This window comes from Buteo buteo, chromosome 5 (assembly GCF_964188355.1).
Source record: "Buteo buteo chromosome 5, bButBut1.hap1.1, whole genome shotgun sequence".
Classification (NCBI taxonomy): domain Eukaryota; kingdom Metazoa; phylum Chordata; class Aves; order Accipitriformes; family Accipitridae; genus Buteo; species Buteo buteo.
Genome location: NC_134175.1, coordinates 39,790,562 through 39,851,509, shown reverse-complemented (window position 1 = coordinate 39,851,509; position 60,948 = coordinate 39,790,562). Strand labels below are relative to the sequence as shown.

At 46.8% G+C, this 60,948-nt stretch overlaps 1 protein-coding gene across 4 annotated transcripts; it reads right to left on the bottom strand.

Annotated features, from left to right (window-relative positions):
• Positions 1-466: 466 nt before the first annotated feature.
• On the bottom strand, positions 467-42,069 carry MRAS (muscle RAS oncogene homolog). Of its 4 annotated transcripts, none has more exons than XM_075028730.1 (7): positions 41,931-42,069; positions 41,501-41,678; positions 19,018-19,231; positions 9,390-9,543; positions 5,975-6,074; positions 4,560-4,639; positions 467-1,399 (listed from the first exon to the last, which is right to left on the bottom strand). In XM_075028730.1, exons 3-7 carry the CDS (start codon positions 19,208-19,210, stop codon positions 1,300-1,302), a joined length of 627 nt encoding a protein of 208 aa, XP_074884831.1. In that variant the 5' UTR covers positions 19,211-19,231; positions 41,501-41,678; positions 41,931-42,069; the 3' UTR covers positions 467-1,299. The 4 variants fall into 4 exon arrangements, with proteins under 4 accessions (XP_074884831.1, XP_074884830.1, XP_074884833.1 ...); XM_075028729.1 differs by having other exon boundaries at positions 19,018-19,228; XM_075028732.1 differs by lacking the exons at positions 19,018-19,231; positions 41,501-41,678; positions 41,931-42,069 and adding an exon at positions 13,815-14,645.
• Between the last annotated feature and the right edge of the window lie 18,879 nt (positions 42,070-60,948).

Below are 60,948 nucleotides of genomic sequence, written 5' to 3'. Positions count from 1 at the left end.
GCTACCATGGTGGCTTGAATGGCTGCAGGTTTTTTGCCTTGCCTTTTCATAAGGCATAAAGATATTTAGCCTTTGCTGTTTTCAGGGAGACATTTTAGATATAGTAAGCTTTAGATATAGTAAGCTTATGAAGAGACACATCCCACTTGAATCATTTTCAAAACACCTCTTCCTTTCAAGTCACCAACTCTCAGTGAAGGAGGAAGAAGAAGAAATGAAGAAACATTGAGCCAAAGCCCATAAACAGATTTTCTTCTCTGTGTATGAGATGAGCCTGGGAAAAGCAAAACAATTCATCTACCCAAGAATGGCTTTGCAGGGAAAGGTTAAGGAATAATAAAGAGGGATTTAGATCACACGGCTTTACACACATTTATGAGGGAGAAATTCAACACCCAGATAACAAATTCAGTTCAGGTTTTACTTCCTCTATCCCTTCCCCCCTCCCCTTAAAGATGACATACCCTTCCATTTGTAAATTACTTTAATTTAAATACTTCCAGGTTAACAAAACATCTTAACTTTGACATGCCCCAAATTACAAAACAGAAACAAAACCTCTTGACAAAGGGTAAGAAAAAAAATAAAACAATCCAAGCCCAAACCTCCTTTCCTAAGCTGGAGTTTATGGTCTGTGAGCTGGCTGCCCTCCAGAGTCTGACACAATGTCTGGAGCACCCAGAGCAGCTGGAATTCATTTTCTTCCTCCAAATCTATGCACTTTCATATGAAGTCGTGTTTTGGCACTGCCGCCTAAGAGAGAGTTCAGTGCAAAAAATCTAACCCCGGCCGTGTTTCTTTGCAACCCAACACTCGCTGAGCAAACAACGAAAAAGGAGAAGAGGACAAAAAAAAAAATTAGAGAAAGAAAAGAAAAGCCCTCTCCCTTCCCCCACACATACACAGATGACTGTACCAAACAGGGGGGCTATTCATGGCTGTTCAGAAATGGGTCACAAGGAGAAATGTTTGCAGATAAAACCAACACTTTTTTTTTTTTCTTTTTCTCCCCCTTTTTTTTTTTTAAATAAACATCATGGAGGCCCCTGGAAGGCGCTGGGGATGCTCGAGAGCCGAGGTCCTGCTGATCCCTTCCGCCTCCCATTCGCGCGGCTCCCACGCCGGCCCCGACGAGCAGCCCCCCTCCGGGGGGTCCGGACCCCGTCGAGCCCCCTCCTCCGAGCCCGAGCCGCCGTGGGGAGCCCGAGGGGGCGGCGGGCTGCTGCTGCTCCTCGCCTGGGTCGGCGGTGGGTCAAGGGGGGAGGAGGGAGGCATCCAAGGCACTCCCAGGCGGTCCCGTCACAAAATCACGCACTGGAGTTTGTGGGAGCCTGTGGCTCTGTCCCCTCGCCATTTGGTCTTTTTCTTCTTCTTCTGGCTTTTCTCTGGGATCTGTTGCCTGGTTTGGGAGACAGAGAGGGAAATATGCAGGTGAGACACGAGGCTGGGTGGGACATCGGCATCCAGAGCTCTGGGCAGCCAGCAGAATGGCATCTTGGCATGCATATGCATATTTGCATATACCTCTCCATATACCCTGCCAGCACCACATGGCTTTTCATGCCATACAGCTAACAAGACAACCGCCTGCATTTTTAAGGAAGGAGGAAAGAAGCCATAAGCGAACATTAAGGCTGACGGCAGGGATGTATGTCCTGCCAGGGCACTATGCCTCCGGTTGCCCTGGGTGAACTGCTGCCTCTTCCCCTGCCAGGGGCTGCTCCGGGAAACACAGATGCTCTGAGCAATGCAACGCCATCCATCACACTGCTGCTAAGGCTCATTAGGGAAGAGGCTGAAAGAGATACAGAGTGCAGAGAAATAAACCCTCCTGGAAAGATTTGCTTTCAGCGGGCGTTGCCCTTAGCCAGCTGCACTGCTGTGGACTTGATTATGGCAGGGGGCTAAAAAATAATAATGAAAAAACAGAGTCTGCTGCCGATGGGGCTCTGGCCTCCCCTGGAAGTTGCGGAGAGCACCAGAGCATGGAGAGCAAGCTGACCCCAGAAAGATGTCCCCGGCTGTGGGAAGTCACAGCCACCAGGAACACGCAGCTGAGAGCACTCCTGCACACCGCAGCAGCCCCCATCAGTCAGGTGGGTTGTGAGCACCCTCTAAAACGTGGCGTTGAGGTCTTCTCTCTTTTCATTAAGATGAGGCATTGCCCAAACGCCTGTTTGCAACTGTGCCTGTTTGCAGCAGCCACTCAGCTACCCCAGCGGTGCAAATTCAACAGAAGGCAGCTTTCTAGTTCCAACACCTGATAGGCAGCCTGTAGCCTTAGATTTTATTGCAAGATAAACCATACAAACACTGGCAGCTTCTGTAGATGCAAACAGCGTCTAAATAACCAGCCTGAGAGTTTGAATAGTTCAAAACCAGCCTCTTCGCTATGTAATATGCCAGGCACAAAACTGAGTGTTTAGACCAAGTTATCCAGACCAGGATGAGACATAGGTGGGGGACAAATCATTATGGCTTTAGTTCATGTTTTTCTTACAGCCTCAGCTCCCAAATGCTTGCAGCCACCTGAAAAACTCAGCTTTGTCTAAAAAGAATCTTTTTCAGCGAGGATGAAGGCTGGATGCATGAAAACATAAAACTTTAAAGCTCAAAACTAGAAAGCTGAAATAAAAAAAATACTTTAAAGTTAATTTGGATACACACTAAGCAGCCGCAAGCTGTTCACAGTGTTCTGGAACTGCTTTAGAGATCCAGAAAACCATGTCCCACGCCCACTCAAGATTTCTGCTGTGACAGTCCTTGTGTACGCACTGCTGCAGCAGAAAAGGGTTATCAGCAAATTTAAGAGACCTATTGGGCAGACTCAATCACCCCACTCCTTTCTGGATTACTTCCAGACAACAGTTTCTTGGATGAAGCTAAATAAACTAGGAATCAGCCCAGTGCAAGGAGTACAAACAGTGCCAACCCTGAAGGAGCATCCTCACCCTACAAACTCATAGTGGCTCTGAGGAGCCTCTACATTTGTAAAGCACTCCAGGAATGACACAATTAGTAGGGAGCTGTAAAGTTATGTTTTATTTGGAAAAGCTCACTTAAAAAAAGAAAAGCAATACTTGGTGGGTGATGCCATCCTAATGGCTGCGGACAGTTGGCAACATCCAAAGACCATGCAAAGCTGCTTTGTGGCAAATGACCAGCTAGATCACACAGCACCTCTCTGCTCTCTGAATTAACCTGAGTTCCAGCTCTTGAGAACATCTCTGGTGCCCTTGATGCCATGGAGGGTTTCACCTGCCTGGCAATGACTTTCATGGTGACTACTCGGGGAACTGACGTGCATCACCTATTTTTGAGGTTATGGGGAGCATTTTAAGGGCTTGAATTCAGTGATGTCTCATTACAACACTCCTTCCAGCCTGTCTGGAGTCGTGTTATATAGAGAAAGTAAACAGAGCCTCACCATCTTATTTTGGCTATGTTTTTTTTTCCCTGAGAGTAGAATAGATGGTGGTAAGTGCTCACTGTAACACAAAAGTAATATCTAGCCAGCTAATGCTGAGTTACAGAACAGTTGGGAAATAGCTTGGGACATTTCCAACTCAGCTCTGTAGTTCTCCAAAGACTTTCTGCCCCCTGCTTTTGAGACATGTGGGAAGAGTGGGCAGTACCATCTGCTTTTGATAGAGGCTGACTCGAGGCTGCGCTAAGATATTCACAAGTACAGATATGCTGTGAATAAACGCCTCATGGTTTAATTGCCGAGTGAGGCACTTTGACTGCACGGCGGGGAGGAGCATGATTTCAGCTCAGCACCCTCCCAAAACATGAAAAATGAGGGCCTAGAAAAATCTGGCAAACAACTGGTGCCAGAAAAACAAATCTTCTGAGAGAGATTTGAAGTTATCAGCCGAGATGCTGAGATGTGCATGCAGCTCTTTTCCCGCAGGGCAGCCGGGATCTTTGGAAGGCAGTCCCTCCCTGCCGGCAGCTGGAGCAGGGGTTCGCCCGGGGAGCAGGCATTTGCCAAGGCGAGCAAAGGCAGCTCATGCCAAAACTAGGAACAAACCTCTGCAGTCTGAGGAGGAAACCTGTGGCTGAGCCATTAGGTCATGCTGTTTCTCATATAAAGCGGCTTAATTTTTTCCATTTAGTGAGCAAAAAATGTTAGCAGTCACCTACAAAATTAGAATTTTGTGGAATTTTTTGCCAGTCCTTTTTAACCTCTGGCAACACGAGACCCTGAGAGAACAAAGCTATGAAAACCCAAGTTACTGGTCCAGAGCTTTTAATACAGGCCTTTGAAAGCTGATCATTATCATAGGCTTTGCACTGTTCATTGAATAATATATTCTCATCATGGCCACAGCTAGTTCTCATGCTGCCTAGCACTCATGTCCTGCAAGGGTAACTAAGTACTAGTAACATCCCTATGCAGACACAGGACAAGAAAGTTTAATAAACTCCAGGAATCTCCCACCCCCAACCAAACCAGCTGGCCCCTGCTCCCCAAAAGCTGGCTCCTGGCTCTCCGGGCCAGGACTCCTGCATGTCCCGTCCACGGGCAGTGAGCAAGTGAAAAGTTTGCAGCTTACCTTATTACCCTCACGAGATCATGGAAGGCCTTGTCAACATTTAGAGGTGGGTCCTTGGCACTAGTTTCTATGTAGGGAATCTGGAGGAGAGAAGCGTATCACGAAAGAGATTAGTAACAGCCTACACGTTGGTAGCAAACCAGTTTCAAAATGAAAAACCGTAAAGGCTAGAGAAATCGGGTGCCTAAGAGACAAGGGAAATAGAGGTAAACAAAGCGTTGTCATGGCACTGCTATCAACACATTCACGCTCACAGCAAGGTCAGCGAACGCTTACAAAAGGTCCGGAATAAGCACCAGGCAAACCAGCTGCTATCAGAGCTCCGGGTTTGGGGAAGAATAATCATAGACTTCATGTCGTCAGATGTTCTCTCCCCCTAAGCTGTGCTTGCAGACATGAAAATAGCCGAAGGTTGTTGAAAGACGAGCACTTGCCAAAAATTCTTGCTTGCCACATTTTATTAGGACTACTGCATGAATATTTCATGACTACAATTCCCCTTCAGTGTAAAATGATCTTCTCCTTCAAAGTCTGACAGCCAGATGGGGCCTCCTAGAGTGCTCGTCCAGCACGCTGGCAGATTTATAAAACTGCTTCTGATAAGGTATTTTCGTACATGGCCTTTTCCAAAGCGTGCATGTACAGATGGGTGCAACATGTTGTGTTGCAGTTTAGGTGTCCTGGCTCCTACAGAAATGAGCTTCCTTGGGGAGAGGAGGGAGTGAACCAGTCCTGCCAAACTCCCATCGTGGCTTCTTTAGAAACACCACACAGCCTGCTGTTTAGGCACAGCAAACTGCCAAGAGGTCTCAGGTCTCTTGTTTGCCTTTATCTTTCCATTCAGTTCCTCCTACGGGAGTTGTCTCCCTCTGGGTATTCAGGACTGCTGGCATTTAGAGGTGATTAGCGGAGTAGCACGGGATTTGCACCCATCCAAGACCAATTTCTCAGGCTAAACTACGGCATGAGTAATGCAGAGCTAAGATGGTGGACCAGATTTTACAGGCTTAACAACCCTGTAACTTCATTATCTTTAACACCCTCCGTTCCTGCAGACACCTGGGTTTACTTCCTAATGCCCGACTCCGCCTTTTCACTCCAGGAGAGTGCACTTTCTTCCCTCATTTTGAACATTTCACATTTCTGACCACTTGCAGACACCTTGTACACATGGCTTTGTGATGGCCACAGCTTTGCTACAGCCTAGTGCACAGCAGAGGTTCTAGTTTCAATGAAGAACTGGACCTACTGAAAGGAAACTGCATAGCCACTACTTAGCAGTAGTCAAAAATGTAATTGCAAATGTTCAATCGTAAGAGAAATGCTTTAATTCAGCTCCAGATGAGCAGAGAATTCAATTCTGAATGCCTGTAATGGGACGTACAACAACCAATTAAACAATACCACAAACTTACATTATGTTTTGTTGCCATTTCTCTTCCCTGTTCTCTTGTAATTTTCCGTAAATGCATTAGATCAACTTTGTTTGCCACCAAAATCATTGGAAAGGACTCTCTGGAAAAAATCAAAACCACCACCCAATTATTAGCAGACTACAATAAAAAATGCTGAGCATAAGTTTCACTTTCTGATGCTGCCATCATCTAACATTTTCAGCTACAGACACACCACATACGTGTAAAGAAATATAAAGAAAGACCAAACGAACACACATGAGCCCCCAGACTGTGCTACCCATATGTTAATATTGTGAAAATTTACTTGACAAGTTGCATGCATGCACACATTCCTTCTTATTTGCAGGCACTTCAGGGACTTAGTGTCATCATTTTTGCAATGCCTGGTAATAGCTAAGCCTGAAGACCCAACTAGGTGAAGAAAGAACTACAGAGTTAGTCAGGAAATTAACTGAGACATACAGACAGATCTTGAACAGGAGACTGGGACTCTTTTGTAACAGTTAAGGCTTCTCAGTGACTGTGTATCTTGGCAGCTGCACGAGGTATGGTGGAGGAATTGGTATCAGTTTATGTCCTGGTCATTCACTGAGAGCAACCGTGGGGGAAGAAAAGATGGATCTGGGAGCTGGTGCTTAGAGGGGCATCAAATGGGGGAGAAAATGACAGGGAGCAAAGATCCCCATCAGCTGTTACCCCAAGACAGACTGAAAGACTGGCAGTGGTAGCTGGAGTGAGGCTGGAGGGAACCAAAAAGTCTTGCTAAGCTTCCAGATGCTATTTCCTACCATCTCCTGCTTCTAATCCCAGAGCAAAAACCTGATGAACAACCATCCTTTTGTATGACACCCATCTACCTCTGTAATAATACTCAGTATTTCTCTAACTTTACCGGGCATGTAAGTGAGTGTCTCCAGCCACCACCTGAGAAGAGACCCATCTCTCCACGGCATGTCCACTGCAGGGCTCTCCTGATGAGGTGTGTGGGTCAGGTTCTCCCCCAGCAGAAATCCCCGTAGCTCAAGAATTAAACAGAACCAAGGCAGCTCGTGCCACGGAAGGCCCTGGCAGCACAGCTGCTGCCCACCCCACCTCACTTCCCATACGGAGCCTCTCCTCCGGCTGCATGACATGGAGAGCAAAGTCGTGCTGCAGGGCTTTACCCACTGCTAGGAGGGAGGGGGTCCCTTCTGATAATTGACAGTTATTGCAGTATTATTTTCTTATATTTAACTTTAAACCCTCCTAAAATGATTCCAGTGTTTTCTGCTGTAACAGAGCAGATTTTACTGGGGAAAGGAGCAGCTGGCCATACTCATTTTTGCATAAAACACTTCCCAGAGTAACTCTGGATTTTCAAATAGCGGTTCCGTGTAATTTTTCATCGAGACGATAAGGGCTCCATCTTCTCTCTGGCACACTGCCCCATTGCTCTGGCTGGAAAAATACTGTGCTGCACTCTGCATTTTAAATCAGTCTTACAGTTATTCATTCTGATAATGTGGCTTTGATTTAATTTTAATACCTGAGCATTGATATATCTTGACTCTGATCATTCTGGAGCAAAACACTTGCTTGTCTGGATTATTTGATTCCTTTTTGGCTTGCAGCACGTTGATAAGAAAGGGATTACATTTGGACGGTATCTCATTTGCCTTGTTTACATCAGGCATAAAACTCTATGGGGACTTTGTTCCCTGTTGTAAGCCATACGATTGTTAGTTGGACAAAGCTACTATAGTTGGAAGTTTTACTGTAATGAAGGTTATGGAAAGAAACAGGAGGAAGGCTTTGAACGGCTCTGCTAACGCGGCAGCCTGCTATTTCTCTGGGTTTTAAGTTGCCAAAACTGACTGCTAGCTTGAAAGCCAGGGCGATGCTCTGCTCCTAGCTACCTGCAGGTCTGGCAGGACGGTTTCTTTACTCATGCTGCTCCTACTGCTGCGATTTTCTGGTTTTGGACGAAGTGTTAAGCTCCTCGCGCACTGCGCTTCGGTGGCGTTGAGCGGGGAAACAAAAACAACCCCACCAGTCTGTTTCACTTCCTGCTTCTCACACGCCGGCTGCCGAGTCTGCACGGCGTACGGAGGGGTAAAAGTTTCAGTTTAGAGCAAAACAGCGAACACTACACCTTATTTTCACGAAGTTCAATTAGATAAAACCGACATCGGTTTGGGGCAGGTTGCCGGAAACGCTGTCCCGTCTTCTTCAGCTTTCAGAAACAGATTTAATTTGCCCCAAGCTGAGCTGGCAGTGAAGAAAAGACTGTCGTGATCTGGGAGGCAGACTGAGTGACTGACATTTTTCTTCATTTAGATGAAATCAAAGGGTGGTTTTTCCTCTGCTTTTCACTCTTGTGGGCTCCACTTTGGATGCTTTACTGGAAGAGCTGTCAGCTTTCTCACAGCTGAACCTCACATGATACGAGTCCACCCTTCCTGTGGGGAAGTTATTCAGAGCTGCGAAAGGAAGCCAGCAACGAGGCCTGAAACCTCTGGTGGCTTTTCTTGATGACTTCCATAATTAAAAGCCATTATGAATGGAAAAACTAAGTGTTTCAAAGCTGCAGACATATAAGGGCCTAATTCACACCCCACCCAGTGAGGATGGATTCATCGCCTCCTGAACTGGGATGGGAAGAGGGAGTTATCTTGGAGATAAGCTGGCAGCTTCCCCTCGCTCTGTCAGGACACATTTGCTTTCCACAATTCAACTCTCAGTGCTACCTTCTCCCATGCGTGCGCAAGGAGGGGAGCGGGCGACCTCTCTTGCTTTCTCCCCAGTCACGCAGAGATGTTTTATTCATTGAAAATGGTCACTACAGAGCACGATGCGTTAACTGCATTACACCCCTTGTAAGAAATACAGTTCCTTCCCACGTGAGCCATCTTCCCCTTCAAGTCTCTTGTTCACAGGCCCAAATCATGCAGGACCTTCTAAGGTTTGTTTGGCACAAACTGAAGGCAGGGAAAGAAGGATGCTGCCAGGACACACAAAATGATTAGGGCCAAATGGCTGCTGTCTCCCTGCCGGTGCTCCCGAAGTGCCTGCACTGTGCACAGAGCATCCTTCCTCCCTCTTCAGAGCCAAACTGGTTACCTTCAAAGGTGTCCGATCTGCCTTTCTCACACTGCTCTGCCAGACCGTTCTGGCGGGAGCTTCTCCCTTCCAGACCCGTTTTCACTCCATCATAACACTACTGAACTTTTCCACACTGAAAGCACTACATGCTTCTCAGAAGTGGTAAAACGCTTCTTATTCCTCATATGTAGGTCTATGAACCCACACACAAGGACGTGCCCCGAGACACCCAGGAGGCGAAAGGCAGGGCGGGATGTGCAACCGGCCCCACGGCACGGTCTGCAGAGCGGCAGGAGCAGGGTCAGGCAGCGCCTGGCTCCACGGCACCCACCTGTCCTTGACTCTGAGGATCAGCTGGTGGAACCGGTCCACGTGCTCGAAGCTAGCCTTGTCCGTCACCGAGTAGACTATAAGAAAACCGTCTCCGGTCCTCATGTACTGCTCCCGCATTGCGCTGAACTCCTCCTGGCCCGCAGTATCCAGAACTAGGACAGAAGAGATGAAGGCTTTTAGTTACTGTGAGGACCTGCGGCTGCTGTCACTGCTATGTGTCCTACATGGCCTTTCTGCCACCAGTGGGCTTGGTCCTCTCAAAGGCTGCACAATTTGACAAAAGCAAGTTGGATGGACAAGGTGGTTTCTTGTTATAAACCAAAAAACACTCCCAGACCCCCACTGATCACTGTGTAACTATGCTGGGAGCAGATGGAGGGGAAGAAGACTATGTTGATTTTATTTTCCTTTTCTGGTACTAAATACTGACCACTGAACTTGGGGAGTTGCTCCTCTGGCACGATACAGCTCAAAGGATTTCGCAGCCCGCCATCTTTCCCTCTCCCAGCTCTCTCTGTTCCCTGCATGGAAAAACCCAAGACTGGAAGAGTAAGTAAATGCCAGTTTAAACATCAGGGACAATCTACAAACTGCATGGCGAAGCAGAGCTAAGAGACAAACCAGAGTAATAGCTACAAGCATTTTCCTTTTCTCAATACCTGGATATTATTTCTACGCTATCATGTGCTTTCAGAGCAAGATAGTACAGCCTTGAGGAACTCCCCTTAAACATTTAGTCCCAAGTGGTGTGCTGACATTGAGAAGCTAATTAAAACAGGTGGAAAAGCTTTAAGTGACTTGCATATCCTATATAGCGACCATGTTTCTGTGCATTGACAATGCCTAAATCTATGCTCAAATCCCCTAAAACACCCCAGTTGTGGCAGCAACCCAGATGCTGTTCCCCATTAGATTAACCTCCTCTCTAACGTGACCATAACTCACTGTTTCTCCACCACTCTTCCTTGCAGGGGGTCCCATCACCTACATCATGGACCACACGTGCAGCAAGCTACACCAGCCTTCTGGGTAAACACCACATACCGATGCACAGATCCATGCCAATTCTTGGGCCCCAGCTTCGTACACTGCCAGGATTTTGACTGGCAGGAGGAGGGTACAAGAGGAGTTCATCAGGTTAGGCTATGCCAGTACAAATGCGGTGTGAGCTCCAAGTGCATCGGCTCCTCAGAAGTAATAGTCCTAATGCATTGTTGTATCCTAAAGGCAAACGCGGGACCTTCATGACGACTGGGAATGTTATCACATCCCAGTCAACTGGGCTGGGTGGGAAAACTGTTTCCGCCTCCGCCATACAGCCACAGCGTAAGCATCTGCTGCCCACAAGTGATGGGGAAAGCCCAGGGCACTGGTGGATGGAGACTGTGGCAAGAGCATACTGCTGAAAGAGCAGCAGGGCTTGATACGGGTTTTTCTAGTCTGAGCAGGCCCATGGTCCTAGCAAGATGCTCCCTGTAAGTACTCAGGCTGCCCTGATTTCCAGGTGGGCCAGGATAAAGCCCACTTTGCTGCTGGTGTTACTTGCTGGATCAGGACTGATGGCCACAGGCGGACATGCTGCACGTCAGAGCGCACCCCGTGAGCCAGCCCGCACACCTTCACTGTGTGTCTGAAGGAACGGCAGCTACGCTGGAGGACCTGGAGACCTCACTTGGTGATGGCAGGCCCTTTAAAGCCTTCAGCCTCATTCGTTCACCTGCCTCAGCTGGTCTTGAATTTCTGTTTCCGTGAGCCCTTAAGGTGAAAAGAGCTTCTAGGCTCTTGCAGAGACCTTGAGATTTAGGCTTGTTTGCCAAGTAGCTGGGGCTTGCTGGAAAGTCACAGCTGTCTCTTCATAGCCTTTTATCCTGCTTCACCCCTCTAAATCTAGAAAACAAGGGTCTCAGCTCAAAGGTATCCAGGCTATTCTTAGGGACTGTACAAAAAAAAAAGAAAATAGAAAAACAACCCAAAGACACTGCATGTGCTGGTGAATTTCTATGCCCTGGGCAGAACTGCTACCATGGAATAAGGCCAGGACTGCGTGGCTAGGACGGAAGAGGAAATTAATCCTTCCTACCCGCCCAACCTGTAAGGAGAGGCTGGGCTGCCCTCATCTGACTCCTGCACCAGCTGGACGCGATGTCAGGGCAGGGCTGAGAGCTGACAACCAACACACACACAAACACACACTCCCTTCCCCTCTCCAACACGCATACCCAGCCTGTGGTGGAGCAGGACAGCTTCTGCAGGGGGCCAGGCTCTCCCACCCTCCCTCCCCCCGAGACAGGGCAGGTGCCCGAGCACAAGCCGTGGGCAGGAAGGTGGAGATGGATGTGCCGTATCCTGCATGGTAATTTGCTTAGGGACTTCCCCTTGCTCTGGCACATTTGCAAACCTCCCATGAAACATATGAGGAGCATCCAGCTCTGCTCTTGCACCCATCCCCAGCTGCTGCCCCTCCAAACCTTTGCATCCCTTGTGAGAAGGCAGGGAATGAGCCCTGGGGTGAGAGGGCTGTGGGGATACCCAAGGGACAGCACCAGGCTGTGCTCCTGCCACTCCCACCTCGCCTGGATCTTGGCCATGGCTTCACACTAAACACAGGCAGAGCTGCTCTGTCAGCAGCTGCTATTTAAGGGAATTCACTTGCAGCATTTGTTGAAAGGCGAGCAAGTCCAGGCAGCATTTAAAATGGCACTTTGAAAATGTAAGTAAAAGACACGCTGTAGTAAAGGTTAAGGTTAATCTCAGATAGGTTGTTCATGCAAAGTTAAGCACCATGTGGATGGCCAGAAAAAGTCCTTTTTTGACTTTAAATGTGCTCTTCATAAAGACAACCCCCCATCCTAACACTTCTCTGCTACATGAATTGTAAACAATCAGAGAGGAGAGTCTGATCTGGATCCTTTGTAGGGAGGACGGGACCACATCCTGGAAAGCATCAGTGCCAAAAAAGGGCCAGATGCAAGTGGCTTTGCTTCTGGTGTAATCTTGTGGCATAAAAACTTCAAGCAGACTCTTACCTACAGAAAAGGGAAAGTGGCAAGGAGAAACCTTACAAAGATGAAATTGGGAAGGTGATTTGACTGGCTTCCCAAAGGTGTGAGGAGATTTGGGATGTTGGCCAGCATTCACCTTCTTTTAAAATTCCCATTTCTGCAGACAGGATGCCAGAAGACAAAGAAATAATCATAAGCAGAGAAGAACTGTGAGCTGTCTCTTCCCCTGGTACACTTTAAGCCAGCAGTTGCCTCTTACTGGCAGCCACCCCACTGGCAGCGCATAAAAGCCAATGTGGAAACAAGGCTGGACCAAAGCACAGCGGGTTTCCCCCACCTCATTCTTCCAAAAACTGAAATCAGATTCATAGGCTGCATAGCGCATGGTCAGGGACTTCCAGCAGCCAACTTGGCGAAGTTCCCACAAACTTGACCGAAGAAGAAGCAAGAAGGAGCATTAACGAAAGCGTTTGGGTAAAGATTGAGGAGAGAGAAGCTAAGGACTATGTCTGATGTTAGGAACAGACATCCAAAGAGGGCAAAGCCATCTTACAGAGCTATCGCGCAATCAGCTAGAGACTAAGAGCAATTAGGCTGTGAGAGCCCAGCAGGGAGGGCTTTGCAGGTAAGAGGTTGCTGAGCGAAGAGATGGCCTTTTCCGCTTTCCAGTGGATGTGACCCCAAGTGTTGTGATGAACTCCTCGCTAATTGAATCCTGCCCCCTTAGAGCTCTCCACACCATTTTCCTCTGAATCCCGATAGGAGGGTGTGGCTGCTTAGAGAGCACTTCTGAGCAGACACAGGAGACCAGGGATACACCGGAATTTGTGGCCCAAAATAGAAGCACTTGGTGCTTCCAGGTATTTTATGTGGCAATGTCTCTGCAACTGACAGTGCTCTGAGTGCCCATCCAGAGACACAGGCATGTAAATCTATACCAAGAGTAGAGACATACTATGACATCTAAGTCATGGCACTGCTTTTTCTAGAGCCTAGGCTGGATTCAGTTCAGATTCAAACACAGCCTTCCCAGCCTTCAGGGAGCTCAGATCTGGTTGTGCAGGTGAGTTCCTTTTCTCTTTTCATACCTAGGCAAAATTCCCTCCTACGTCTCTATCTTTACATTGCTGGGCAGCTAGGTGTAGAGATCAACTCCAGGGAGTTTCTCCACTGTCCATATGGCATCTAAGGGGCCAAAGGTGACCAGACAGGCAGGTCAAACCCATTTTCTATCCTTCAGCCCTTGGATTTCACTGCCTGAATCAGACCCCAGCAGCCCGTTCCAAGCAGCAACTGCACATTGCTGCAGCCAGTCCTGAAAGCAGCTCAGTGCGGCTCTCGGAGCACCTTTCCTTCCAGCATCCAGAAGAGTGGCTGCACACCACAAAGCTCAGGAGCAGGACACAGTTGTTTGCACCTACCTCGATCTCACACACGGAAAGGCAAGCCCAAAGCGTACGACTTGATCTTTGCAAGCAGTCTCCAGTGAAATCCCTTTGGCTACCTAAGTCCAGCACACGTGCAAGCCTTTAAGGGGCTGGATGGGTCAGGAGGCAGATAGGAACCTGGGTTCACAGCACCAGGGAGAGGAGCAGCGCAAAGGAGTCTGACCCCAAGCATTTTCTGCTTCTTTGACTTCTTAATATGAAATACAGGAAAAGTCCCTGGAACAAAAGAGCAGAACTGGGAATGTGGCACTGTCAGGGGACCAGAGGTTACAGAGCCGGATTCCTCATGGCGCTTCTCTCTCCAAGTCTTGCTTTCCTCTCTCCAAGTCTTGCTTTCCTCTCTCCAAGTCTTGCTTTCCTCTCTCCAAGTCTTGCTTTCCTCTTGGCACGGCAGCTCTGCTTCAAAAGGTGGGGCCAGAGAGAAACTCCATCCCCAGCCGCTCTGCAGCTTGGAAGTTAACTCAAGGGAAAACTTAACTTGAATTGACAAGTCAAACTAAAGAGTCCCAGGCTGAGGAAAGCCATCTCCACAGTCTTTGTCTTCCTTCTATCAGCAGTGTGGTGGGAGAGGGCACCCCCCATCAGCTCTTGGCTTCAGCTGAGGAATGAGTATTCTGGGCGCTGAGGAGATGGAGTGCAGGGGCCATGGTTTATATTCTGTATTCCCCCACCCCAAGTCACCCTGAAGAGGTATGAGGTGCCCATGTGGTGCGCAAGGCGAGGTAGAAGCTTCGCTTGGTCACTCTGATGCTTCTGCTTCTTCTCAGATAACAGCCACACTGCCCGCGGCATGAGAGTTTTCCTCGGGGAAAAACACACGACGGGGAAACACTGGGGCTTTTATGAGCTCTTCTTCTGTGCCCTAACTAAATACACAGATGTTATAACATGGAAAACTCGAGTACTTGAATTCTTGCCCTTTCTTTAAGGAAAAAGAAAAGAGAGGCCTTCAGAAGAAAGGCTTCCACATCAATAAACAGAATAAAGATGCGAGCCCTTGAAGGAGCTCTTTCTCTAACAAAGGGCAAGTATTCAAAGCCTTGTGTTTTCCATGTTGCAACATCAAAATTTTCCTGGCAGGAAAAAAATCCCCACAACCCAAGACAAAAAACCCTCTTTCAAGGTTGCAAAATCCCAGCAATTAAGTGAGGGAAAATACTGTACACACAAATAAGAGAATGAAAGTACAAACTTAATTTGAATTTTAATTCTTTCAGTGATGCTACCCGAAGTTTAAATAAAAAAAAGAAAGCGAGCCACAAACCAACCCTTCTGCCTGCAAGTCTGAAGCGACCTTCGATCTCTCCCTGGCCTCCTGGCTGAATTGTTCCCAAGCTTCCTGAGGAGAAAAGCAGAAAAGCAGACAGCCTGTCCTGGGATGACGAGGAGCAAAAACCCTCGGCAAAAAGGTAAGCATGGGAGACATGGGTGAAAAAGGCAGAGAGGGAGCCTGGGGGAAGGAACGGTGCTTGGTGTTACTCCACAGGGGTGCACACCAGGGCTGTGCAGGTCTAGCCCAAGGCAAGGGGACCCAGGGATTGAGAGGGGGACTTGGGAAGATGAGAAATAAAATGGAAAACTGAAGCTCAGGAGTAGGAAGACAACTTCTAGGCAGTGAGAGTTTAATCTAAATCATACCAGGGGAAGGAAAGAGAAGAGGAGGGAGACCACAGTCTCCTTTCACCCAACACACAGGCACAATTCCTTGCTTTGCTGGTACCAATTGGCACAGCCCTACCGACAGCTAAGAGTTTAGCCCAATTCATCAACATGCCCAAGCTATGTGCTTGCGGCCATCTCTTCCTCTCCTCTTCCTCACCACCTTTTTATTTCTGTGTGGTTATAAGGAATTTTTGAACCATTGGGAATTTTTTGCCATATTAAGGTATTCCACTTTTGGCTTCATGCCCAGATTAATAATTCCAGACTGGCATTTTGCAGCCACACCAAAAAAATCCTCTGCTAATTTCTAAGTTAGCCTGCACACAGAAAGGAGCGTACAAATTAATGATAGCAACTCAATTGGAGCAACAGCTAATCAAAGCAGATTAACTCTGTCCCCCACTTGATTCTGACCTGATGTGTCTATACGGCACCTGCATGTGAATGCATTTAACCAAGCACATCACTGTGCTGATTTCAGCATGAACAGAAGGGAATAATTGAAGATAAGATATGCAAAGAAAATTGGAGGCTGATCTTAAAGCCTCGTTGGGGTGGCAGCAACTGAAAAAATGCTGTGCATCTCTTATTCAGGTTAAGTGTCCCGTTCCACTCTACAACACTTGTCCTCCAAACATTGCATCGATGGTCTTGTAAAGTTGGCGTAAGGCCAACAGTGAAGTATTTTTGTGTAGTGTTGGACTTGAACACACCAAGCACAGGTCCCACAAGCTTCTGGGAGGCAGGGAACTATCGTAGACTCTTCTTTGGAGAGAAAATAGACACAGAGACACGCCTAAGCCAGAGAGCAAATATGTAAAAGAAGAGTTTGAACATAGGTTTGGCTCCAAGGTCTAAAATCTGAAATAAAAGCCTATTCCATTTAAGTCTACTTTCAGTGAGAGATTTCAGCAAAGGAAAAAAATGCAAGTCAAACATTTCATCGTGCTGCCAGTTAGTGCTATTGAATAAATGTGGGTGGAGGTCTTCATGGAGGGAAGCCAAATGCTTTATGCAAGCTGGCTAGCACAAGGGGTTTTTTAGAACATAATGCTGGTGCAGACACCAAATGCTTGAGATGCTTTGCACAGAACTACTCAGACAACAGCCTGGAAGAGGGTGGGCTGTGTTTTCTTTTTTTTTTTTTTTTTTTTTTTTTTTAAGTTGTTGGATGCCAATGTATTTGGCTTTTTTTAAAAAAATAACTATTTCTGCAAACTTAGAAACTTATGGAGCCCCTCACGCTATATCCTCAGTTGGTAGTCTCATCTTCTAAAACTAGTTCCTATTTTGGGGGTGGGCAGCTTCTTCCCACAAAGCACTGCACGAAACATCAGCTTGTAAAGGATTTGGTCATAAAGGACAACTGGAAAGTCTAGAATTTACCATGATGCATCTTTACCCTTCCTATCATGTTTGCCCCTAATTTTATACCGTAAGTGATTCATGCAACCACGTGTAACCACAACAAGAGCAGCTGTCCAAGTATATGGTGACCTCCGAGGATGGCCTAGATCCAAAGCCTACGACAGAAAGATGTGGCAGAAGACACATGTGATAGTCAGTCTTTATGCCCTGTTTCTACTGGGCAGATGGTAAAGGCTCACATGCTTTTCCAAGCAAGAATATTGCCTTTCTTCCAAAATTCTGATTGTTCAAAATCTCAAGCGGTAGGAAAGAGAAAGAGAAGCTGCAGTTTCACTTCTGTGGCCGCGAGGCATCTGTGGGCACATGAACTCTGAAAGTCAGGGATTCCCAACATGCCATTCAAGGCCACAGCTGAATTCAGTTCAGCCCAAGTACAGCCACTAAACTCCATCTGAGCAAAAGAAAGGCTTTTTCATTAAAACAAAGCGTTAAGTTTCTGCTTGTTGGAAAACAACCTTTTTCCCCACTCCCACCCAGGTCAAGGTTGTTTTTTGTTTTTTTTGACTAAACAAAAATTCCAAATATTCAGTGAAAGATGCCTTTTCTTCTTCCAAATAATTTACAAACCCAGGCTGTTTCAGCCAACACCAATGTGTACAGCAGCTGGTACTGTTGTATCAGAACACGGGGCATACCAGCAAAGATAAAGGTTGCTTGTTTTAGAGGGCTAGATTCTGGACTAAAAAGAAAGAATGGATTTCATTTACAGCAGGATTGGATTTTTCTTTTATACAACACTGGCATTTTAAAAATAAAGGTGCCCAGGTACATTACATGATGGTTAATTGAGAGCATGTATCTCTGATGCAGATGACAGCAAGAGACACGTTTGGGCACCAATTTCATAAATGTTCCCTCATATCAGCTATCAACTACTAACATATTTAAATGAACAAATGTTGGCAAGATTAAGTTGTTTCTTTTTTTTTTTTTTAATGCTGACTATAGGCTGTTCTTTAAGGACCTTGGGGCCATTTGTACTCACTAAATTGTATCCGATAAATCTTTAAGAGTGCAACTAAGATCTCAAGTTTCTAGACCAAGCTTATAGTCTTCACAGCAAACCCCACCAGCCTCCACATTCCACTACTTATGCCAGTCCCCCAGTTTTCTGTCCCCACACACCAATGATACATACTGAGAGACACCAAAGATCTTGAGCGTCTTCATGACAAGAGGGTGGAGGTAGGAACTCGACACAAGTGAAGTTAAATTTAGTTCAGTTATGCTAGTGGCCACATACATGCACTCGGGTCATTAAGGGACAAAATATTTGCTTGCTTTTGTGTACTACCTAATTATTGTATCAAGTCAAACAAAACTTACAACATTTAACAGCAAGGTTCCCCTCATGGCTGTGGTCAGTCTGTCTCTTGCAGCACAAACTAGTAAGTTGCAGCTTTAAGTAATACAGGGCTTTTTCCTCAACTGCAGAATCAAGATTTTTTGGTTTTGGTTTTTTTGGGGGGTTGGCTGGTTTGTTTTCTTTTTGTTTGTTTGTTTAAAGTGGTTTTTCTTCAAAGAACTTGAAGATCTTGATTACAGCAGCTCTCTAGGCTGGTACCCTACCCATATTTAAATGAAACGGGTAAGTAGATATGAAAACATCACGCCTGAATGATGGGAGTTAAGAGGTGTCACAATTCTTCACTGTCAGTGGATGACAGTTTTAATTAAATGTTCTTCCTGGTTATAACCCTCATTCAGTTACCCACTCACTGTTATTTCCCAGGGGATGAGCCTAACCACAATCAAGTATCATTAGCAATAGCCACCTTACAGTGCTATAATTCACCCTTCATAGAATCCCAAATATCTATGATGATCTATAGGCTTTTACACTCCTGCAAGAAACATTTCTGTGCAGAACTGGAACCAACGCAACTGGAAGCAGAAGCTTTGCTGGAGATCAGTTGCAGACCACGTGCTGCCACTCACAGGCCAGTTTGCACTCAAATTCCTGGCAGCCCACAGCAGAGTAGGAGGGACAGAAGGGCACAATACGCTGTGTGTGGGAGGCATTGAGGTCTATTTGCACTTATGCTGAACTAGAAGGGAAGGGGGATGACAAGAGTCGCTTGCTTACCATCAAGAATTGCCCATTGCCCATCTATTTCCGTATGCTTCAGGTAAGAGTCTTCAATAGTTGGGTCATAGTCCGGCACAAAAATCTTCTGGAAAAACTGAATGGTGAGCGCGCTCTTCCCTACGCCACCGTCTCCAACCACCACCAGCTTGTACGTGGGGAGGTTTTCGCTGGGAACGGCACTTGTAGCCATGCTTCCAGTATGCTAAACCTGCTGGAGAAAGAGATCATCTCTGATCACTCGTTAGCAACGAAAAGAGGGCAACATGCACAAGGCAGCTTCTACCTGCTGCCTAAGAAGTGAGGATGAAGGCAGTACTGACATCCAAAGTCCTTTCGGACAGGACCGGCAGCACCTACTATCCCCAACAGCTCTACCGCAACTCAGACCCATCACTTAGGAGTGCAGACAACCCCACCACTCTGGCTTGGTTACTCCTGCCTCATCTACAAGCATCACTAATTGACACCAAACACGTGTGCAAAACTTATCATCTGAATACCTTTCTTACAGGGGCTGGGCCCAGGTGACCATGCCAAAAATCACTCCAGCTCAGTGCAGCTGTCACGTTCCAGATAATTTCCAGTTGCCAGTGATCAAATCCCATTGAGAGGTCAGAGCCTTGCCACCCTTCACTGCTTAACCCAGGGTACAGCAAACATTAAATGGCATGTTATGTCCTCGGGGCAGATCTGCAGGCAGAACCAGTGGTGATGGATGAAAACGAAGTTAAAGGTCCCATCCTGGCTCCAATGGCAGACAAAAATGCACTTAGCTGCTTTCTTCTCCCTCATTTTCAAGTTTGAGAAATAAAAACAAGAAGGCAGCAGGCCAGGAACGACAGGTGTTTTTGTTTTCCTTTTTTTAAAAAAAAGCAACAAAAAACCCCAACCCTGCCGTGGCAGGAAGACTGGTTTTTGTGGTTATGACACAGCCCGGAGAGCCAGGAGAGCAGCTTCCCCTGCAGCACGGTCGCACCGCTCCCCTCATCTCGGGTGAGCTGCAGAGGAACTGACTCTTTCAAGAAAGAAGAAAAAAAAATTCACCGGGTGCAACTGGGCAATGGCACACGTGTGCTGAGAAAGGACAAGAGGCAGCCACTGCTGAACGGCCCATTTCAACACTCACCAGCAGCGACTGCTTATTTAAGAAGCAGCCAGGCAAGAAGTTTTATACGTATGCTGCAGAAGGCAGTGCCCCCCTCCCCGCCTGCTGCACATGGGCAACAGCGATGCTCACTCAAATCACATAGGCAATGGGTGGCCATCTCCCAAATCTGAATGACCATTGCATTTTCGGGGAGGTTTTTCAGAGAGCAAAAAATAAAATAAAATAACGCATCCTAATTAATGATAAGGCTCAAGAGAGGGCAGTTGATTTCCTTGGTATCGGTCTTCTTGACACAAGCCGTACAGCACGGGAGCAACTGTGGTGACACTTTGTGCAGGCACCTGCTCCCATCCATTTTGGTTTTGCTCGCGCCCTTCGGGCTGCAGGCGCTGGCTGGGGTCAGAGCTGAGCGGGGACGAGGACTGCTCTGGACTACCTGCTCCGGGGAAGCCTCCCTAAACTGCTGGCATCTCGATCTGCAACCTCACTATCGCATACAAGCTTTTGGAGGCTTCCCCAATAACCGTAGGGATTTTCGTCATTAAGATGAGAATTTTAACTTTATTGTTCTCAGAAAGCACAGAGCAAGGCCAATGCGCTCGGTGCTGCAGCTGGCCCAGGTGGTGCTTAGGAGCTGAGACTGCAGGGCTGCTGCGTGCACAGTGCAAGCTGAGCCACCAACTAATATAATTTTATTTCAGCCTATAGGATAGAATATTTTTTTTCCCCAGAAATTCTTTCATTTTGATATTTTCCAAACAGAACACACTTCATTTCCAAAGAGGCCCAAAAGCCAACTTGGACCATTTTTCAAACAGACAAGAGCATAACCCCCTAATGGTTTGATTTCATATTGAAGAAGATATCAGACTTCTGAGCTCATTTGCTAGTTTCTCTAGTTCCCTTCTCCTAAATCACTGTTTCAGTTTAATCCAAATTATTGAACCATAAAGGCACTTGCTTGGGGGTCCCACATTCCTTACTGTATACTGGAGACCTCAGCCCCTGAGAAAGGGCTTTTCACAGTCATTTCACACCTCTGCTAAGCAGCTTTCCCCCCCACTACACACCCACCTTCCCACACATGCAGGTAAGTGCATGAAAGGAGACAAAATAAAATGAGTTGTGAACATTCATATCTGAGTCTAAGTTTTACTTATGGAAAAAAGATCCTCAGGCCAAAGCAGCCTGTGGAATTTGAGCCATAATCTAAAATATAACCCTCCAAAACATTCAGTGTTAGCAGGTGACCCGAGGCATGCTGTGAGAGCACCATTCAAACCACAGCATGCCCAAAGACAATATCAAGACGATGAAACTTGAGTGATTCACTGTATGCCTTTTCTGTCCGCAAGGTAGGCATGAGGACAAGGCTTCCTTGCTACTTCTTGCCTCTGATCACCATACCGTAATCCAACTAGTGCCAGCAGGATGCAACTTGGGGAGTTACATTCCCACCTACCGTCACAGCTCAATGTGAAAAGAGAAAACCCCTCAATTTTTAAAATGAGGGAATGTCCTCTCCTCCATCCTCTCCAGCACCATGTTAGGTATGATAAGGTACAGCTTGCGTTTGAGAAACTTCTGCAAATACAGGAATAACTTGCCATATGGATAATCTACATGGTGTACAGCTTAAATGCCTTGACCTCTAATTAAGGTCATGTACTGGATGTTTCTCCGTGAACCAAATATATAGGAAATGTCTTAGTTCCTCCTCTAAAAATAAAACTCCTTAAGAGGGAGAGAGAAGGTGATCACAGAGGTGAGCTCGTTGCAGTTTCTAAGAACTGCAAAGGCCTCTTGTCCAAGTTGAGACAAGACAAAATTTTCAGAGCAAGAAGAAACATGATCAAGTCTGCTTGTTTCTAAACTATCTTTGGAGAAATTCTTGAGAACAGCAAGAATTTCCACTGCAAGCAACAGCTGCTAGACAGGGAGGAGACCAAGCACCAGCTGAGCTCTCAACCAGTCTTACTGCAGTTCCTCACCATAATCCCAAGAAAAAGTTTCTTACTCCCATTTTTGGGAGAGCAAGCAACTTTCTCCGATTTACAAGATCACACCATCAACAAGCAGCATGCTTGGCTGCATAGAAACCTACAAATTCCAACTAAATCTCTCATTTTTGCTTGGAAGACCAAATTTTCTTTCTGCGTAATCCTGCTTGGGTCAGACAATCCTCACAGGCTCTTTAGGACAGAGATCCTGGCTACATTTGATGACAATTTTTTGCTTTGCCCGTGGCCAAGATTTCACTCTATCCTTCTTTACATGGCGAAGTGGCTCCGGCTGGGCAGTATGAAAGACCAATTGTTACTGACAGGGCTGGGGACAGGCCATGGATGTGAAAACCATACTCCGTTTGTGCACGATTTTTGACCTCATCACAAAACCACAAGCTACTGCTCGGCAGACAAGCATTACATCTTCATTGACATTTTGTACCAGCCTCTTTAACTTGCTGCTAAGAAGCCTCCAGCTTATCTTGCATGGAACGCTCTCCAAAGTACTAGGATAATATTTAGCCCATTGTACAAACTGTGACTCTGACCAACATGCTTATGGGTTGAATCAGGGCATTTGCTTCCCACCGATTCCAGAAGTTTTGCCATACTGTACATCTAAGCTACCAGACTGAGTATCATGTATTCTGGGGAGAACAGCAAGAAATGAACTGAACAAAAAAAAAAAAAAAAAAAAAAGAAAAGTCAAGAACTGTAGGCTGGTTTGTTAAGCACAACCCCCCACATTTTAGGTGATGCTAGCATGCACAGTCAAATACTTCTATTGAGTGTCAAAAGGCAGCAAGTTTAGATGTTTCTGCAGGGCTCTTTCTACTGCTCATGGAAACACTCCTCCTTCTACTGAGATGGCAGGTCCTGTGCTCCCAACGTGCAGGTACGCAATGCAAACCCTCCAAAAGCCAAGTACTTCAGTCCCTCTACACCTCCACCTGCCCTGATAACCAAAGAAGACAGCTCATGCCTTGACAAGATTATCATCTAAACCAGCCAATAAATCAAACCTTAAAAGAAACATATGTCACCTCCTGGAAAACATTAAACACTCCCAAAGGTGTGCAGAGCTCCACACCAGCTGGTTACGTCGCTACGGGCAAGTGCGCAAGACTTGGGCTGATTTTCATGTGTTTTTGGCAAGAGTACTGACACAGTCCTGCTCAGATGGGAGCAAGAATAAGCGTGTTTGCTGTAGATCTGACTGAGAAAATTGAAGCACAGACGTTTTTATCTATTGTCTCAATACAAAGCAGCATGTGGTAATATGCTAATAAGCTCTGATGATAATCATCTTACAATTTATATAGTTGTTTATTTTGAAGGAGCCAAGAGAAGGATCCATAACCTACGCTGACGAATGCCGTCAGGGCTCTGGTTAAGTCACTGGAAGGAGGGTGATTATTACCATCATCTTCATACGCACTGGCAAGATCTGTGTCCCGACAGCACAAGCCAGTAATGCTGAGACAGTCAGAAATGTGGCTACTTGTAGGGTAGATGGCAAGGAAAAAGAGAAGCGCTGACCCAAGAGTGTCACTGAGACTGAGCCTCCTCCGCAAAAAGGATTTTTTATGGAGGCAGAATAAACTGCATACAACCCCATTTATTTGTCTGGACATGGGGATGGAGTGGAAGGGCTGAGCTATCCCCTCAGAGCAGCCAAGTAATAGAAAAACACCAAAGACAGAGAAATTCAGTTTAGTTTGTGCAACCGGACCACCAAGCCCGAACAGGTCACCGTAACACGTAGGTAGTATATCTAATCCCCATCCTCATTGCAAAACTTGCCCTGAATGCAAGTGGGACAGATCTCAGCTTGTGTAAACCGTAATTTCTTTCCATCTGAGCAAAGGTGTGGCCACATACGACCATAATAAAATCAACCCCAGATATTTGATATTTGATGCGCTAGCACCTCTATCTCCGGTCCCAGCTCTGCTCTTCTGGAGGCAGAGCTCCCAGGGCAAAGCCATTACAGCAGGTAAATGAGCTCAGCACCAAGCCCTGGATTTGCAGGGGAGGTTAGTGCAATTAAAGACACTGGCTCCCTGACAGAGAAGCCCAGCATGACAGTGATTTACGGTCTCCATGGCAACACGCAACACAAATTGCTTAATTCTGTTATGAAACCTCAAGAAAAAGCTGCAGCAGAGTCTGCGTGGGAACCACTAGCTCCCTCCTCTGCTGCAGCTCTCCAAAACTGACAACTTTAGGGAGCTTGTGGCCGCTATAGCAATAGGCTGAGATTTAGCATATACTTAGGTATATGTATGTACGCTGACCAATTCCATCAGCCCACGGCCGAGGGAATTTTCCTGTCATCGGCTTGCTTTGGTCCATGGATAGCTCTTCACATACGCCCTGCCAGAGCTCTGCGTACCTGAAGACACCAACCTCACCTGAGGCCGAGGAAGACCATCAGCCACTGAGGCTGCCAACTACTCCTACAGTTGCAATTAATAACTCTTCCTCTGGCTACAGCTCACTTGATTACGCCCTTTTACTTGGCCCCTTTGCAAGCATTAGCAGCTCCATGCAATGCCTCCAGGGCTGAAACTCTGCAAGATTTGAACGCTTCCCTCTCTGTTCCTCTTGCAGACTGCTGGCTGCAGCCACACAACCACCATGACACACCCAGAGATGCTCGCCAGGTACCAAAATAGTTCAGCTTTATGTGTTGCAGGCAATCCCTTGGACCGGGAGCTACTGAGAACCCTTGAAACACGGGACATGCCCTTTTAGGAGGCAGCTGCCTCCCTTGAGTCATGCTGGTCAGGACCAAATGAACTTCAGGAATTTCTCCCTCAAGAAGGCATGACCGTGTCCGAAACCTTCGAGACCTAAAGGACCTGTAGGTGTATGAACAACCACCGCCAATTATTATTAAATAAAGATGATTAACTCTTAGCCAGGTTTCCTCCAGTCTGTCAGATTTCCTGCCCGGTCAATGCCTCAAAAAGGACACACCAAGCAAAAGCTGGACCGAGTGCAAGTCTTCAGTGGGAAGGCAGCATGGAAGAGATCTGTCACGTAGGAAGCCAGAGCCTGATGCCCTTTGTAGTTCTGGCCTTAAGTTGTTCAAAACCCAAGTGAAATTTCAACTCTCTGAGGTTTTCTAGTAAGGAGGATTCTGCTAGGTGAGAGCGCTCTCAACTCCCATCAGCTTCCAGGAGATCTGATGGAGCCCAGCACCTGGCAAGACCCGCACAGGAAATTACAGGCATTTCCTTTTGGAGCAGCGATCAAAGCACTATCAGATTGCTACTAAAGAGGGGGAAAAAAAGTCATAAACCAACTGTTGTTTAAAAATAAAATCCTCAGCCCAGCAATAAAGAGCTGCAACCGGTTGGGTTTAGAATTTGAGGGATGTAGCTGTGTGTCCTGGAAGTGGCCTTGTAAATTCTCCTCCAGCGCAAAAAGATGCTGTACCCCGAGGGTTGTGCTCCCTGAACTCCTCACTGGCTTCCTGTGCCTGCCAGACCTTTTCTCCTTTTCAACCCAAGATCGCATTGCCTCCCCCACAACACAGATGCTGCTCAGATTTACTGTAAGAGAAAGAAAACGCACCGGGGGAGTAATGAAGCACTTCAGATTTGCACAAAAGGCAGCTAAAGGCAGTAGCTGCCTGACGAATACTTGGTAGTTATTTCAGGAAACATGGAATTATAGTCTGAACAAATAATAATAATAAAAAGCCACGTCACTGGAAATTGCTTAGGTGGTAGGCGGTCCCCCGTCTCCCCCCGCTGCGAATCTTTAAGCGATAAGGAGCCCTCGCTGTAGCACCGAGCAGCAGCTTTCCCATAGCCAGGCTGGGCTCTGGGGCTCACTCACATTTACTTGGAAGCACATGCTTGTCGGTGTCCTGATCTGTATGTAAATGCAGCACAGCATGCATCAATCATATTGACAAATGTCATCCGAAACAAACTCTGCTTCCCTCCCCCAATTCCTCCTCCACCTCCCACAACAACTCCATCAATCTTCAGCCTGTTTCTCTCGGTGATGTAGTGCCCTTTTCAAAAGACGTAAGAAGATTCCTGTCCCTCTGACAAGCCAATAGACAGATGCAGAAACCAGACTATTATTTTTCTAATTAAAAACAACACTTAAGTCAGATTTGGGTCATCTGTAGAGTTACAGCACTGCTGCTACTGGTTTTGTAGGAGAATCCAGATATACAACCAGAAAGCAGCTACGTGAGATTCATTCCTGTATCTCTCAGAGCTCAATTAAAACTGTATGGTTTCCAGTTTAGGCGTGTCCAGTGGAGGCTGACCCAAGCCTTTTGCCAAGGCATGAGATGAGAGCATCCCTGCACAGTAACTGGGGCCTGAGGAAGTGGATGGCTCAGCTACTTTTACTTCCATCACCTCTCGTGTGTTTAAATCCACCATCCTTTTCCTTACTCATTTATTTCCAAAGCCCTCAGGAGACATCAGGGGATGACAGATTCCTGTATTACTCTTGAAAATTCTTCACTAGTGAGGCCAGGAATGCCTCTCTTATGTTATCATGGAACCAATGAAGCTGACCTAAACATACTGTAGCAAAAAAATCAGAGAGCCAAGCTGTTCCCCTGCCCTGCCCAGCCAGAGATAACACAACAAGAACGAATTTACAGTGGAGGAAGCGGCTTCGAATTCCAATAGCTGCCCTTCCTGCTCGCACAATCCCTGGAAATGGGCAGCTTCCCTCCTACATATCCCAGCCTGCTGACACACCAATAAAAAGACCCCAAATCCACTGCCCTGGGTGATTTTGCTGCTCTTATACTGCTCAGCTAGGTTTCCGAACCAATAGCCCAGAGCTGTGGCAGTGCTCGGTTTGCAGCCAGATGTTCTGCTGCCTGCATGTGGCCCTGCTGCTGGCGACACGGCCAGATGTGCATGGCACAGCCAGATGTGGACGGCACAGCCCTCCTGGCCTCAGCAAGCATTGCCTTGGGCAGGCAGAAGCAGTCCATGGGACGAATATGTGCACTGCAGCACAGAGCTGGGGGGGGGAATACTGAGCAGCGCCAAGATCTGCCCAGCATGGACTATCCTCACGGCTCTGCCCTGCCTTCTCCACCATGGAGAAGGTGACTCTAAATCCCAGAACCAGGTGGAAGGCTATTTTCCAGGCGTTTCCCAGCTCCGTGTCATTACTCTGTCACTTGGAAGACTCCAAGATCTCATCACTGGCCCAGGACCCATAACAGTCATTTTTTCCATGCATCTCCCTGCATCCCCCTGCCAAAACAAGGGGTGCTTTACAGTATCCTGACCGCACTGTGCACCCACCTCTCCACCCAGCTCCTTGATGGCTCACTGCACTGCAGTCTTATGGACATCAGGCCAGGCACAGGGCAGGCATGGCTGAGCCAATGCACAGACTCCATGGCACCCATGGATGCTTTGGAGATGGTTTATGGATAGAAAGGGTACCAGGCCATCTCATTCCAGTCACCCTCCTGCAAATCAATCAATGCATTTGGCTCCAAGTTTGTCTTCCAGTCAAGCTCAATTCAGTATTTAATGCTTTTTACATCTCCAGTGTTGCTACCGGATGTCTTTCGAGATGTAAATGGCTTTTTAAAGACTCCCTTCCCTGCTGGCAAACACACTTTGCATCTCTTCAGACAGCTGTAAAGAGCTGAAGGCTGTGAAGGTCCCTGGTAATAGCATTTCCACGAGGGGATGGGTGAATCCTATTAAGTCCCAGGCTGATGCTCCCTCTCTTGGGGCAGACGGAGGAAGGTGAGAAGAGCAGGGATCTCCAGGCTATGTCCAAAACCTGTGCTCTACTGGAAATCTTCTCCAATACTCGACTCATGACTGTCCTTTCTAGGCAAAAAGACTATTGTTGTCCATATCCTATGGAAAAAGACAGATCACCCATTCCCTCTCTGCATCCCAGTGTTCCCTGGAACTACCTGTGAGCTGTGGGGCAGCACGGGTGTTTCTGCAACACTTCTACACCCCAAGGCACAGGGCAGGCTTGTAGGGTGCTCTGTCAATTTTCCCAGGCTCCTGGATCAAGGACAGTCTTTCTAGTTCCCTGCAATCCATTTAATACTCATTTACAGGTACAGAAGAGCACAGAGCATGCTAGTCTGTGATGCTGGAGCTTTAGTAGAGCTTCACCAGTATGGACTTCAGAAGATGAAGGAACAGCCATCTCCCAGGTTCACATAAACACCATCTCCCAGGTTTACCCAAATAGGCACTTGGCAGATTTTAGGTAGAATTTCATGACTCTAAATCCCAGAACCATGTGGAAGGCTATTTTCCAGGCGTTTCCCGTGTCCGTGTCATTACTCTGTCACTTGGAAGACTCCAAGATCTCATCACTGGCCCAGGACCCATAACAGTCATTTTTTCCAGGCTCGTTACAGTGTCTGCCAAGAGCATGAGCCTCTTATTTACATACAACGTGCTGGGGAGGCGACTCTGTACTTGGCAAATCCAATGGGTTTGTCTGAAAGAGGAGTGTTGGCAGAGCTGGGGGCCGTGTACCAGGGTAAGGAGCCGGGGGGGGGGCTGCGCTGCCCCCTCCTCTGCTCTACACGTGGTGATGCGCAGCTCTGCGAAGCCACAGCGTCCCCACAAATCTGCCTGAGGACAAGGTGCCCGTGCTCCGCCAGCAACCCAGCCACGTGCCAGGCCAGCCCCAGCGCCTCTTCTCAGCCCTCACCTTTGGCAACCTCCTTGACTGTCAGCTCCCTCCCTGCTGTCCTCCTCCCGCTCCCTGCCAGCCCGGGCAAGCCCTCCCGGTGGCAAACGCATACCTTGACACTCAGACCCGTGGGCAATTGGCAAAACCACGCTTGAGGAACAGAGTTTACCCATGCATGATTCAAGTCCTCCCTCCTATTGTGTGCATTCACCCTGCCAGCACTGGAGAGAAGCATCCCACGAGGACACCCCTTCAGAAAAGACATACCGGGCTCCCAGCCGGTGCTGCTCAGTACCTGCACTTTGCTGTTGAATGCTCAAGTTTCTTCTCACACATCACGAGTGGATGATACCACATATCAGAAAGCAGCAGCTGAAAATCAACGCATCTTTGAAAGCACCCTATGGGTCGGTAGACCCAACTTTAGACCCCTGTGGCCACCCCTTACCCTCCAGTTTCAGCACAGACCTCCATCAGGATACCCTGAGCCTGGTTCCTTCTATGCTGAATCTAAACCTTCTGCCTCAACTTTTAAGTCACTCAACTTGCAGCTGCGTGGGAGGGTATATATGTACATTCATTAACACTTCCATTATGCCCCGTGGTTTGGCAGGTGGTGCTGCATTATGGATTTAAACAGTGCCAGCAAGCAAGTCTACAGCACTTCACTGGATTAGCATGCTATGGGAAATCATACCTCAGAAGTGTTTTGCACTCTCGTGAAGCACCTCCGATGAACAAGGCAACAGCAGGGCTCCAACTACCACTACCTCTGTGCAATCACATCAGAAATTCACTCACAACTTCAGGAAAAGATAAACCCCCCTCAAAAATCAATTGCCATTTAGGAAAAAAAAAAGAAAAAAGAAAAGAAAAAGCAACAGCAGAGTCTCTTCCCAGTTAAAGGAAAAAGGAGAGGCACACCCTCTGCTGCCATTGCCACAAAGCATCTTTCACCAAAGAATACCATCTTCTGCTTTTGCCCTATAAACTGGTTCTACCATTCATGGAAGAAACACTCCACACAAGGTTACACTGATTTCAGAAGTCAGCCTTCAAGGTACTCAGCCTCCCAGTGCCCCATGCCAAAGATGATGCTTTCCATCTAATGATCAGGCTGGCATTAACAGATTTCCAGAAACTGTGATGCTGGATTCCCCAAAGAGATGCTGTCCCAGAGGGATGAGGAGATGTGCTGGGCTACAGCCAACCCACCGAGACCTCCCTCCCCGCAGCATCGCAGACAGCAAACACACCACTCGGTATTGGCAAAGGGGTGGATAAGGACCTTTGATGGGACAAGAGGATAAAAAAGGTTGTTTAAACACCGGTATCACCACATTGCTTATCATTTACTGGGGCTGGACACACTCACTTTTCCTTAAATGCGAGTGGTACTATGTGCAGTTGTACCTGCAGTGGTACAGAGCACTGGCTCCCAAAAGTGTACAGGACTTCTGCTTTACCTTGGCAATGGGAAGGGTCGTTTCACAGGTAAGACCACGTATGAACTGAACAAAGTTTCCAAGTCTAAATTATTGAGGTCAAATGAAGAACTACTTTCAAAGAAGAATTCCCGGTCCTTGATTAGCTCTTCCAGAGCATCGTTTTGGTTCAATTACCCTGCTCTCCTGTTTGAACAGGTTTCCTTGCTCATATTCTCCTGAGTTTCAACCCCCTACAGATGTTGGCGGAGAAGTTTCATAGAAATGTTTAGGCTCTGCCATCAGAGCCTGGAAAGATCTGTTTTTAACTTCCATCCACCACACAGCTGTGAAGTACAGCTATGCTGCTGCAAAGTCACAATGGAGTCAAGACATCAAGGTCTTTTCTCAAAAACAGTGGGACAGAGTGTTATGGTAGATCTCTCATACCATTCCTATGCCTGTGTAGTTCCATTACTTTTAAACGCCAAGCAAAGAGATGCTAGCCTTGGTCTTGGCAACTCAGGTGAATCTCTCATTTGCGTCATTTTACAGAGCAGACTCACAGAAAGAGCAAGAAATTTGGATTTAGCCCTTCATTGAACTGCTGGGCTCTCCCTAACGGACATTTGCTCCACATAGAGGTCTTTTTCACATGCTTCAGTACATTCAAGGACACTGCAAAAATAAAATTTGAACAGAAAGACAACTGTAGATATCCTTACGTTTTATCTTGACCTTGTGAGGTATAACACAACAGGGGATGGTTTACCCTGATGGTGTCTTGACATGTTTCTGCATAAAAAAATCTCTCTATTAAAGGCACAGATAGAGATGGCATGGATTGCAGCCACTTGAAAAAAAAAAAAAAAAGCCCCAAAGCATTAAGGGCTGGTAAGGGACAAGATTACTTTCATCCTGCCACAGCATGTTTCAATTTAACCACTGCATCTCTCAGCACTTTTGGTTCATATTCTTTTACCACACAGAGACACAAGTTTGGTACACGCCCAGCCTTAGAAAGGGGAAATGGTATTTTTGGTCATCGGCTCCACCCACCGTGTCCACCCACCCCTCCACTCACCAAGGCTTTTGAAGTGCACCGGTCTCGATCAGGAGCGAGAGCACGTTAGCCTGGGGTCAGGAGGGCTTGGGGAGCCGGCGCGCTCCTGAGCTTGGGAGACATTTTGGGAGCTTGCTGGGGCCAAGCGGCTTTGTCAGCAAGTCCCTCACCTCCCGCTGCCTGAGAGGACACCCTGCCCAGAGCTGCCTGCCCCTCTGCCCCCACCATGGACCCTAGCAGGCACTGCCTCACCTCCTTCCCCAGCTCCTCATTCCCTGCCTTGAGGGTGGCAGACCTCCACCCACCGCCCAAGCTCAGCAACCCCTCACCACTTCGACTTAGACAACTGCTCTTTGTACCTTCCCACATCTCGGCTAGACCCATCCACCTCTGTGAGCCATCCCAAGCCCATGCAAACTGCAACTACTCTTATTTTTCTCTATTTTTTTTTACCCCCAAACAGATGAGACAATCTGGCCTCCAAATCAGACAATTGCTCCCAGTGTTTTGTGCAGCAAAAGGATTTATTCTTACACTGCACAAAACCAAACAGATGCTTCAACGCAGGATATGCCTGAAAACACAATTTTGCTGCTTTGCTTCGACAACCTAACATTTATTCACATATTCTTGTGAGGCTGGTATGTAAACAACAGGGAGTAACTTGCTGTGCTCAGGAGACCTTAGAATAAGAGTTGTATTTCTCTGCCCTCCCGGATGCAGTAAGTCGTCCTCCCGAGGTTCAAAGAGTTTCTGAAGCTCGTAATTTAAAAATCCAAGGAGTAAAAATGGGTTGCTGGAGATCTTTACCAACAGAAAAGTAGATTGAAATTGTTCTGTTATTTAATAATTCAAATCCCAGATGCTTAATTAAACAGTCTTGCTGCATTGCAAAAAGAATAAGAAATTATATATCCCCTTGGCTAACTTTGCTGATGAACATGAAAGACTTTTCATGCTCCGCAGCCATTCAGTCCAAGTCAAACTTTTGAAGATGGACTTAATACTCCATAGGTAAATCTCATGTAGCAAACCACTTGCTGCTCACAGGACAGGGGTGATGCAGCATCTTATCAGTATCTCTGCGCTGCACGGAGCCATTTTGCAGAATGCACAGAGGAAACGATGCTCAGCAGAGCATTTTAACAGAGCATTCGGTCTCTCTTCAGACCAGACCAAACCTCAAGAAAAGCAAATGGTTCACTCAGCTCCTCATGCCTGCTATTTTGCCTGTTTGCAGATCAAATTTGAAAGCATCCACAGGATGTGGAGGAAACAGAGAAGGCTCTCTCCAAGCTCTCTGCCCTTAAGCTACAAAATATTTTCTGAGGGAAGAGCTGCAAGGACTCTTTCAAGTCCACCTCATTGCTACGGTTCATCGTAACCTTCGGACTTTTAATTCAGAGCTACGATCCGTCACCAGCTACCACCAAGGTCTCTTCAGGTGGAAGTGAAGCAGGGCACGCACAGGATGGGCTCAGACGATACTCGCCTTGTTCTCAAAGGACGGTTATGTCAGACGTAGACTTGTGGCTAGGCGGGGACCTTAACAGCAAGATCACACGCTACTCTGAGAGCTACATGGCATTACTTGGCGTTACACTGTTGTTTCACAAAAACAATTCGCAACAGCTCAGGGTTTTCCCAGAGCACTGGGGCATGTCTCCTCCTCCGCTGAGGTTAGCTGGGGACTCTTGTCCCCACCAAACGCCAGCAGCCATCAAACCAACCTCCAGTCTGCAACTGCAGCTCAGCTGCTAGCACTACTGAGCCAAAGGGATTCCTTCCGTGACCTCCCCCTTCCCAGTTCATCGCCCCACAGCACAAGCTGTGTGAACGCCCTTCATGACTCTCTGGGATTGAGTGCTGGGTACTGAATGACTTCTTCCCAAAGAGTCCTACCTTATAGGTATAGGTGTTCCCCACCCAGCAAGTCTTGTACTTAGACTGGTGGCGCTCATACTTCCATACCATGTTTTACACAAGACATTAGCTACATATTTTCTGAAGATCACGATCTCTGCTAAATTGCCAGCTGTCTATGCAGACCACTCAAGAGCCATCTGGGTATGTTAAGTACAGATGACAGACCTGATAACAGTGTCTGGATGTGCCTGAAAGATTAAATTCCATCTGCATCCTGTTACTTTTTGTCATTTCATACCTTTTTAGAGTCTTTCTGTGTCACAACAACCAACTGGTAAAGAGCTTATATCTCAAGCTCACAAACTTACAGAAGAAAATCCTCTAAATGCTTCTTTGGAGTGACCGGGTGCCTGGAGACATGCTACAGTGGGAAGGCCAGTTCAAGAAAAAAACGGATGGGATTCCCACTACACTAATGTCCATTAACATCCTTTTAGTTTGGGTTGGGTGGGGTTTTGTTCCAGCTATTGTATATCGGACTCACCATTAAGCTTTGTGCTTTCAGCAATGCAAATACAAGATCCCTATTCAAAAGTTTTTCAACCCCTCTTACATTTGCAAGATGAGCAAGTATTTGTTTCCACAAACCAGAACCAGCCTTATACTACTACAGCCTTTTCTCTTTACCAGTGTACCCCTCAAAAATATATTGAAGGAAGCTTAAACATGCACATTTTCATCCTGATATGACCAATTCTTAAAAAAAAAACCCCTAGCAACAAACAAAATGCCCAATAAACCTGAAGATTTCAGTTTAATAATTATTTTCTGCTCGCTTTGAAAACTCCTCTTCTCAAGTAAGTGGGCAAAACAGAGGAGCTGCAGAACACCTTGCTGTTACCAAATCTGCATTTTCCCGGGCACATCGCGCTGTCTGGGTTTGTTCACAGCGAGTCCATCTCCATCCTCTGTTCTTGGCCCACCCAGCAGTGAAACCCCAGTCCCAGACGTTCCTCTACCTGTGACTGGAGCTGAGCCATGCTGGCAAGCAGGCACCTGGAAAGCTGAATTCACTGGCACTCTCAAATAGAACGCTATTTCATTACGGAACTTTTAAATAAAAGAAACAAACAAACCCCAACACATGCACTTCATAATTAAGTGCAAGCCAACTGAATGAGCGTCAAGACGTGCCATAAGCGTGTACCGCCACAGACCCCTGATCTTACTTCTCTTTGGGACCACAGCTCTTGTAGAGGAGAGGGCAGAAGCTGAGATGTGCCCAGGCTCTGCCTGCTCCCGTGGTGCTGTAGGCATGGCTTGGGAGGCACAGGGACACCCATCCCCTGGCTGTGACCAAGGGGTGACTCTCCAGCAGAGGAGCAGTAACCGCTGGCAGGGGAAAACCTCTGCTGCAACCTGCGGCTCAGCGAGCTGCCGCCCGAGCCCGGGGAAGTCGACAGCACTGAGCGCTCCCAGATTTTTCAAGAAGAGTATTTCATGGTAACCAGCACAAGGTAAATGATATGGGCCCCGAGAGAGGCACAGCATGACTTACAGCTGACTTCAGCGGGCTTTAGTTTGATCCGTAAATCCTCTAGACACTTCACAAAAGTATTGCTCAACTCCCGCTGCCTTCAGCCTCACAAGAGGTAGACATAAATACTTAGCATTAGCATAGCTCCCCATGACTCATTTTTTCTCCTTTTTAAATATAGCATCCCATAAATGTGGATATATTCTGAGCAATAAAACTCATATTGTTACTGTTCACCATGCAACCAAAACAAAAAATTCCTCCCAAAAACCTCCTCCTGCCAGCTTTGTGACAGCTTCCTCCCCCAAAACCGAAACACTGGTGCCCCTCACAAGGCCAGGACAGAGCAAAGGCAGCTCTCCTCCATCAGGGAGCCGAGGCAGCACAGGGACATGGCACAGTGGCAGCAGATGTGGAGCCAGCGGCGGGGCAGATGGCTTCATCATCAACCCAGCCACTCACATCAACTTTATTAAAAAGAGCAGAGCTGGCTCTGGGCACAGGAGGAGCAGAGATTTGCCCAGAGGAATGGAGTTTCAATTGCCATGAAGCGGCCTGTGCCAGCATCAGGGAAGCTGGGCTCGCTGAAGAAATGGTGGAGGCATCTCTAGCTGGGAGATGCTCCCCATTCCCCATCTTACCTCCAGACATATATCATCTTCCTCCCTCCATCACCAAGCTTGAGCTTTCCTCCTTAGAAAAGCCCAACCCCACTTGCCCAGCCACAGAAACGCCCCAAGCTGCCTCAGAAGCACATAGGAGGAACCTGCTGGGAAGAGCATGGACTAGAGCTCGGTGGTTTTCATGGGAACTGAGACCCAGTTTCAGCACCCTCGTGCCTGTCCTGCTGCAGACTTTCCTGTGTGATCCTGTGTGCTGCATTTAGCTTTACTGAATGCTCCAGTTCCCCAGCTGTACAAGTGAGATAAATAGTAGGTCCCTATCTCACAGGTATGTTGCGAAAGAAATGGATTTTGCATTACAAGTGTTACAGGAATGCTTTAAAAATTGCACAAGTACAAAGACTAATCCATCATGCTCAAAAAGAAACCCAAGATTGATAGCAAATTTAAGTCTTACCTACACAAACATAAATAGTAGAGTATGCAAGACTGTTTTCTTAGTTTATTCATTTCTTCTGATAACCATGTTTGCCCTGGTGACCCAAACAGTTCCAGTCACAAGTTGTTTGAACTCAGTGCACCAAATCATGTCTGGAGAAATGCATGATTTACTCTGTCTACAGTGACGGCCGAGACATCAGTCTTCCTCCCAGCCGTCCTAAAGACATAGCTGAAAATACATGCTCACATCCATCCTGCTGTCAGGTGACTGAAGAGTATACAGTTTTACATCTTGGACCTCTCTAGCAAGACTACCCATGAGAATCTATTTTCCACGGTATTTTTCTAATTGTTTCTTCAACCTCCTTATTTAATATCTGAAATGAGCGGAGTGGCAGAGCTGCCACACTCATCCTAGAAACTATCATTTTAAAGACATGATAACAGAAGCCTTTTCTTAAAACTTCCAGGAGCATGTGTGGCTTAAAAAGCTGATACTTGTTTAAAATAATGACTAAGACTCTTAGGAATCTAACTCCCAAAGTCACACAGGTAGTTTTGAATATGTTACCCTTTTAGAATAATTATGCCATCAAAGTTCCAGTCAAGAGCTGATGAGCGTTACTAATATATGCTGATGAGTGAGCCTGTAAGTGAAAGACCTTCTTGCTTTATTTACACTCCAGTAAATCAGAAAGCACACCAAGACTTATTTTCACATACAAGAGTAACGGACCTGACCCCAGGAGATACTTAGCAGGGTTAACCCACAGCCCAGGGAGCAGGTTTATTGTAATCTGGCTGCAAGCTGATGCAGTTGTACTTGTTTTCACTGGAGATGATGGAGACTTGGAGCAGCTGGTTGGTCTTCAGTGGACTAACAACAGTCACTACATAAACCCGTGGTAATGATCAAACATGGTGGGCCAGACAAGTCACCACTCAGATGCAAAATAGTGCCCAGAAGTCCTCAGTGACACTCGTCTCTAGACCAAGAACTAGGCAGAGGCAGTCAAGAGTTGGCAATAACCAAACAGAGAGAGCAGAGATCAGCAAACCATGTGGGGGCATTTCCCCCACCTTTGCAAAACTACATAGATTTTCCCCTCCATGACATGAAGCGCCCACTTCAGGTAGGTTTAGCAAGTTAATATGGGAATGAGGACTGTTGTACATCCGAAAGAGAGGCTTTGTATGAAACTATGTGGAATTTGCAGCAACAAAGAAGGCTTAGATAGTGAAGGGCTGAGAGGGATGAAGAAAGAATAAACCATTTTTACCACACTGCACAAAGTTATATACTTGTTACAACATTCTTACCAGAAGCAGACCTGAAAAAGAAGGCAAGGCAGGCATTATGTTATCTGGGAGAAGGTGAAGGGGTATCAGCACGCTTTTTAAGCTGCTGTGTAGTAGTGGTAGAAGAAAGTACAAGAAAGTAGTTCAAGATTTTAATCTCAAGCCCATCAATGGTAAACAAATTCTGAGGCAAAAAAGATTTAGCCAAAAATTAATAAGAAACCTCAGTTGTAGAAGCACTGAGCAATTCTGCAGGTCAGTTCTGGCCAGAAGCAAAGCAGCAAGAAGGGGAATGCAATCCCAGGGTATCTCAGATACTTAGATGCCTTCTGAAGTATCTCAGCATTTACTGTGTTCATGGTCCCAACAAAGAAGAAACTCCTACCACACCATTTTAGAAAGAAGAAAAGTAGGCTCAGTGAGAAGCAGACTCACAGTTATGGGTATCTATAAGAGTTGCTGACCTTAGCCAACCCGCCTTTGGGCAGCCTGTGACAGAGAAGGTACCTGGAAGCAGGATTCTCATCTCTTCCGCTAGCTCCAGCCATTGGACTGGTCTCTGACGAAACCTATATGTCTGTGAAGCACTAACCACCGCTTACTGAAGAATTAGTGTCTGAAGCAGTAGAACTAGCAGAAGAGTCAGTAATAAGTACTGTAAGTACTATAAGTACAGCCAACCACTTAAAAATATCATTAACCTCCCCCAACCCTGCCCCCACCTCCTCCTTCAATCATTATTTCAGGAGACATATTTTTGTATAATTATTTCATCATCTAAGAACAGGTGGCCAGTTCGGCATATCTCTATGCAAGACTTCCATAAGTATTACTCCTCCACTGACTTTTTCCTCACATATACATGCATGCATGGATCAGCAATTGCTCCACTACATTCTCAAATGGAGAATAAGAGAGTCATAAATCTCAAAAAATGAGTACGCCAAAAAATTCAGTATCTGAAGTTACAGCTGTTCATTTCTCCTCTCTGTTCAGAAAGAGCCAGTCGTGGCTTATTGCAGATGTTATTGAAGTTGATGGGCTTGCTCTGGATTTACATTGGATACAAACACTCAGGATGTGACCCACTGGAGCACTGGACCTTCGTTTCCCCATGGAGAAAAATACAGCCAGTGACATTCAAGTAGAACAGGAAGGCTGTACTCGCCTCCCCACTAAGTATCTTCTGTCAAGTCCCTCTGTAGGCAACAACAGGAGAAAGAAGCAATAACTCCACCAAGGAGTGGGCTAACATTCCTCCCATCTGCCAGTCCCACGCTCATTCTGTTTTCACTTGGACCAAATCCTCCCAAGCCCTTCTGCTTTATACTTCATTAAACTTGGGTGCCTCAGACACCAAGAATAACATTGATGATCTTGGAAAGGTCACTTTCAAGGCACATTTCCATATCTCAACACCACTCCTCTTCCTCAGCCCTGTCTATAGTACTGTCTCGGAAGCCTGAAAATGAATTCCATATTTTCCATATTGAATCTGTCCCCCCAACCCTGATCTCCTTATTTATGACACTAAAAGCTTATGCAAACACCGCCATCACGCAAAAACACTCTCCCCTTCGTTCCTGGGGATTCATGTTAATATTCTCCATCTCCAGAGTCCGGAGATGTGTCAAGGGCTGCATGTTCCCATGCTGAGGCGCAACCCCTCCTGCCTCCACCTCTGCAGGTAAGAGAGATAAAGGGATGCGCAGTCATGGAGAAGTTACAACGCTGAGGCAAGGGCAGCTCCTGCGCATAGGGGCACTACACCGCACCAGAGGCCCCGTGCAGGCTGCAAAGGCTGAGCGAGGCTGGAGCGAGGAGCCACCAGGAGCGACAGCATGGCTGGAGAAGTGCAAAGCAAACAAAGCAAACAGGCAAAACCAAATTAAGACTGGTCCAGTTGAAGTCTGGAGCCTAAAACTTTCATCGTTTAGACAGACAGATTCATCCTAATGAATTGACTCACCTGCACCCAACAGGTCAGCAGGGATGCCCACGCTGGTAACTGCAGGAGGTAGGTGGAGGCTCTTGGCTTGAACCCAGCCACAAAAAATAGGTCACACCCAAAGAGGGAAGTTCAAAAGGAAAGGGCAGAAATGAATGAAGCCAAACAGCTTTCCTCAAGGAGCGCTCCAGAATTAAGAGCAGAAGGCAGTAGAGTTTCTGCCCTGAAGGTATCAACAGTGAAACACCACTGGTAGCACATGGCGCAAGCTAAAGGGCCATGCAGGTCTTCGGTACAGGACACTGTTCCTGTCTGCACTTAAAGAGCAGCTCTGAGGAACCACAGCATGATGTCAAGAATAATGATTCATCACATTCATTTTTCCTATATCCACTTGTCCTTATGGTGCCCTCCTGTAGTACTTTGCCAATGACAACACCAGCTTATGTACAGGGCTTATCCTCCTCCTTCCAGTGCCCAAATGCCATGTCTCTCTCAGTGCCAAAAAGTGTGCGGAGAGAAGGAAAGAAGTCCTCTCTAATCACCAGATGATACAGTTTTATTCCTCCTTTTTGTTAGCCTCAGTCCTAGTTTAAGAAAAAAAAATACCCAACGCAACACATACCAAAAACTCCCCCCCCATAAATAAGGCAAGCTTTGTTTCTGTAATTCTTAGTTCCTCTGCAAAAAATTTTGAGCTTGTGAAAAAAAACACCAAAACTTCAATAAATAGAAACTGCCTTTCACATAATTTCTGAAAACAGATGCTGGGCCAGCTCTGACCCTGGTACAGCTGCTCTGGTTCGGGAGTCATGCTGGTGGGGTGTTTGGCCCTCTGCAATCTGGGCTACACGCTCAATTGTATGGGATATCTCCTGGAATGGAGGACCAAAATCAAAGGAAGTCAAACAAATTGATGCAGAACTATAATATGAAGAACACTTATTCTTCTACATGCACTAGTATTTTTAAAGAGATACTGTCAGCTTTGTATTTTCAGACTCCAGTACGTAGAAAGAAATCCTGTCTCTATTAGGCAGTCCAAAGCTATGCTACCGAGAGGTGGTTTTTTTGAACCGATTACTTCATAATTTCCTAGCCACACCCTTGCTCTCTCTTATCTTCTAGTTTTTCTTAAATTAATAGACCCCATTTTTGCAATGCCCCTAACAGATTCAGAGCAACACACACCTTTCATAAAGAGGAATAATGACAGCTGACCCATGCAGTTTTAGGCCTTCGAAATGCATCTGTCTTGTGCAGAAAGGGCCTGAGCTAACCGGATAATTTCACAGTGGAAATTCAGAAAGCACATCTATATCCAGGTATGACTACAGAGTTGGTGTGCTTGTTCTTAGTACCAACTACTGTATGAACAACCGTTTCCAGGTAAGACATAAATAGAACGTTTCCAGTCAGTAGCATCCCTTTAAGCCTGCTACCAAGATCTGAACTTAGATGACTTAAGATACCTAAGGAGTTGGTGGCTTAGATTTTTACACTTTCATAATATCAGGCGACTAAATGTGGAAAAGTGCCTGCTGATGGGTGCGGAAGGGCTGCAGCTACCTGTGCTGAGGGAGAGCCTCACACACGGGTCAGGACTCCACTGGGTGCTCTGCTCCTCTAACAAAACCCCAGCCTCTACTCTGAGCTGCCACGGTGTAAAGTCCCAGTTTGTTGCATAAACCCTCCCAGCTCGACAGGGAGGGTTACCAGAGCAGCCAAGCGCGGGATGCTGAGAGTGGTCCACCCAAGGTCTAACTCTTAACTTGCCCCTCAACTTGCAGCCAGCGTGGCTTTTTCTTAGTTTCTCGTCTGGGAAGCAAGCTTTTCTAAACAGTGTTTCTAGGGCTCTTGAGCCATTTAAAAAAAAAAAAAAAAAAAGTTGTAAGTTTTCTTTCTATACGCTGGCAATCCCAAGCACAAGAGCTGAAAAGTCCTTGTCCTTCAGCTGTGGTTCAGTTAATTTTCTTAAAACAGAGAAAAAGCAAAACCAAAAAAAAAAAGACCCAAACCCTCCTCCTCTCCTTGTTTCTTTGTAATTAAAGACAGTATCTGTCTCTTTCTTCTAAAAGTCCAGGAAGTAACTCAAACACATGAATCTGGAAGCTTTCACGAAGTATTTAGTGTCCAAGAGCAGTTTTAATATAAGGTAAGAAATCTTGCAATACACAGATCAGAAGAGGCAAGGGGTAGGAAAGTAGAAGCTCAGCGTGGCTCTGATTCTGCTGCGGGGGGGAGGAACCCCAGACACACAAAAAATCCAACAACCCTTCAGCTCAAGATCTTGCATTACAACTCGGGGTGACCCCCTCTCCCCACCACGCACCCCGAAGACAACGTGAAACCCACGGCGGTGCAAACCCTCGCTTTCTATAAGCCCTTTTCCCAGCTTTCGGCAGGGAGGGAAAGAAACCCCCCCCACCCCGGACACGACAAGCCCACCGCCGCCGCGCAGCGAGACCCGGCGCCCCGAAGCGACCGTACCGTCCCAAGCCCGGCGTCTGGCGTTGCTGAGAGCGGCGGTTCCGCGGCGACAGTCGGCGACAGCCCTTTCTTCCCGACCCCGATCTCCGGCCCGAGGGAAAAAGCGGCGGTGCCCCGGGGAGCGCTCCTCCTGGCGGGGCTCATGCCAGAGCGCGGCACCGCATTTCACCGGGGGTTACTGGGGGAAAAGAGGAAAGGGGAAAGCCCCGCCGGCGGTTACCGCTGGGGTGTCACGGCGATCCCACCCCTCCCGCGGCGCTTTCCACGCGTGGGGCGCCGCAACTCCTGGCGGCGCTACCCCGCACCCCCTCGCTTCGTGGCGGGGGGGGTGGGGTGCGTGTGGAGAAGCAAACCGAACTGCGGTTTATGGCTTTTGGGTCCCCCCGCCCCAAAAGCGCCACCCAGCCCCGAGCCCTCCAGCCCCGCTCACCCGGGGCCGCGCCCTCAGCGCCCGCCCATGCCCGCCGAGAGGCGCCCGCCGCCGGGCAGCCCCGCCGGCCCCCGCCCGCTCCCTCCTTCCCCGCCGGCCCGGGCCGGGGAGCCCGCAGCCGGCCATCCCTTATATCGCCGCGGCGGCTGCTATAAATAGCCCGGCCCCGCCGGCGGGGGCCGGGCCGGGTGCCGCCGGCGGGGGTTTCTCGGCGGCGGGGACCCGCCATCACCTGCGGCTGGGTGACGGCCACCTATTTCTTCACTTTTGACTCGTTTTGATGCCGCGGGGCGGCGGCGCGCCTCCCGGTGCTGGTGGTGGTGGGGGGGGAACGGTCCCGCCGACCCCCGGCGCGGCAATGGGCCCGTCCGCCGCAGCCGCCGCCGCCGCGTTAAGGTGGAGCGGGCGGCGGTACCTTAAGCCGCTCAGGGCGGCCGGTGCGTCGCCTCTCCCCGCCCGGCACCCCGGAGGAGGAGTTTTGGGGGGTTTGTGGCTGAAAGGGAGCGGAGCGACCCTGCGGGCCGCGGGGGTCTGGGCAGCCACCAGCAAACGGGGCGGGGGGGTCGGGGTGGGGGACGTGGAGAAGGGCTACTCGGCGGGGGCTGCTTGGCGGATGGGGCAGCAAGCGGAGGGCACGGGATTGTACAAATGCGGTTCGTGCCCCATGGCACACGCTATGCCACGGGGGACCGGCTCCTACACGCGCGCACACACATGCTTAAATTCATACTGAGTGCGAGGAAGCCGTATCGACTTTTGTCGCAATAACAGAATTTGTGTTTAACGCGCCAGGGCTCATCCCAGACGGGACTCCAAGGAACACACCGGCAGTGGTTACTTTTCCTTCTTCTCCTTTGTGCCCTTGGTGCTGGGAGACAGAAGCAAAGCAGCGCTCCACACGTCACCGGCAGACTCCGCTGCCGCCTCGCACCTTCCCCTCGCAGCTGACCGGAGCAAGAGTCCCGCTTCCACGCGTGCACTCGTTCATTTACGCACGCTGCCCTCGCAGGGGATGCGGGCAGTAGCTACGTGAGGATAATCCGTGTCAGTAAGGACGGGTCGGTCCGGCTGTGCCCCGTCTCCTACCGCGGGAGCATCTTGGGCACAATCCTGGCGGGTGCTCAGGCACGTGCCAAATGCCCAGAGCATCTCAGGGGTCTGCATTTAGGCACCTGCTCATTTACCTTGCTGGGTCAGGGCCCACCTCCACGCTGGTTCACAAAGCAGATGTACGTGACTCGAATTGGTTCTTACGGATAAGTGGACAGCCCCAGCTCCCCTCCTGTGCCAAATTAGCATTACATACACCCCAGTACTCCCTGAAAACGTCTACCCAAAGCAGTCTGGCACCGCGCCGTGGCCTGCATGAAACGAGAGCCTCCATGCTGTCTTTCCCACAGAAGTAAGAGGCAGAGAGGACATTTTACAAACAAGACCCACGAGTCTCTGCCTCAAAATCTGCATTGGTCCAGCAGCATGGAGGAGGTGAGAGGGAGCAAACCCACAGCGAGTGGCCACAGCACACCCAGCTGTGGCGCCCATGCCAGCTTACCCTGCAAGTTCTTCACTAATCTCACCTTGTCTCAAGACACAGGAGACGTGTCCAGGAGAACTCCCACAGACTTTCCTGACCGAACCGTGGGACAGAGGTGTTTTGTTCACATGAATCAACAGCTGGGTTTGTAAGACACACATTTGTCAACAGGAGTCACAGATACGCACGTGAATTTGGTGAAAAACTCGGCTCCTCTGTTGGCTGCAAATTTTCCTTTTGGGACAAAACGGCCTCCTCGGTTTCCTGAGGGCAGACTTTGTCAGCAGCTTTGTGCAGTGCAGCGATGGAGGTGGCTGGCTATGAGGAATCTGGTTTATTTGCTATCAGCATATCTTGCGACGAGCGAGGGCAGCACTGGCAAAGCTGCCGGTAAGCGGTACCCATCAGTGAGTCTCAAAACCCAGCAGGTTGTTTATACACCCTAGAGGGAGTGTGGAAATGTTGTCACGAAATGCTGGGGACACAGCAGTCCTGGGACTGGTAGGCCAAAGGTTGCATGTTTAGATCTTTAAACCTAAGCATCCAGCTTTGTACTTGGGCATCTTAAACAGATCACCCTTCAGAGCAGGCACGTTTCTGTTTCTCTGGAGATAGCCGTATTTCCAAACCAAGCCCAATATTCAGACACCCAAACCTGAAAATCTCTGATGCATTTCATACAAAGTCAGTAACATTTGAGAGGAAAAGCCCGTGGCCTGGCTCCCGCACGTTGGGTCTCCGGGGTATTCCTCAGTTCTCAGTAGCCTTCCTGCCCATAAGAAATACTAAAATTATGTAAGGAGGAAAGCCAAAACCTCCGCTTTCAATTCCAGCCAGTATCTGGAGCAGCACTAAATTTCTTGTAGTGCGTATTAGTTAACAACATTGCTAAAGGGGAATTGCTGCTGTGGTTGAGCGCTTACACAATACGACTCCTATTTAAGTGCATTTTTGTATCCTGCTGAGTCACCCCAAGGAGCCCTCAAACAAAACTTCATGTTCAATTTGACAGCAGAGGCAGTGGCATGAGGACCCCCCCTCTTTACCAGCCCTCCCCAGGGGAATGCGAGTGCAGGATGAGCAACGCTTCAAACCGTGGAACTTAATACAAAGCTAGAAGAAAAAAAGTGACTTAAAATTTCAGCCAACATTTCCCTCCATACAGCTTTAAGCACATGACATTTCCAGTCTCTTTCAGCTTCACTTAATAGATTAAAGTGACCGTGCAGTCCCTGAACTGCTCAGGTCAGACTATACTTGAGGCGAACTGTTTCTAAATAAGAGGACGCATTATTTATATAGCATAATATTTCACTATTAGGGCTAGATGAATGTGGCTGTTTATAATCCCATATTAAAGCTGAGTGGGTTAACGCAGCACGAGCCTCTTGGCTTGTTTTGCTGGCAGCTGCCTTTCGGGCTGGCTGGGGATGCTTCCCTCGCCCGCCCCTGGCACTCCGCACACTAGCTGAAGTCTGCACAGGGGCTTGCACAGCACGGCAGCAAGGCAGGGACTGTTTGCACAAACCAAGCAATGTTTTCCCTGCAGGAACAGTGCAACGGGTAAGATTTTTGTCTGTAGAAGTTCCTGCCGGTGCCACGTAGCCGGGGATAAGAGGTCACTGCAGAGAAGGCAGAGGGTGGAGATGGGGTCTGAGGGCAAGTGGTGGCCCTCCCGTGAGCTAGCCCAAGGCGCTGCTGGCATCACTGCCTGGAGGGCAGCTGGGTTGTGCTGGAGCAGGGAGCTGGACCTGACTGCGCCCTACGGAGGTGCACGCACCATTCTGCACGGCATCACATCTCACTAGAGCGGAGCCCCGCAGGCTTGTTGGCCTTTGGTGTTGAATTTGGAGAAGAGCACAAGGAAACCAAAGCCTGAGCCCTGCCTGATGGCTCAGTCTCGAATGAGCCAAGGAAAAAGTTGAGGTGCTCCTATGGCCAGCTGGCTCCAAATCTGCATGAAGCCAATACAATAGCTTTGCTGTCCCTCTAAATCCAGGCGGTCAGAGGTAGCAGATCGCTCCTTCAGGCTATCAATGAGGAATATTGCTGTGCATCTATGGACTAGGGACAATGAAGCTATAAAAAAAGACAGCTTAAACAGCTGAGATTCATTTAACTGAATTTCTGTGTGGTGCTTGGCACAGACTATGACAAAGCTACTTAGCTGTAGAGGACATCTAGTGATATTCACATGCAACTACATAAACCCGATAAAAGTTCACGTGTGACTGCTTAAGAGCCAGCGTGGCTAAAGGCGGAATACGGTGTGGCTGTAACAGCTGCAAGAGGGCTGGGACGGGCTGACCACGCAGCACCTTCTATAAACAGGTCACAAAGAAAAAACTCCCGAGAGGCTTTATACATAGAAAATACACAGCAAGGGCATAGACAGAAAGCTCAGGGGAGCTGGTGGTGCTGCACCTTTTAACAAGGAGACATTACAGGGAAGTGCAGTGCCTTTATTTCTACAGCAAAGACCCTGTAAGCAGGGATACAGAGTTTTCTTTCAGGAATTTTTGCTCTTATCTCAATTCGCCTTTCATGTGACTCACCCCAGAGCACACACTGCGAACATCAGCCTCAAGATCAAGATTTTTTTTCCTCCCCTTGTACGAGAGATCAGCCCTTTCTCCATACCCTTTTGCAGCCTGCTGCTCTTTTTTTTTTAGGAAGGATACATAGAATACTTCCCCCCTCCAGGTTATTTATAACAGGGGATTCTCTAGAAATATTTTTCCGGACATATTCCAGGCCTAGGATGAGGAATTTGGCTGCAAAACAAAGACACTGCCAATTCGGTTTCTAGAAAGAAAAGGATCAGCAGAGCTTTATAAAAGAACACACTTCCCTAAGGAAATAGACTAATTTTATCTGATACTTCCTTTGAATGGAATTATTCCTGTTAAGATCACCATTAATTTAGGAGTAAGGGCTTCACATCTGAGGCCTCGCCATCTCGCACTTATTTCTATGTCAGATGCACTCAGTTTACAAGTGTTGAGGAAAGGTGGGACTTTATTATTCCTAATAAAACACTGGGAAAGTAAGTTTATGCTGGCCAGATTAGATCCTTGAGAATAGCTGTGCAAACCTATAGTAGGCAAAAGTTTGTGGCTTAGCTGCCCGAACTGGCTTCAGCTCAGCAAACAGGTCTGATACAGGATCTGAGTGGTACCTGGCTATTAAACAACAGCAGCAGACCAGGACTGGGAATAAACTGGCCAGTGTAAGCAGAGAGCGACCACAGCATCAGTGAGTAGGCAAACAAGACTTTATCTCTTACAGAATCATTTCTCTGGGCTGAATTACACGTTGAATGGCCAACTCTGGACACTCTTGCAAAGAGAACTGAGTATGAATTTGGTGTGCGGAGATATCTACTCAAAATGCAAAAGCTGGTGTTGAAAGGCCACAGGGACATGGACAAATGAACAGAGGAAAAGCCTGTATTAGCTAAGACGACTCTGCAACAACTTGGTTCTTGCGCCCTTCATGCATTTATGTTATTTATCAATGGACTCTATATTTAGCAATCATAAGACCAGAGTGTGGAGCAGCCCCAGCTCCTTGCTGGTGAAGGGGCTCTCCAGAGGGCAGCTGATGGCTAGCAGAGGCTGGCACAGCTCTGAGAGCTCCGCGGTAGCTGCTCGTACAAGGCAGGAGTCATTTCTCCAGCACACTGAGTCATTGTAGGAAGGAGACCGAATCTTACCCAATTTCCGAAAGCAGAACAGCTCTAAGCTCTCTTGTGATGAAACAAAAGCTGGCAGAGCACATGCTGTTATGTAGCAGGCAGGGTGGGCACTTGAGACACATTCAGGAGGTCTTCATATGAGCAGCAGTAAAGGACACTTCAGAGGCTGAAAGCTGTTGGTGTTGAGCGGGGAAGGCACGGTGCAGCTGCTTCAGTACTGGAGAGCTGCAAATTAATGTATGATGTGAGTTTTAACGCAGAGGAGATGAGGAAATCAATGACCTAGACGGAAGGGGAGATAGTGCCAGATGAAGCTCGATGACGACATTTCCAGGCAATTTGTTCGCACTGCTCGGTGAGCTGCTTGTGGAGAGATGGAACAGATTAGAGGTGACTGCATATACTTTGCCCAAGAGCAAGATTGTGAGATTCACAGTTGCAAGGGCTTCAGTGGCTGTGCTGCTTCCATGCAGAACTATTAATAACTGATTCTCTTAACTATCAAAGCATTAGTTCCAGCTGTTTTTACCATTTCTGCATGTAAAAAGGCAATTACTTTCCCTCTCAGGGATTTCATCTGGGGGATGTACAAAGTTACAGTCAGTTACATGTTCACTCACAAATACAGTCTGGTGAAAAAGGCAGGCTCTTAGGGGAATTTGAACCCGACCGGACACATGTCAACCAGAACACTAACAAAATTTAGCTATGAAAATCTTATTCTAAGAAATATTGTAATTGCCATTTTAGTGGAAAGAGAATGACAAGGGCTTCTTATGTCCTGCTGATGGTCCAAAAGCAGTTGCGGGGCACTAACCTGCAGAAATGTGACATCGAACAGGAAGAAAAACTAGCTAATCTATCTAGTTAATGTATTTAGTTAATGCTCAGGTTTCTGGTTGGACACCCACCACACATCAAGAGCTAAGGCAACAGAATTAAGCACAGGAGAAAGAGAAGTGCCCTGGACACTGGCTATGTGCTGTGAGACATGAAGACAGGAGATGGCAAGTGGAAAGCAAGGTAACTTTTAGTATTGTGTCAATTTTAATGACCTCAGTTCCCCATATAAAAGAGAGCTTATCTTCTTGGAGTACTTGAGCTTTGGGGAGGCCAGTTCATCACCACATCTGAGATGCAGCACTATGGTGCTCTGGAGCATGCTATGTCTTAGCCTGCAACTCCAAATACGAAGTAGGGAACACACGCTGAGAAATATTACACTGGGAGAGCTGTAGCAGCTGCAGTTGGTGGTGACTCTGTCCTGCTCTTCTCCAGCACCTCCCTACAAGTTATTTCTTATTCCCTAGGCTTGTTTCAACCATCTAATCCAGTGACCTTATGCATCTTTGGGCTGCTTCAAAATGTTTACAACATAGGAGAGATGATCCCCCAAGAGAAGACGCAGGACAGGCTCAGCATGGAGACTAAGAAACACTAAAGCACAGACCTAGGATTTTCCAGAACTCTGTCCTTGCACCTGGAGCTTATTTCTGCTTCTGCTGCAGATAAGCCACAGATGTATGCACAAAAAGTCCTGTGCACGGGTGACTCTGCTCACATGCTCTGGAACTGGCAGGGCCAGTCTGCCCTGCCATTTACTGAGGGCAATACCTTAAGAAAGCAGTTGAGCTTATAATGGCTGTCAAACCTATGTTGGGGCAGGGATCCTGCTCTTTACTTGGCCTTATTGGCTTGTACACAGAGCAGAATGCTGTAAACAGACCTATAAATACTCCTGTGCCCACTGCATGCTCGAGGTCAGAGCAGATCAGCATATCAATTCCTTCTGGCTTTAAAAATAAGCTATGAATCAATGCATTCATTGCAGGCTGAGTATCCCTGCAATGAGGCTGATGGTGCTGCTCCAAAACATCGGCATTCTGGGCAAGAGCAGAACAAGGTACATGTTAGTGAACAACACAGAGGAGGGCACAAAGCAGCCTGGTCCCTAAAACTCACCTCTGGCAAGAAGTGATTCAGCAGGACACCTGGATGCCAAACCTGTAAATGCCTGTTGGCTCTAGGAAATATCTGTAACCCTGTAAATGGCACTGACCTGTCAGGTTACATTTCAGATCTTTCTGCTGCATCTCAGCCTCCATGCTTGCCATGTGAAACTCACTGTATCAGCTTATAGTCGAGGAAGCAGGACAGGTGAGAGGAATGGGAGCTGACCTGCATTTGGAAAGCCAAACCTCAGCCCTAAGCAGGGCAGCAGGACCTCACTGCCAGCACATCAGTTACCACCCTGCAAGCCCAGATAACGCAGTCAAGAAGGCAGGATGTGTCCTACTCAACATTGCCAAGAGCAAAACCTAATGCTCTTCAAATTCCTTCAAGCCCAAATTCCCTACACAGGGCAAAGGCTTTGGATCCAGAATCCAGGTTAATCCAGCCTTAGCCAAGCATGTCCATCTTCCCTACATCCTTTATGGGAAAGCCCTGTAATTACACCTAGAAGTGATACACCCTCTGAACCCGTCATGGATGTCCCCTGCAGGCATACATTTCTCTGATTTCTGAAAGACAGTTTTATGTGGAAAGAACAACCATTTCCAGTAAATTCTTGATGCTACTGGCCCAAACACTGCAGTAGCCAACAAAGCTGGTGAAGGGTCTGGAGCACAAGTCTTATGAGGAGCGGCTGAGGGAACTGGGATTGTTTAACCTGGAGAAAAGGAGACTGAGGGGAGACCTTATCGCTCTGTACAGCTACCTGAAAGAAGGTTGTAGTGAGGTGGGTGTCAGTCTCTTCTCCCAAGTCACAAGCGATAGGACAAGAGGAAATGGCCTCAAGTTGAGCCAGGGGACATTTAGATTGGATACTAGAAAAAAATTCTTCACCAAAAGGGTCATCCAGCATTGGAACAGGCTGCCCAGGGAAGTGGTTGAGTCACCATCCCTGGAGGTATTTAAAAGACGTGAAGATGTGGCACTTAGGGATATGGTTTAGTGGTGGACTTGGCAGTGTAAGGTTAATGGCTGGACTTGATGATCTTAAAGGTCTTTTCCAAGCTAAATGATTCTATGATTTTTGTAGAAAAGCATTTCAGAGAGACTATCCCTTGGATTCTCTTTCCGATTCATACTGCTCTTCTCCCATCCTTACCAACTTTACAAACATTTCTGTGGCTGAATAACATTTTGGTCTACTGCCTGTTGCAATCAAGGAAAACCTTTCTATTGACTTCTGGGACAGTCAGGCCCAGCTATTAGTGAAACATAAAAGCATTCGAACCCCACACTACTGGGACTGTGTGTGTAAGTGGCATTACTTCCCTCCTCCATTGGTTGCTCATGAGATCAGGACACAAAGGCAGCCTGTCTTTTGGGAGCCTTCTTTCCTTTAGAAGCCTGTTTGCCTTTCTGTCTAATAATGACAGTGAGAAATCCTTAAGGGTTTTCTCCCATTCCCCAGCAGAGAGCCCCAGCAGGCAAAGGCTTTGTCAGGCAGCATATTAATGAAACAGAAAACATGACCTGAATTTTTATAGCTTGTACTTAGCAGGTCATTTACTTGTCATGAAAAGGGACATTTTGCATTGGCTGCCAATAATAGCTTCAGAAAAGCAAGCACTTAGCTCTCATGTTTAATTCCCGTGAGGAGGAAGGGCGAGAGGAGATCTGGAGCTGCTCCCTTTCCCCCACCCAAGACTGGGATATTCAAACTATGCAAAGCACTCTCCTAAAATTTAGTTGCGGGAACAGGGGTGCTTGTGTGACCCTGGTAGTGAAGCCTACATGTGTGGTGGCCAAGCTGAGCCCCAGGTCCCAACCGAGAAGGGTTTCTCATCCTCACATCCCACGCAGCAGCAGCCCAGCTGAGCAGCTCTTTGCAGACAGCTTGCCATTTTCCTGGCAGGCTGGCACTCTTCTGACTGGTCAAGTTAGCTCTCCAGGTTAAGGCTGGGTCACTAGACCCAGGCTAAAATTGTAATACAAAAGTGCCCTAGCTGTGGGGTGATTTTCACAAGCTGGATGGTCAGGCCTTCCTCTTTATGCAAGGGGAACAGTGAGGCATGCAAATGCTCTCAGAGATAAGGAAGATGTTCTTAAACAGTCCCTGCATCCAAACTAGCACATGTACCAGCTGCAAGACTGAACTGAGCACAAGAGCAGTCTAGACCTGTGCCAAACCCGAATCATAGATGGAGTGCTGATGAGTATTTTCAGGCTCTACAGAACAGAATGCAAGGGCCCATTTCTCTCCTCACCTCTCTATGACCATGTAAGCTTCAAACAATACAACGGGTTGGGATGAACCTCCTCACAGGACCTTTGGAGGACCTTTAGCAGCTCCTGCACTGGCTAAGAGGTGAGCAAAACTTTCTCACTGATTCCAAGTACTGCATTTTCAGCTGTGTAATGTTCTTTGTGTCTCGTGGAGAAACATTAAATCTAAGATCAAAAATGTTTGTGATTTCCACTCTTTAAATGGCAAAAACTTTAGAGTTCCATGGAAAACTCTAGAGACTAGATACTGGACTGCTCTGCTCTCCACCCAGTATCTCAGTGTTTTGGCTCAGCCTTGCATTCCCTGTTGTCCCTGTTGCCATAAACCTCTCCAGTGCCTCCTTCTTGATGCCTTCGATTAGTTGAGTCCCTTCCAAAGAAGCACTCTAAAGGCTGATGAAGAAAAAGAAAGCAACACTGGGATATTGTTTCCAGCTCTCTCATGATTCCCTGTGCATGTATCCAACATCTTCTCCCCATCCTTGGACCCCTTTCTGTGACGCTAGGGTGTGAACATTTGTGCATTGTGCAACATGACAGGACTCCTGGGCAGGGTCACAGACTCCTGGAAAGGTATGTTGGAGGGGACCTGTGGTGGTCTGTAGTCCAACCTCCTGCTCAAACAGAAAGTTATGGCCGACACTAGACCAGCCAGCCATGGCATTGAGCCCAGACACAATTCTAGTGCATTAATTACTGCCTGCTGCACTCTTACATATATGAGCTATGTGACTGTTGGTCAATGGCAACAAGATTGGGTCACTTATCCATTTATTCCTTCTGTTCCTACAGCTTACTTCTAAGTCTTGCTGTCATCTATACTATTAATGAAGTCATCTGTACTGTTAATGAACTAAGATCACATGCCCATTTTTCTGGAGGGTATATAGAGCTAAAGGCTGGTGTTTTCATGCCCTCATGCATTAGTAGTACCATGGTTCATCACTGATTGTTGAATAGCCCTTTGCTCCACAAAAGGCAGGTGTCAGAAACTCGTCCTCACCAAGAGGTAGACCCTACCCTCAAGAGCTGAAGCAGACCAAGTGTTGGTGAGGATACCTGACTGCATGAGGTAGGAGCCAGGAGTGCTGACATGACGCTGCTCTAACTCATATAGGTCTACACATTTCATCATGCAGTTGTGTCTCTGAGGGACAAATCCATGCATCTGTCAGGCCAGTCTGACCGATGCCTTTCACACATGAGCCATCAAACTGCCAGACCTGCCCCTGTGCAGGGTCTTTAAGACCCTGGTATCCAGCTCTATTCACCAGGGCAGGATCATTGAATTACTGAGTGTACTCAGTACGGGATATTTAATAAGGGCATGAAAAAGCTACCGAGAAACAGATCATGACCCTGCTTCTGCTAAACCAGTTCAATTTTAAAATAAAAAACTCTAAAGAAAAATTTGAAGGGACTTGTAAATATGGATAGCATGGCTCATCAGATTAATTACAGGACAGAGTGCATTTCAGATATTGATCTGGGTCTGGAAAGGACTTAATAAGATTAGTTAGGAATTACTAGCACAAGATGGAGATGAGATATTCATCTAGCTCATAGCTTTGCTGAAGTCAGGGTACTTACACTAGACAGAAGTGCAGCCCTTTGAAATCCCCAAGCAGAAACTACCATGAGCTTTACAAATGTCAGTAAATCAAGCCTCAGAGGAACTGTTATCTCATTTCACATTTGGGAAATGGGAAAACAAAGGCTCTTTGTCCCACTGTTTTACAGGTAGTTGATGGAAAACCTTCAAGCACAGCAAATTTTAGGAGCAGACAACCTACTCACAGCTCAGTGAATCTGCCAGGCATTAGATCAGGTCACTAACAAACTTATACTCCTTACTCAAAAAAGGAGTGTCTTGAAATGGAAAGTCACTAAAATTGCCATCATGGTTGATACAAGTCCGGGTTCCAAGGAATAATCCAAAGGGTGTGAGCACGTGGGGGTTGTTTGCACTGACAAGAAGTTAATTTGATCTAAAGAGATGCTTCAGCACGCTCCAGTAATTCAGATTGCATGCTAATTCAGTCCCTGGCCTCTTTTCTGTTGAGAGCGTGTCACCAAAATTTCCAGTATTCCATATCAGCCATGCCCCTTTAGAAAATAGAAGCTGCCAGCTCATTTAAAAACTAGCTGTTAAGTAATGTCAGTTTTTACTCAGACCCCAGCCAAGATCCAAATCAGCAAGACTAGAAATAAAAGGCTCTGAAGTGGGCTACTAGCTGGGACCTATCCATTCCCCCTCAGCTGTACAAAGATTATGGGCAGTTACATGATTTGATGGCCTGAGCAGCATTTCTCAAGCAACGAAGCCACAGAAAAGAGAAGTCCAAGTGTCATGAGTCAAGATATTTGAGGAAATATAATAACAGAGTATGAGGAAAATTCAGTCACTTGCAGAAAGAAAATAAATTCTGGGTCACAGGGGCAGGGGGACCTAGTTCACCCATGGGTTGTAGAAGGTGGTCTGGGCCATTCATAAGAGATTTTCCTTTCTTCTGCCACTGGAGGATGGCATAAACAATTGAGCGCATTGCATCATTGCCTAGAAGTAGAGAGCCACTAATAGGAGTGGGAAATCTAAGACCTAAGAGAAGACGGTCTTGATGTGTGATGGTATGCGGGTGTCGAGTTTTAAAATGTTGCAATTAAAAGAAAAGCCTCTGAGTAAAGCAGAAAGTGACACAGCAGACTGAAAATAAAATGCTTGGAAGAGTACAAACTCAGGCACAGAATAAAGGGATTTAAGGAGCTGACACATCACGTGCACTTCAGTGATCAGAAGAAAGCTACAAATAAAAGTAAGCATTCCTTTGTAACTTGTACTTTTCTTTGTGAGTGAATAATAATAATAAAAAAAGCCTGACTCTCCAATGTATTGGGGGAAAAAACATCTGATTGTGTTCCTCTCTTAAGAAATTAAGCTAACAAGGGATTTAGATTTGAAAAGAAGAAAGATGATCCTCTTTGCTTTCCGATTAAATATCTAACAATGGCACTTCTGCCTGGAGTGCTTAAAATCTGTGGAAGTGCTCACATGTACGCTAAATCCACAGGAGTTAGATCTTGGAGGCTGAGACTGCATGGGCTGGGTGAACACCAGCAGTCAGGTTCCCCTCCTCCCCAAAATCTCCTCTCTCTCCTCCTCCCACAACCTTTTTCAGCTTTGATGTGAAATCCCCATTTCCAGGATGTGTTCTTGAAAGCTCATGATCTGATTTTGGGGGAAATCCTCCAGCCAATGATAAGCTGTTTCCATGGGGATTAAATATTTGAGTTTCATTTTCATGCTGGGACTTTCTCTAGAAGATTTACTTGCCAGTTTTCATGCCACTAAAAAGATAAGGAAAATATCACCATGACAGAGGTCCCTCCATGTAGAAGATACTGGGTAGGGTGAAGTATGGCATATCAAAGCTGCTTGATTCTGTATGACAAATCCAAACATTTTCTTATTATGGAATAATCTCAATATACAAATGAATGAGAAATATCAAAAGATCAATTTGAATAGGTTCAGGTCTCCCAGTCCCTATTAGCATTCCAGAAGAGGCAACATTAAAAACAGCCCCCTAAAGATTCCCAGTGAAGCCACCAAGAGTTTACTGGGGCAGAGAGGAGGGAAACCTCTCAGTTGTACCTTTGATATCTGGAGTCACTCCACCCGTGCCTGGAAAGGCTAAAGCATCTTGGGCATATCCTTTTATACTGATAGAAAAGCTCCTAAATTGTACATGACTTAGTAGTGTCACTACACTGTTAAAAAATACATCTTTAATGCAGTTTTCCTCTGCTTACTAGATTACAAAAACACTTATAAAAGCAGTGCGTCCTGTTTCAGTATAGGCTACTTATTCATATCTCCTGATTGCAAAACAGATATTTGCATGGCTTGGCAGTGCTTTGGTCCTGCTCCATACCTGCCTATTTGCACAAGTCTGAATTGAGACTCGATTCTCTCAGCCTGGGCATCTCCTTCACATGTTCCCAAACTTGATCACTGAAACCGGTTGTGAGGTCTGTGGGGTAAACTCTCCTTTGCTCTTGTCTCCTCAGCTGGGCCATCTGAGAGGTCTAACTAACTAGCATCCTACTTTCAGAGCAGGGTCCCCATCGGGAAGCATGGATCCAAACTGTTCGACAGCAGAGCCAGAGCAGATGCAAGCCAGCACAGTAAGAGCAGGCAACTGGGCCATGCAATAACCCGAAGCTAAACACTTACTTGGCACTGCTGATGCCCAAATGGGTCCTTCTTCAAAGCGACTCCACAATGCAATATGCCATTCATATCTGGATGGAGCCTACTTAAAAATGATGATAGGAGACACCATCAGACTATAACAGAACCTGAAGAATTTGTCATAGTACTGGAGGTGATCAAACAGTGGCCAGAAAAGTTGGGTTTCTGTCCTCCAGAAGTACCATTTTCTGCTAAAAAAGTGTGTGTGTCTGTGTTTTGGGGGAGGAGCCCTCAAAACAAGTTTCATCAAGAATTCTCATGCTTTCACTAGATACCTCTAACATTTTTAACCGCAACATTTTCCACAGGGAAAAGAAACCCAGAAGTCAATGACAACACCTAAAGAGATCCTCCCGGCTGTCTTTCTCCCCTCTTTCATATGAAGAGCGGGAAAATGATGAAAGGTCCTTTCCAGACAGCTGTGGTGGTGGGTAAACCTGCAAGGGATATGGGACTTTGAGAACACAGAAAAGAGTTGTTAACTTATCCCCTCCCTACATCTACCTGTCTGGGAAGCAGCTGCAGCATCTGTCCACCTTTTTGTTGTCAAATAACACCAGCCTTTAAGGTACTCAGTACGACGCTGGGTTTGGACATCGAAGAGTAAGCAAGCACTGCATGAGCTAATTTGAGCAGCAAGGAGGAGGGAAGGGGAGATTCTTGCTTCCAGCTGTTTTGTTGTGTGCTGGCTTATTCACTTAGTGATTTATAATTTGTTGCTGGTGAAGCAAACCAGAGCTCCTGCCCATTGCTGCCACATGAAGAGCAGTGGGGAAAAGCTGCCGCTGTAGGCTGCCTGTGACACAGACCTTCCCATTGCTGCTTCTAGGATTTGCACATTTGCAACACACTGCTTAAAGGCTGAATTTGACACAGTCTTTCCTTTTAAAGAAGCTTTAAAGCCACTTCTTTCTATTTAGCAAGTATCATTACTTTGAAGAAATTCAGGTCTCAAATTCAGCTTGTAAAATTAATCTCACCATTTCCCCCAACCCCTGTTACCAGCTGGAATAAAATATCCACGCTGTTTTCTTGATTAAAAGATTGTTGCAATCAGCAATGAATGAACAACTGTTCATGAGGGTAAAATTGAAGCAATCCCTGATGTGAGCACATGAACTGTTACAAATTCTTCCATGCTGAGCTTTCAAAATAATTATAGTAACCCTGCATAATTCAGCTTAGGCTTTATTGTATTCCACATCAAATCAAACCCAATAATGGTTATTTCTAAAATAGCAATATTCCTTCACTACAACTCACCCAAATAGAATCAGTTCTCTCAGTGGGTTTTCTCTTCTATGAAGAAATGCAGTGTGATTTATGGCTACACAGAAAATTGGCCCATTGATGCAGTGCTATTGCTGGTAGCACGAATAACAGGCTCTGCTGTCAGAGATTCACCTAGTTAAAGATAGTGGGTATTTCACACCTAATACACTAGTGACAGCCCAAGCCTTCCAGCTGCTCTCAGACTATACCTTGGAGAAATAAATACTTCTTTTTTTTCAGCTCTGGTCCTGATCTTGCACACAAAAGCTGCTCTGCCAACTGGCTCCCAATAGCCACAAGCTGAATCCTAACAATTCATACGAAAAAGGATCAGGTTAGAGGCCCATGTCCTGAGACTTGGGTGGACAAAGAAAAGGAATCAAGAATTATATAGCAAAGGAGAAAGATCAAATTAAGCTGGATTTAAACAGACTTAAAATGTTGTCAGATACTATTGCACAAGTTAACGCTCAATTGGACAGAGGTTGGAAGCCCTAGAAAATAATTAGAAGACATTGGACTGATGAGTATTGAGTTTGGGGAACAGGAATAGGAACTGAAGGAGGTAATCCTCTTATGTTACTAAATTGTTGGTGGAATTACTGGGTGAAAGTCCGACTCATGAATTGATGCGTTCAAATATTCCCCAGTAACAGGAAATTTTATCCCTCTGGAGTTTACCCTAGCAGGGAATGGTAGTACTTCAATGACTTGCTGCAAACTTAAGCTAGAGAAATTTCACAAAAGAAATAAGGCAAAGTAGTCTAAACCAAAGTCAGTGTTTATCATTGGAACGAATCCCTGGTGGAAGGGCTGGATTTTCTCCCATTTGTGCTTTTGTGTGGAGACAAGACGCCTTTGTATAAGATCTGAAAAAACCACAGTTTTTGACCTTAAAATAGGGGAACTTGGTAAAATTAGGATCATCTCAAATACAATGTTGTTCCTTCATGAAAGACTTCAGTCTTGAAATAGGCTTTTGTCTTCTACCAGCTACAGAAGTAAAGCTTTCAAGACTCCACAATCCCAAGGACAGAAATGAAAGATTCCCCAAACAATTAGTATGCCAAAGCCTGGGGCTGATCTGCAACATGGTTCAATCCCTTCTCTGTCCAAGCTGGTGAAAACTTTTGGAGCAGGTACATTGCCCTGTGCAGTCCTTGTTTGTATAACATAAATGCTGTAAAGACGTATCTTTAAGGTGAGCAATAGTTATTATACTGAAGTTATCAAATTAGTAATAAATTAATTCAATACATTTATTAAAATAATTTCCATTACAAAGAGACCCATTTTCAGATTTGAGGAATTGGGCAAAGGGGAAGCGTGAAGAGATTTGTCTGCAATTCCACATGGTATTAAATGGCTTATGACGTGCAGGTGATCGTAACACATGAGCTAGTGGGCATAGACCTTAATCTTTCCAGCTTGAGACATTTAGGGAGTAAGATTTTATTAATGAGCTAGGTGAAGTTTAAAGGTAGATACACTATTACTAGCTTAACAGGGACAGTTGAAAAAACCGAGACAGGTAGCTCTCCTTTAGTCTGAAATAAGCAGAGAGCTACCTGAGGCTCCCCAATCGACCATTTAGCTTTCAGTAAACACGCGAGGGAGGAATTGCCTTCAGCACGAAGCACACATTGATGTGTTACAGAATCGGGACCCAAAATGGTACTAATACAGTCTGCCCAGTAACTCATTAGCAGATAGAGTGTGAAAGCATTTGCACTTGCTTATCCACAATGCGACAGCCATGCTCTTTGGATCAGGAGGGATTCCCAGGGATTTTCAGCTCTGTATCAGGCCCTACACGTTAAGAGTTTGCTGTGCTCCACAAGGCTTCAGAATTAAGCCAAGGCCCCAAATGTGGATTACAATGTCTACAAAGCATCGGTCCCATCCTGAAGCCGTTCAAACCCAAGAGGCATCAGGAGAGCTGCTGCCAACCCCAGGGTGCTCGGTCAAAGCCTAGAGAGGGCTTAATTTTGCAGATTAATTCCTCACAGTAGAAACAAGGATACTCCGTCTTCTTGCTTTTTACCTTCTGTCCTTCCTGAAACAAAAGCCCTCCCTTTTTCCTAGCTGATCCAAAAAGCAAGCAAGTGAGGACACTAAGTGGAAAATCATGTAATAACACCCTCCCGCCCGGGGAAGGTTGCGGGTGGCTCTCGGTGGAAGGCAGCTCCCCTTTTCAGCAGGAGGCCAGGAAGAAACACCTCCATTTTAGGGGTCGTTGGAGGTGCCCGGGGCCAGACCGAATAGCGAAATGGTCACGCAAGTGTCCACACACGCAGCAGTATCACCGCTGACCTCCCGACGGGCACGCCGAGATGCTGCTCAAGCTCTGTGCAGAATAAATGACAAAACTCAATCCCCTTGCCAGGCAGCGTAAGCATTGTAACCCTTGTTCTTCCATGCCCAGAGCCTCGTTTCTTCATGGCCAGCTTAATATTTCAGTTTATTCAGTGTGACATTAAAAGACAGCATTGGCTTTTACATCTCATTTATGAGTGGTAAGGATCACTATGCTGTTATCAGCAAGAAGATTTTTTTCAGCACCTTCTGGTGGTAGGACTACAAAAGGACCTTGGGACTTGCATGAGTTGGGTGAAAAGATGCCTTATTGTTCACTCGTAACTGGAGCAGAGCGGTATTGTAGAAGAATGTGGAGTAATTAGTTACTCTGGAAAAAAAATAAAAATCTGACATCCATATTAGATACCAGGAAGCTGAAACTATGCCCTGATGTGTGACATTTTTTAAATAACTGGCAAAAATATCTGAGATATATATCACCTATTTTCTTATCCCTGTTTTTTGGCTCCTCTGCTACACCTTCTGTTTTCACCGCAAGCTGTGACAAAAACTTTTCTTTAACCTGTCCTGCTGCCATAGAGCTGAGGTAGCATAAGAGGAAGAATAATAACAGTATCAGACTAAACCAAAGGTTTTTCTCTTACAGAAACAGTTTTTCCAAGGCTGTTATGTTTGCAAACTCTGCTAACCATGTTAAAATTAGGTAGCAAACAACATTTTCTTTCAGAGGGAGATCTCAGTAGCACATAGGGGATTTGCAACAATGCTACTAAAAATAAGAGCATGGTCTGACAGAGTATTCAATTATTCATGTGTTCACAAGTACAGGACAGGCAGGCTCACAGCCTTCAGAGCTGCCACCAAACACGTCACCAGTACTGTCCGGCTCCGATGTCTGTCAGTGCAGCATCTGCTGGATGCACCGCACCCTTCTGCTAAGAAGGGACCAAAGTATTATTTAACAAAAAGCTACGGAATTCCAAGGGGGAAGATCCTCAGGTTTCAAGAAAGCCGCCTCGGCTGCTGGAGACTTCATGACATACTCCTGCAGGCACTTGGGCTGTCACCACCGCACCAGCTCCTTCCTCTCGGGGAGAAGTCAGTCAGGAGGCCAGCTCATGAAACATTTACTCTGCATCAATGTTACACAGTGTGCTCTTTTCTGTACCAAGCTATAAAAAAATGCAGTGTGCCTCCCTGCCTTCAGTCAAAGGGAATGGTTTTGCAGTTAGCTGGTTAATGTGTTCTTTCCAACCCTTCACTTGAAGTTGACTCCCTGCTGCTTTACTTTAACTCAGAAGGAACCCAAGTGTTTAAGGCAACTTGCAGTAGCAGAGTACTTCTGTTGGGTGAGCTTCCTTCACAAATTACTGGGCTGGTAGGGATTTCTGTGAGCAGTGAAGTGGTGACAGGGATACTAAAAGTCTTCAACTGAAGCCTGGGGCATACCTGGGTCCTCTGGAGTGGGGAGAGGTTGAGGGAAGGTGGAGATGTTTTCTCTTGGGCTTCTCTGAGCCATTCTCCATCCTGGATCCATCTTGCCATTAGTAAGATGAGGCACCAAGGTTCGTCATTCTGCATTTGCCCTCTAAAAAGGAGATTAGTTGAAGGACCCAAGACCTGTACAGGGAGCTGCTTGGTGGGATGTGGCCAGGTCTCCTGGGTCCCACTAATTTAGCAGCACAAACCATTGCAGACGGAAAGCAGG

Coding starts and splice junctions, on each gene's coding strand:
- MRAS (XM_075028730.1), bottom strand. CDS start 19,210: ATGGCTACAAGTGCCGTTCCCAGCGAAAACCTCCCCACGTACAAGCTG. Junction 4,640..5,974: donor AAATGGCAACAAAACATAAT/GTAAGTTTGTGG, acceptor TCTCTCCTCCAG/ATTCCCTACATAGAAACTAG. Junction 1,400..4,559: donor GATCTCGTGAGGGTAATAAG/GTAAGCTGCAAA, acceptor CTCCCAAACCAG/GCAACAGATCCCAGAGAAAA.